The sequence below is a fragment of the Nycticebus coucang genome, chromosome 23 (assembly GCF_027406575.1).
Source record: "Nycticebus coucang isolate mNycCou1 chromosome 23, mNycCou1.pri, whole genome shotgun sequence".
In the NCBI taxonomy this organism is placed as follows: domain Eukaryota; kingdom Metazoa; phylum Chordata; class Mammalia; order Primates; family Lorisidae; genus Nycticebus; species Nycticebus coucang.
The window spans coordinates 18,978,694-19,050,782 of record NC_069802.1 but is presented as its reverse complement, the minus strand read 5'-3'; the positions used below and the strand labels follow the sequence as shown (position 1 = coordinate 19,050,782).

At 35.6% G+C, this 72,089-nt stretch overlaps 2 non-coding genes across 2 annotated transcripts; one reads left to right on the top strand and one right to left on the bottom strand.

The window, feature by feature from the left end:
• The first annotated feature begins 30,494 nt into the window (after window positions 1–30,494).
• Window positions 30,495–30,601, top strand: LOC128576191 (U6 spliceosomal RNA). The gene has a single exon (XR_008377296.1). It is a non-coding gene; the product is annotated as a U6 spliceosomal RNA (small nuclear RNA).
• Window positions 30,602–60,142: 29,541 nt separating this feature from the next.
• LOC128576141 (U7 small nuclear RNA) lies at window positions 60,143–60,204 on the bottom strand. Its single transcript, XR_008377255.1, has one exon. It is a non-coding gene; the product is annotated as a U7 small nuclear RNA (small nuclear RNA).
• Window positions 60,205–72,089: the final 11,885 nt, after the last annotated feature.

Sequence of the window (72,089 nt, the reverse complement as noted above, 5' to 3'; positions counted from 1 at the left end):
ATATGAATAAACGTAAACTGGTATAACATGTAAGAGGTCTTCACCAATTCACGGACAGTGGATATTATGAAAAACTATGAATGGATTTCAAAATTATTTTGCCCCACAATAAACTCATACTAACCTGTTATAACATGTCTAAGAAGGATGTGGTTTGAGGCCCTAAAAATAATAAAGTATTAGTTTGAAAACAGCCTCTATCAGAGCACATGCATTCTGCTAAGATTGAAGCAAAAATAAACACCAAATTTATGGAGAATTTTTCATATAATATTGGTGAAATCACTGATGTTTTACAAAAAGTTGATGGAGACAATGTCCCGAAGTAATCATCAGTTTACAAATGGATAATTCATTTTAGGGAGGGATGAGAGGATGTTGAAGCTGAAGCCCATGGTGGCAGACCACTTATAGTATTTGGGAGCAAAAGTTTATTGTGTTCATGCCTTAATCAAAGAAGATCGACAATCATCAGCAAAAAAAAAAAAAAAAAAAGCCAACATTATTGACCTCTCAGCTGGTTTAGCTTCCACAATTGTGACTGAAAAATTGAAGTTGCTTTCTACTTGATGAGTGCCAAATTTCTTGTGCCAGATCGATGACAGATGACAACAAAATGGGAATTTTAAAAATTTGAAATCAACATCAGGAAGCATTTCTCTGAAGAATGGTAATGAGAGATGAACCACAGCTTAGCAAATATTATTGCGAAGGCAAAGCAGAATCATAACAATGGACATCAAGCGGCGGAAGTGGTGAAGTCGGAGCCCAACCATGACAGGCAAGAGCAAAGGTGATGGCAGTAGTTGTTTTTTAATGTTTTTTGGGGGAGGGGCACTACTCAGAGGCATGTTACTTATTAATGTCCTGGAGGACCAAAAAATGACAATGTCTGCTTATTATGAATTTTGAGAATGTCAACCAAAGCTTTAGCAGGAAGTTTCACCAGGGATCCTTCACCACCACACAATGTTCTTGCTCATTCATCTCACCAAACAAGGGCAATTTTGCAAGAGTTTCAATGACAAATTAATAGGCGTCCACCTTACAGTTCTGATTTAGCTCCTTTTGATTTCTTTTTGTGTCCCAATGTTTCAAAAAAGTCTCTAAAGGGCCCCCAAATAAGTTTTTAGTTAATAATGTAAAAAAGACTGCATTGACATGGTTCAATTTCCAAGACCCTCAGCTCTTTAGGGATGGACTAAATAGCTAGTATCATTACTTTAAAAAGTGTCTTGAACTTGACAGAGGTAACTTTGAGAAATAAAGTGTTGTTGTTTTTTTAATTTAGATCTTAATTCCACTTTTTCCATTAATTTTTTTGAAGTGCCCTCGCATATACAATTCCAAGTCCCAAATTTAAAAAAGAGATAAACAAGGCATAAAAAATATATAATGGCCAGTGTTTTTCTAAAATTAATTACTATCAGTAGGCATCATAATCAAGAAGCTTTGTAAACCCTAGGAAGATAAACAAAAATAAGTCAGAACAAACAGATAACAAGAAACAAACAACCAAGAATTTGAAAATACTCTGGACATCATATTTATAGAGCTGAAAAAAGAAATTGTTGAAGACATCTCAAAGGAGGGGAATACTTTATGCTAAAAAACAAAGCCAAGAACTACAGTATATTTCTTGTCAGAAAAAGTACAAAACAGAAAACAATGGAACATTGTCTTTATAGTTCTGAAGGAAAAAAATGTACGTAAGTTAAGAATTCTATAGCCGGTAAAATAGTGGTTTCTTTCCAAAAATAATAATAAAATAAAGATTTTACTTAGAGAATCAAATCTAACAGAATCTATTGCCAGCAGGCACGGACCACAAGAAATATTAAAGGAATTTCTTCAGAAATAAAACTTTTACACCAGATCAAAATTTCTATATACATAAAGAGTATGATAAAAAAAAAGGAAAAAATAAGACTAAATATCAAAGTCATTTTTTTATTGTCTAAAGCTTAAAATGTAGCAATGTTTTGAGTTTCTCAGTTTCATGCACCTGTAATCCCAGCTACTCAGGAAGCTGAGGCAGGCATCTCTTGTGGCCGCTAGTTAGATGCTACTGAGAGCTAGACTGTGCCACTACACTCCAGCCTTGGCAACAGAGCCAAACATCATCTTCCAAAAAGGAAAAAAATATAAATAAAATAAAGAAGGTAGGGGACAAAAGATATAAATAGACACTTTATCAAAGAAGATATGGCAGATAAGCCTATGCAAGAACTCTTAATATCATAAAGCATAAAGAATTGTAAATTTAAAGAGGAAATATCTCTATGCCCCTCCTGGAATGGCCCAACTCTAGATGCATTTGACAACACCAATGTCGACAAGAACATGCAACTCTCCTTCCTTACTGTTGGGGATAAAAAACAATATAGCCACATGGGAGAACAGTTTGGTAGTTTTTTTTTAAAAAACAAAAGATACTTTCACCATACAGCTCAGCAATTGTGCTTCTTGGTATTAACTCTAATAATCTGAAAACTTACATACACACCAAATGCTGCATAGAGATGTTTATAGCAACTTTAGTCATAATTAATAAACTTGGAGGCAAGATGTCCTTCAGTAGGTGAATAAATTAAAAAACAAACAATCTGTGGCACTTTCAGACAATGGAATAATATTCAGCACTAAAGGGAAATAAGCTATCAAACTATGAAAAGACATAAAGGACCCTTACTTGTCCTTGTCGAAGGCAGGACATTGCCGTAAGAAGAAGATGTCCCAGCACCCAGCTGGTCCAAGAAGAATGAGAGCTGCCTGGAATAGACCCGATCTCAGTGCACAGCCTGGATTCATGCCTGGCCAAGCCCAGTTGCCCTGCAGCTCCATGAGTTGGAAACAGCTGTAACAGGCCCTGACATTTTTTGGTCATTTGTTTCAGATCGGAATTGAGGCAGAGGGTATATGAGAACTCTGTATTTTCTGTTCAATTTTGATGTGAATTAAAAAACTCCCTTCAAAAACAAATGCTGTTGAAGGAAAAAAGAAAGGAAGTAAGAGAAGGAAGGAGGGAGTGAGGTACAGAGGGAGGGAGAGAAAGAAAGAAAGTAAGAAAGAAAGAGAGAGAAAGGGAGAAAGGGGAAGGAAGGAAGGAAGGGAGAAAGGGAGGGAGGGAACAATAAAGCAAAAAAATCATCTAGATAAGGTAGTAGACTTAAATTATTTTATTCAATTATATCAGTAATTACATTAAAACTGAAAGGCAGAGATTATCAGATTAAAAAAAAAAAAAACAGTATCAGCTATTCTACCTAAAAAATGTAATAGAAGAGGAAACAAAATTCGAATAACTGAAATTAAGGATTAAAAAGAGAATTTTTAAATTATAAGGGAAAATATTATAAACAGTATAATACAATTTATTTTAAAATGTTGGATAAAATGGACAAATTCTTTATAGGATACTAGTTATCAGAAAATAAAAATTAGTAAATGAAAACTGTGAAATTACCTGCATCCTTAAGAAAAATGAAACAATAAATTAAAACCTTCCTTAATGAAAATTCTAGCACATATGCCTTCACTAGTGAAAATATCAACTAAGAAAGAAATCCAACCAGTTTTCACTAACCCTTTCAGACAAAAGAACTAAAAGAAAATGCATCTTAAGTCATTTTTATAAATCTAGAATTTTCATCACACTGAAACTATGCAGAATATTGCAGCATCAAAGAAAAGCAATAATCCAACAAAGATAGAATAGTTAATAAAATATTAACAAATCCAGTTCCTCAAAATTATAACATTATCATAGAAAGGCACATTAAGTCTATTATTTAAAAAGAATTCAATGTGTAATTAGCCATATTAATACAATTGTCACATGGATATTTTCTCTTGATGGAATGATAGTCTCCAAGTGTACTCACAGAAGACCTCTCAGAGCTCATGGGAACTAAAGCTTTTTGGAGAAAATTAAGATGCCCAAATCACATGATTTAATAAATCAATTAAAAACACAAGGCATCAGGAATAATGAGTGAGATGATTTAAGTTGTTTTATTTCCACAGCATGCAGACCAGTACCAGGACAACCGTACCTGAGTCCTGGGATAAGTGTCTGCTTCACTTACCTTCCCCGTGGATGGTTATGAAGATTAGAATTGAGATTTGAATGAAAGGAACCAAAGACGGAAAATGCCCTGAATTGGGACACATAGCTTCTCTATGAGAAGGTGAAAGTATTTGTACTTGATAACAACTTTACCTTACAGCTTGGCCTCTGATCAACTGTGGATTTTATGATGTTTTTGAACTGAGGACAAATGGGGCCAGAATGAGTCTCAGCAAAGAAGTCAAGAAATTTAATAAATAGTAATAGAACAATCAGTTAATAAAAAAAAAGAAAAGAAAAGAAAACAAACTTCAATTCTGACCTTACAACATAAACAAAACATCAATCTAAGGTGAGCCTAACCATAAAATTTGACTTATAAAGCATTTAAATAAGAAAAAAATTATGGTATTAAATTGTCAATATGTTTTATAACAAATACAGAAATCACTGAGCACAAGGAAAATAATAAATTGATAAATCAGATATTATAAAAAATTGTAAAAATGCTCTTCAAAAGATAGGTTTAAGGAAACAAATAGACAAGTGGAAGTGGGAGAAATAGTTATTTCTAGCTCACAAAAGTTTAAATATATATGTATATATATGGAAAGACTTTAAATAATAACAAGGTAAGTAATACCCTTGGAAGAAGAGCGAAAGACTTGAATATCTATTTCATAATAGAAAATAAAGTATTTGTAAAGTGTTGAAATCCTTTGGCCACAGAGAAATTAAAGTCACTATGAGATACCTTCACATACTCAGTAGAAAAGATCATATGAAGGACTTATAATTCCAAAATACTACTGAGCATGTAGATCAAACAGGATTCTCCTCTGTCGATGGGAGAATAAAGTGGTGAAATCACTTTGGAGAGTGCTCTGGCCATTTCTAATAAGGCACCATGAGCCCACATTTACTCACCCATTGTAAATGGATTCTTTGCACCAGATACAGTGTCCACAAAAATTATTGTACATGATTATTCATAGCAGAACTATTCAGAAAAACTGTAAATTGAAAGGAGCTCTAAGTATCCAGCAGCAAAAGAGATAGATAAAATGTGGTACAAAATGGGACCTATTACCATTATACACAGCAAAATGGATAAATCCCTTCCCAAGAAAATAATGCCAATAACAGGAGCCTGGCATGTGAGGACACACTGCTTGATTTTCATGAAGTTCTGCACTGGGCAAAATTTATCTCCAGTGCTAGAAATCAGAATAATGGTTGCTGCTAATAGAAAAAAATGGTGGCAGGGAAGGGGCACCAAGAAAAGTTTCTTGGGACACAATAATGTTCTATAACTAGATACAAATATGACTTAAATAGGTCTATGTATTGGTTAAAACTCTTCAAACTAAAGGACTTAGCCCTGTATATTTCAAAGGAATAAAATCATAGGAGAATGATTATGTCAGTTATTTATAGTAAATAAAAAGCAAGTCACATGCAAAATCATTTTTAATGATTTTCTACAGTCACACGCAAAGTGTCTATACGATGTGTATATGCAGGTATCATGTGTATGAATATCGAGGCAAAACAAGCCATAGTAGAGAATGACTTCTAATGAATTCTTAGCCCCAGAAGCCCATTAGTACTTTGACAATTTCAGATTCTCTGTTGAGTTCTGCCGTTGGTGAATATTACTGCTATGTTTAATGACAACACATTGAACGCAAACGGCAGATACAGTGACAGAATTTTCTGCTACCACGTTTTCCTCAATTTTTCAATTGCACATTTAATTTAAACAATATGCACGTTAAAGTTAATATAGTATTTTTAAAAGCTGGAAATGAATCTTGAATAACTTTTCATGATGTGCAAAAACTAGGTCAGTCTACCAATGTCTCTTTTTCAGTAATATCTTTGTAAGTCTGTGACAAATACATATTTTTTGGGTGGTCTATTAGACTACTAATATTTATAGGGTGGTCTATAGACTACTAATATATATAGGGGTAGTTATTAGACTACTAATATTTATGGGGGGGATCTCTGCAGCCTTCACTAGGGTTGATCGTTCTCAATGACTTACATTTCATGTTCAACTTTGTACCCATCACATGTGTATTACTTTCAGAGTAATTTTTATTTAATATTTCCATATATATATCACATATATATACATACCCTTTTTCATCAAAACAAAGGTAGATATAAAATTCAAGCTTCTGAAATGTTAAAAATATTTAAATCTCTTACTGATGTTTTCACTTAATATTAAGTAAGTGTAACAATATAAAATACATCACAGAGAACTTAACCTGTATCAGAAACTCTTTCGCACCCTTTACATATATTACTTCGCCATATACTTTCAACAAGCACTTGAGGGAGCTTGAGGGAGAAACTAATATTATTCTCATTTAGGACTGAGCAGCCAAAAGAGGTTAACCAATTTGCCCACATTGCACAGCTATCAAGAGATGAATTAAAAATCAGACTGATGCTCTTTGACTCGAGAACCCGTGGACCATTTATTTATTTGCAAGTATCATCTTTGTGACAGATTATCTTTTAAAATATTTGAATCAATATGAGCATAATAGTGTATTTTTCAAAGAAATAAAATTAAAACACAGGTAGAGCTTCAACTAGCCTTTAGCAATAAGAGCAAAAAAAAAAATCAAGCTTGTAATCTAAAATATTAAATAGCTCATAATTGGGAAGAGAAACTTAATTTTTGTTCTCAGATCATGTCCTGGCATAGATTGTGAAATGCTATCATGGATTGTGTTTGTTTAGGAGATCAAAAATACAATCGGCAAAATTTCATTTAAAAAAATTAAAGGTAAGCAAATGTCTCGGAAGGATGACATCTGTTACATGCAAAGGAGATAAGGACTCCATGGTACAGCATTTTACAAGGTCATGGAAAGGTAGAACTTGGGCCACAGAAAAAAGCTGCCAATTCAAATCAAAATAAGTCAATGCCGTTAATGTTTATTGTTTTTCATCATTCTGCCAAACTTTAATGTCATTTGCAAATTTTCATCTTCTTAAGCTTTCAAAGTTACCTTGTATAAATTGATGTGATCTCTCTGGCCCTTTGGATAAATGAAATATCTACTTTATTTCTGTTACTACTTTTTCAAAATGTTGGCTTATTTGTGGAAAATCTAAGGATAAGACAGTGGCAGGCTGAAGAAGATGGTGACTGACAGATGGTTACATCATTTCCCATGATGCAGTTCCACAAGTCCGAGGAAACATGTACATGAATATGCCTTGCACGCTTGTATGGGTTTTGTGTAAAATATTATCTTGTATTTTATAGCAAAAGAAATATGCTCACCACCTAAATATTAGCAAGATAACAATTTTACATTTTTTTCTGACACAAGTAAACAGATTCATGGCCCTGAATAAAGAAACAATGCAAACATGGAGAAATGTTTTATTAGAATATGGATCTCTGTTTCAGTCTTGAAACATCAGAAAGAGAGGACTTTCGTTTCCTTTTCTCCCATCTCCATCTGGCTGGGGCTTCCATTTCCACCGGATCAGAGATTTCCCTTATCTCCAAATCACACAAGATTTTTTTTTTTGAGACAGAGTCTCACTACGTTGCCCTCGGTAGAGTGCTGTGGTGTCACAGCTCACAGCAACCTCCACCTCTTGGGCTTAAGTGATTCTCTTGCCTCAGCCTCTCAAGTAGCTGGGACTACAGATGCTCCCCACAATGCCCGGCATTTTTTTTTTTTTTTTGGTTTTTTTTTGGTCGTAGTTAAGTTTTTTTTTATGTGCTGAACTTATTACGTATATGATCATGGACGATGGTTGTCTTTTCATGTCAGAAATGAGAACGATGAAGATTTTAGAGCTAAGTTTGGGTAGGAAATAGAAGTTTGCGGTTTCAAATAAGAGATTGAACTTGGTAGGTTTTTTTTTTTTAATCAGCAAAGTGTCAAATCAGGCAATCATTACAAAAAAGCACCTCTGCTTTCAGAGGTCTAAGCAGTCTTGTATGTATGTTCCTGGCAACTGGAGTAGGGTAAAAGAGGATAAAAGACTCAAGAGTCTAAAAATATAAATCTTCTGGATGTTCAGACAACCAGAGGAGTGATTTGAAATAAAGCAATACAAAGAAAGTTTTTTCATAAGAAATATCTTATGGCAAAGGGAACATAGACAGAAATTTAGTTCGTTTCAGAAAAATGGAACAATTTATGTTGATGAATATTTTATGCCATCGTAAGACATGGAATATGTAGCTTTGTGTTTTAAAATGGATCCTCACTCAATAAAAAAGAGATAAATAATTACACTGGATTAAAAATCTGAATAGTTTTTTTAGATATGTCCAACCACCACTTCCCCAACTTCATTGGAAGTAAGATGCAAGAAACATTTGCTGTTGACATGTTCATATTAGATCAATTTAAATGATTGTATAAATAAATTGGATGGAAATTTTTCCACTTATTTTTAAAATATGTCATACATAGATGAATGAACTATTTTCCCCTGGCCCCCCCAAAATTGAAAAAAATATATATAAAGATTAAAGTTGTTTCCCTCATAAGTTTTCTTCAAATAGTGCCATAGTATTTGACATTTTCTAATAAGACCTAAAGGAAGATGTCATTTTTTACAAGTTTTTACACATTTCTGAAATGTATCATTATTCAATGTGATAATAAAACTTTAGAATTTATATTGAATCTGAGTGGGATAATGCTTTACTAATATATGTTACTCTAACTTGAAATAAAAAGATAAAAAGGTAAAGAAGGAAGAAAAGGAGGGGAGGGGAGGGGAAAGGAAAGAAGGGAAGGGAGAAGGGAAGGGAGGGGAAGGTTAGATTGGTTCTAAGCTTATCATCTGGCTAAAAACCATTTAAAAATAATTTAGATACTATAATTTGGAATAACGGTATTTTCAGCTTGAATGCTCAATTTAGCCTTACTAAGTTCCCCAACTGCACAATCCCCATCCCCAAGCAGCCCTACCATTTTAAAATCAAGAAGGCAAAAGGTACTGTTAAATGTGTCGACTTTCCTCTTGACTTGCAGTTACACGAATAGGGGTTAAAGTTGATCCTTACAAGAAAGCACACAGGGAAAATGCTAAACTCAATATAAAAAAAAAAAAATTGTCTTTGATCACACCTCAGTCACTCTACAAGATACCAGGACACAGAACATGTGCCAATTCACATACATTATCTTTGAAATAAAATGAAAATAGCCACTAGCTTTATCTATACAGCATGACTAGCCCTTTTAGCATGCAAAATAACCAATCGAACAAACTGTATCTGATAGCAAAAATTCCTACTAGAATCTCAATCTCTACATTAATCTCTGGGTCCATTTGCGTCTTTGTATACAAAGTCATGTATGGGCAAAGCCTGAAAATAAATGAGATGCAAATTCTATGAATTCTATTAGCTCGCTAAATAGGAAACCAGTTACGCATATAGAGGCTTAGTGCACTGAATCGAGAAGTAATGCAGAGCCTTGTCTTTATGCTGCACAGGCATTTTCCACACTTTATATTTGAATAGGAAGGTAATGTTTAGGTTGGGCTTGGAGACGAAACGATTATCTGGTGCCCTCCACCCACTCTATTCTCCTTGCATGGGTTTCTCGTTCCTTCCTTGGTAAGTTGCTGCCATTTTGATGAGTATTAAATAGTGCTGACATGCAGGGCATGTTAAACCTAAAATATAATTTTGTTACCAGTAAGCTTCTCGGTGGATCATAACTACTCAAAAGAGTGAGCAATTGGAATTATAATTTTCAATGACTAATAATCTTGGGCATATCGTGAAGTACTATATTTCCCTTTCTGTCCTTTCCACCACCCACAGGAACAAAGAGTTCCACTTATTAGATATTAGGTAATTGAGCATCTGGATTTATAAAGAAAGCATAACTCCCATTACTAGATATCGACCCAGAAGGACAAAAATCATTTTGTCAGAAGGACATTTGCACTAGACTGTTTATTGCAGCTCAATTTACACTTGTCAAAATGTGGAAACAACCTAAATGCCCACCAGCCCAGGAATGAATTAACCAGCTCTGGTATATGTATACCATGGAATACTAGTCAGCCATTAAAAGAGATGAAGACTTTACATCTTTTGTATTAACCTGGATTGAGTTGGAACACATTCTTCTTAGTAAAGTATCACAAGAATGGAGAAGCAAGAATCCAATGGACTCTATTCTAATATGAAGCCACTAGATGATCTAATACATACTACCTACATAAGAGAAAATCTCAAATCAATTCAAAGTGGGAGGCAGGGGAATGATGGAGTGGGAAGAGGAGAGGAGGGAGGAGGATAGGGGCCACGGTGTGTGGCTCACCTACTGGGGACAGGAGGCAATCATAAGAGGGATTTTACCTACCAAATGCAATCAGTGCAACCTAATTCTTTGTACACTCAGTGAACCTGAACCAAAATATAAAAATGTAAATTTAAATTTAAAAAAAGAAAGCATAAGTCAATTCTTCAGAATTCAATTATTGGTCATCTTGATCTAAAATGACATTAAGCAGACTTGTGGATGATACTGGTGTGACTACGCAAAGGCATCTGTGTAACAAATCTCATAGGTACACCGGATATTAATGACAGTATAAAGAACTGTGTTCTGTGACGTGGTTGGTCCTGTTGCTCTTTAGAAAATGTTTGTAAACTAGCAGAGCCTTTATTTTTGTACCTGCAAATGGATACCTTAACACTGGTTATAATTTACAGATTTGATATGAAGGATATTTTGTTTTTTTTTATTAAATCATAACTGTATACATTGATATGATCATGGGGCATCATACACTCACTTCATAGACCATTTGACACATTTTTATCACAGTGGTTAACATAGCCTTTCCGGCGTTATCTCAGTTACTGTGCCAAAACCTTTACATTCTACATTTACCAAGTTCGCAAATACCCCTGTAAGATGCACCACAGGTGTGATCCCACGATCCCCCTCCCTCTACACAGCCCCCCCTTCCCACTTCCCCCTATTGTTAAGTTGTAACTGGGTTATAGATTTCATGTGAGAGCCCCAAATTAGTTTCATAGTAGGGCTGAGTACACTGGGTACTTTTTCTTCCATTCTTGAGATACTTTACTAAGAAGAATATGTTCCAGCTCCATCCATGTAAACATGAAAGAGGTAAAGTCTCCATCTTTCTTTAAGGCTGCATAGTATTCCATGGTATACATATACCACAATTTATTAATCCATTCGTGGATCGATGGGCACTTGGGCTTTTTCCATGACTTAGCTATTATGAATTGGGCTGCAATAAACATTCTGGTACAAATATCTTTGTTATGTTGTGATTTTTGGTCTTCTGGGTATATGCCCAGCAGAGGAATTACAGGATTGAATGGCACATCTATTTTTAGATCTCTGAGTGTTCTCCATATATCTTTCCAAAAGGAATGTATTAGTTTGCATTCCCACCAGCAGTGCAGAAGTGTTCCCTTTTCTCCGCATCCACGCCAACATCTCTGTTATTGAGATTTTGTGATATAGGCTAGTCTCATTGGAGTTAGATGATACCTCAAAGTAGTTTTGATTTGCATTTCTCTGATGATTAAAGATGATGAGCATTTTTTCACATGTCTGAAGGCCGTGCACCTGTCTTCTTCAAAGAAGTTTCTCTTAAAATCCCTTGCCCAGCCTGCGATGGGATCCCTTGTTTTTTTCTTGCTGATGCGTTTGAGTTCTCTGTGGATTCTGGTTATTAAACCTTTGTAAGAGATATACCCTGCAAATATCTTCTCCCATTCTGAGGGCTGTCTGCTTGCTTTGTTTACTGTGTTCTTAGCTGTGCAGAAGCTTTTTAGTTTGATCAAGTCCCAGTAGTGTATTTTTGAAGCTGCTTCAATTGCCCGGGGGGTTCTCCTCATGAAATACTCACCCAGACCAATTTCTTCAAGGGTTTTCCCTGCATTCTCCTCTAGTATTTTTATAGTTTCATGTTTTAAGTTTAAATCTTTAATCCAATGAGAGTCTATCTTAGTTCATGGTGAAAGGTGTGGGTCCAATTTCAGTCTTCTGCAGGTTGCCAGCCAGTTCACCCAGCACCATTTGTTAAATAGGGAATCTTTTCCCCACTGGATGTTTTTAATTGGCTTGTCAAAAATCAAATAGCGGTAAGTAGCTGGATTCATCTCTTGGTTCTCTATTCTGTTCCAGACATCTACTTCTCTGTTTTTGTGCCAATACCATGCTGTTTTGATCACTATCGATTTGTAGTAAAGTCTGAGGTCTGGTAGTGTGATTCCTCCTGTTTTGTTTTTATTTCTGAGTAATGTCTTGGCTATTCGAGGTTTTTTCTGATTCCATATAAAATGAAGTAATGTTTTTTCAAGATCTTTAAAATATGACAGTGGAGCTTTAATAGGGAGTGCGTTCAAATTATATATTGCATTGGGTAGTATGGACATTTTGATAATGTTGATTTTTCCTAGCCATGAGCATGGTATGTTTTTCCATTTGTTAACATTTTCAGCTATTTCTTTTCTTAGAGTTTCATAGTTCTCTTTATAGAGAACTTTCACATCTTTTGTTAGGTAAATTCCCAAATATTTCATCTTCTTTGGCACTACTGTGAATGGGATAGAGTCCTTAACTGCTTTTTCAACTTGACTGTTGTTGGTGTATATAAAGGCTACCGATTTATGAATGTTGATTTTGTAACCTGAGATGCTGCTGTATTCCTTGATCACTTCTAGGAGTTTTGTAGTAGAGTCCCTAGTGTTTTCGAGATACACAATCATATCATCTGCAAAGAGCGAAAGTTTGATCTCTTCTGACTCTATATGAATACCCTTGATCGCCTTTTCTTCCCTAATTGTGGTGGCTAAAACTTCCATTACAATGTTGAAAAGCAATGGAGACAATGGGCAGCCTCGTCTGGTTCCTGATCTGAGTGGAAATGATTCCAATTTAACTCCATTCAATATGATATTGGCTGTGGGTTTGCTGTAGATGGCCTCTATCAGTTTAAGGAAAGTCCCTTCTAGACCAATTTTCTTGAGTGTTCTGATCATGAAGGGATGCTGAATATTATCAAAAGCTTTTTCTGCATCAATTGAGAGAATCATATGGTCTTTGGTTTTTAATTTGTTTATGTGCTGAATTACATTTATAGATTTACATATATTGAACCAGCCTTGACACCCTGGGATAAAACCAACTTGGTCATGATGTATAATTTGTTTGATGTGTTGCTGGATTCTGTTTGTTAGGATCTTGTTGAATATTTTTGCATCTATATTCATTAGTGATATTGGTCTATAATTTTCTTTTCTTGTTGGGTCTTTTCCTGGTTTGGGGATCAGGGTGATGTTTGCTTCATAGAACGTGTTGGGTAGTCTTCCTTCTTTTTCTACATTTTGGAACAGGTTGAGTAATATAGGCACTAATTCCTCTTTAAAGGTTTGGTAGAATTCTGACGTGAAACCATCAGGTCCCGGGCTTTTCTTTTTAGGGAGGTTTTGTATAGTTGATGCTATTTCTGAACTTGATATGGGTCTGTTCAACATTTCCACTTGATTCTGGTTAAGTCTTGGAAGGTGGCGTGCTTCCAAGTATCGGTCTATTTCCTTCAGATTTTCATATTTCTGAGAATAAAGTTTCTTGTAATATTCATTAAGGATTTTTTGGATTTCTGATGAGTCTGTTGTTATTTCGTCTTTGTTGTTTCTGATTGATGAGATTAGAGATTTTACTCTTTTTTTCCTGATTATGTTGGCCAGAGGTTTATCTATTTTATTGACCTTTTCAAAAAACCAGCTTTTTGATTTATTGATCTGCTGTATTATTCTTTTGTTTTCAATTTCATTTAATTCTGCTCTAATTTTGGTTATTTCTTTTCTTCTACTGGGTTTGGGGTTGGAATGTTCTTCCTTTTCCAGTTGCTTGAGATGTCCCATTAAGTTGTTAACTTCCTCTCTTTCCGTTCTCTTGAGGAAGGCTTGCAGTGCTATAAATTTCCCTCTTAGAACTGCCTTTGCGGTGTCCCAGAGGTTCTCATAGTTTGTGTCTTCATTGTCATTTTGTTCCAAAAAATTGGCGATTTCTTTCTTAATCTCATCTCTGACCCAGCTATCATTCAGCATAAGGTTATTTAACTTCCATGTTTTTGTATGAGTATGCAGATTCCTGTTGTTACTCAGTTCAAGTTTTATTCCATGATGGTCCGAGAAGATGCATGGAATAATTTCTATTCCTTTAAATTTACTGAGGTTAGACTTGTGACCTAAAATGTGGTCAATTTTGGAGTAAGTTCCGTGGGCTGATGAGAAGTATGTGTATTCAGTTTTGTTGGGATGAAATGTTCTGTAGATGTCTGCTAAATCTAAATATTGGATGGTTAGGTTTAAATCTAAGATTTCTTTGCTCAGCTTCTTGCTGGAGGATCAATCCAACACTGCCAAGGGAGTGTTGAAATCTCCAACGATTATGGAGCTGGAGGAAATCAAGTTACTCATGTCTGTTAGAGTTTCTCTTATAAATTGATGTGCATTCTGGTTGGGTGCATAGATATTAATAATTGAGATCTCGTCATATTGAGTATTACCCTTAACAAATATGAAGTGACCATTCTTGTCCTTCCTTACTTTTGATGGTTTAAAGCCTACTGTATCTGCAAATAAAATTGCAACACCTGCTTTTTTCTGATTACCATTTGCCTAAAATATGGATGACCATCCTTTCACCCTGAGTCTGTATTTGTCTTTTAAGTTGAGATGTGACTCTTGTATGCAACAAATATCTGGCTTGAGTTTTTGTATCCAGTCAGCTAACCTATGCCTCTTTAGAGGACAGTTTAAGCCATTCACATTGATGGAGAGTATTGATAAGTCTGGTGGAATTTTGGGTATCGAGTTTTTCAAAGGTCCAGTGGACATTTTTAATCCTTTCACCAGTGTGGAAGTTGGAGTTTGATCCGAAGTTTCTGAGTGAGTTTACTTTTGTGGTATAGGATTGGGTTGGTCATTGTGGAGGATAGGTTTGAGAATATCCTGAAGAGCTGGTTTACTTATGGCAAATTTTTTCAACATATGAATGTCATTGAAGTATTTAATTTCTCCATCATAGATGAAACTCAGTTTAGCTGGATACAAGATCCTGGTTTGAAAGTTATTTTGCTTTAGGAGATTAAAAGTTGATGACCACCCTCTTCTGGCTTGAAAAGTTTCAGCAGAGCGATCTGCAGTTATTCTAATATTCTTACCTTTGTATGTAATAGTTTTCTTTCACCGGACTGCTTTGAGAATCTTCTCTTTCATGTTAACTTTAGTGAAGCTAATTATGATATGTCTGGGGGATGACTTATTGGGGTTGAATTGTGCTGGGGTTCTGAAGCTGTCTGCTTTCTGAATTTCAGATTCTCTAGGCATGTCTGGAAAATTTTCTTTCATAATTTCATGCAGAAGGGTCTCTGTGCCCTTAGAGGCCACTTCATCGTTCTCAGAAATCCCTGTAATTCTTATATTGCTTTTGTTCGAATTATCTGAGAGCTCTCTGAGTGAGTGATCCGTTTTTGCTCTCCATTTCTCTTCCTCTTTGAGAGATTGGGAGCGTTTGAAGACTTTATCTTCAATGTCAGAAATCCTTTCTTCTGCTTGTTCCATTCTGTTGCTGAGGGACTCTACTGTATTTTTCATATCTTTGTGGGCTGTAAATTCTTGCTTCAGTGTGTCTAAGTCTTTGGTGATTTTGTCTTTAAATTCGTTAAATTCTTGAGACAACTTTTGAATTTCTCCTTGAATTCCTAATTCCATTTTATTAATCTTGTCTGCAATCCAAATTCTGAATTCGATTTCTGACATCACAGCCAGTTGTTTATGAATGGGATCTTCAATCACATCTGCCGTATCTTTTCTTGGGGGGGTTGATCTATTCTGGTTATTCATGTTACCAGAGTTTTTCCGCTGATTCCGCCCCATGGTTATTTTACTCCCTTTGGTTTTTCCCCTGGGGCTTTATCGAGGGTCCGTACAGTGTTGTGGCCTGAGAAACTGTGGCCCTGTCTGGTGTGGTGGAGCAAAGTGGTTCTGTCTTGTTTTCAGCTGGTTTCTGTTCGATCCTATTGCAACTTTTACTCTGGTTTGAAGTCTCAGCTGTGTGGAAAAATCAGCAATTAAGTCACCTCCCCGCCCACCTCTGGCCCCAGTTGGAAAAGGAGAATCAAACCTTCCTACAACCACACACCCAGGGCACCGCCTGAAAAGTCCTCAGTCTATTAGCCCAGTTCAAAAGGTCCGAATCTACTTGAGAAATCACTCAAGGATCCGAACTCCTGGGGGACTGGCCTCCAGACCTCAGTGGGCGGGAGGGGGGTATTGGGGATTCAGGGTTGCTGGCAAAGGATTTTAAAAGTTTTATTTAGTTTTATGCCCGGCAGGAGAACGCCACGGCACCCCAGTAGGGGAGGTAGGTCCAGTTTTTAGAAGGTCTCTCCCGTGGAGTGTAGTGGGAAGGCCTTTAATTTCTGCCCGCTTGTTTAATTGTGGGGCTCTTGAGCCAGTCCCATGGGGGAGGGGGACTCCCGTCCGCTTGGTGGTGGATTTTGTACCTTTTGTTTGTGTCCTTGTGATCACAGCTTGCCTCAGCGGTGTTGATGTGCGTTCTTCAACCTTCTCTCTTGGTGAGGCTCAAGTCCACCAGGATACTTACTAAATTCCTGTCCCTTAACTCTCCTTCTGGATGGGAGCCTCTGTTGAAAGCTGGGTTCAGTCCGCCATCTTGTCTCCCCCCTCATGAAGGATATTTTGGATAACATATGCAAAGATTTCTGCAATATTAATGAGACTTTATAAATATAAGTGATCATTTTTATTAATTTTCTATTGCTATTCATACTTATGAAATTTCTGGATATTGGCTTTAAGCCATTCCTCCTCTATGATAGCCTTCTATACATTTTAATAATCTTAATTATTAATAATCAACTGATCGATGTGCTATATGCTATGTATTAAGATTTAGAGATGTTCAAGTCATTCTAGTACAGTTGTAGACTTTTTTTGTTTTGTTGTTGTTAAAATCATTAGCCAAACAGTAGCTATAATATGGACCACGGACTAAAACTTTGTGATTTTGATGGTGCCTATATGAATTCAAAACAAGAACTATACATAGTTATGACATTAATTGCACAAACTCAAATTCTGTTCTTAAGGTAATGACATTAATTTACTTAATTGAAGTTATTTGTTTGTTGATCCTCTACTAAGTATAATGCATTCTACAATACATTTGGAAACTTTTAAGCCCTGGGAAAACCACTAGACTATCTTCTCTGTCCAAAAGTATCTTCCATTTCAAATTTTCTCTTATCATCGTTTCTCTTCTACTAATACTATAAAGTAGTTTTATTTCAACATTCACATTTTTTGAACATGTGCCAATCTCATGTCAAGAAAGTTTGAAGGTTGGGCGGCACCTGTGGCTCAAAGGAGTAGGGCACCAGCCCCATATACCAGAGGTGGCCGGTTCAAACCCAGCCCAGGCCAGAAACTGAAAAAAAAAAAAAAAAAAAAAAGAAAGATTGAAGGTTGTGAGATTTTAAAAACTACTTCTAAACTGAATAGTTTAGCCTTGGATGCTGATAGAAGACACAGAACATATATGTAGGAGACCAAAATTTTACTACTCACAACACCACTGCAGGGGCGTCACATTCACCATGGTCCACTTTTGCTCCATGTCCGAGGAGCCCAAGACAGAGCCCAGCTGATACAGCACATGCAGTGGTTTTGCTGTACAACTGATTAACTCCAAGTGCGGGAAACGTGAATATTTTTCTTTTCTTTCTTTCTTTTCTTGTCTTTCTTTTTTCTTTTGTAGAGACAGAATCTCACTTTATGGCCCTCAGTAGAGTGCCATGGTGTCACACAGCTCACAGCAACCTCCAATTCCTGGGCTTAGGCGATTCTCTTGCCTCAGCCTCCCGAGTAGCTGGAACTACAGGTGCCTGCCACAATGCCCAGCTATCTTTTTGCTGCAGTTTGGCCAGAGCTGGGTTTGAACCCACCACCCCCTAGTGTATGGGGCTGGCACCCTACCCTTTGTCCACCTGAATCTTTTTCAATAGGCTACTTAGCAAATCTGCCTTTTTTCCCTAAGTGAGGTACTATTTCTATCTTTAAAAGTTATTCGCTATAGCCTTGAAAAGACAGAACAAAGGTACATCAGTGCCTCTGCTCACAACACATGCAGAAGTATGAATTGTATCCTAAAGTTTTATATCTTGAATTTTGAAAAAAGAAGCATAATACTAACTGAATTTAAGTTACTTGTTAATAAATGCTGCCGTGTAAAGCAGCCCTAGAATCCTCACATAAGCTATTGTGTCCAAAATGAGTTTCTACCTTGACACGTGCTTGGGTGTCACTTACACAGGAAAAGTGGACATAGTGAGCCACATATTGGCTCTCAAAACTGCTTCTCCACACTGATGAAAGTTACTTCCATGAACATTTAATTTGCCACAGGGAGTCACAGAATCACATTTACCTTTGAATGAGATAAGAAAATACGAGTGACAGAAAGCTTGTTGGTACTAATGAAAAGCCCACATGTCTATGTAGGAAGAGAACTCTCATGTTTATAATCAGATCTGGTGATGACCGTCAGTCACTTACAATGCAGGCGTTCCCAACAGCCAATGAGAAATAGAAGGTAATTCCTTTTTGGGAAAAGAGGATTTGTTCTGCAAGAATGAGAAAATTCCCTGTAATGTTAGCACTCTGGGAGGCATAAGTGGATAGATGCTTGAGCTCAGGAGTTCCAGATCAGCCTGAGCAAGAGCGAGACCCCATCTCTAAAACCTAACTAGGTGTACTCAAGAGGCTGAGGCAAGAGGATCATTTGAACCCAAAAGTTTGAGGCTGCTGTGAGCTATGAGACTCCAGGGTACTCTACCGAGGCTGACAAAGTGAGACTTTGTCTCAAAAAAAAAAAAGAGAGAATTACTTTTTCTATCCATTGTTCTACAAGGCTGAAACTACCTGCCATAGGAAATGTAAACACCACAAAATAGCTTCTGAAAATAAATATATAATAATAGATACTCTGCTATAATTGAGATATGATAACACTTTCATTACCTCTGGCTCCACCACTCTACTCACTCCATTCCCACACCTCTGACTTTGGATCAAAAGACAACTCCAAACGGCGGCACTATTCTTAGTTCCAGCTCTTGACTTAATTCGGTTTTCAAGAGCCTTAGATAAGCAGAACTCTAGCCTTAGATTCATATGACAATATAATTAAATTTATTGAACCACTTTCTCTTACAAATATAAACAGAGATAAAATAGCATAAACATGGAGAGTTGAAAAATACAGGGATCGTTACTAAACTGATGAAAAGCTATTCCTCAGGCACATTTTAGGCAGTTGAAAAGATTTTCAAACTGAGAAATAGCTCCAGCAAAGCAGAAATTAGAGGACTAGCTGTGGTATATTGAAATATCTTGGAGGTATTCAATATGCAAATGGAAAATTGAATTTTTGTGTGTTAAATTATAGGATTTTACATATTAAAACAGTAAAACTCCGTCATTATTGCTTTGTTTAAATTTTGGAAAACTCTTGGCTTTATTTACGCAAGAAAATCATTATGCAAAATAATGCAGCGTATTTTGTAAGATAGTTCTTTTTTTTTCTTTCTGTTTTTTTAAATTTCCTGACTGCTGGAAAAATAATGAGACATCATGTTAATATGCTTTTTCACCTTTCTGGAGGTGTAATTGACAAGAAAAATTAAATATATTTACAGTGTGCAAATTGATGCTTTGATATATGCATGCCCTTTAAAATAAGCATCGGAATTGAGTTGAAATATATGTTTACTCAAGGAAGCAATAGTGGAAAACAAAAACATGTTCAGTTCTCTCTGAATATTTCAAGAAATTAGGGAACATAATCCTCAAAGAAAACAGTGGTACGTGGAAGTACTTGGAAGTCATTAAACAATAACTCCCTTAAATGAAGCTAAAACAATGTCTGTTACTCCAAGATGAGCACTGGTGGCCTTCTGTTTATTCCAGGCCTCGCTTTAGCTGTCTTTTCTCTTCATTTATATTTCTAGCCTCTTAACGATTCTCACTTACATGTCTGCCCAGCCTCCCTGCCTCCCTGCCAGCCTTACTTCCTCCTTTTCTACTTTCCTTTTTCCTTCCCTTCCTACTTTCCCTCCCTCCGTCCCTTCCTCGCTTGCTCCTTCTCTTCCCTTTTCCCCTCTTTCTTCTTCCCTTTTCCTTGCTCCAGTCTCTTCCCCTGCTCTGTTATTGCTGCAGCATTTCTAGCGGATAAGCTTTCTGTGGCTGCTGTTAAGAAACTATCATAAATTCTGCAGCGTATAATAACAAAAATATATTATCTTACCATTCTGGCGGTCCAAAGTGATGTGAATGTCATGGGTCTAAAAGCAAGACATCAGCCAGATCCCATTCCTTGTAAAACATCTGGGCGAGAATCTGTTTCCTCTCCTTGCCTTTTCCAGCTTCGTTTCCCACATTCCTTAGCAATTACATCACTGCAGCCTCCACCACCAGTTGGTGAACCTGCTTCTCTCATTCTAATTCTCCTGCCTCTGTCTTTCAGTTATATGGACCTCTGTGCATCCACTGGGCCTACTTGGGGAATACAGAATGATTATGTCAACAAAGTCCCACTTTGCAGGTTCCAGGAATTAAGATGCAGGCATCTTTGGTAGACTGTTATTCTGCCTGGCTTAGTCAGGGTTCTCCAGAGAAACAGAACAAACAGTATGTCTATATCTGTAGCTATTGCTGCCTGTGTCCAGGTCCATATTTATCTACCACAAGATTTATTTTAAAGAATTGGCTTATGGGACTGCAAAAGCTTGTTAAGCCCTGAATCTGTAGGGTAGTTATATGGGTATAAGTACAATAAAAGCTTTTATAATCTAGAAGAAGGCTGAGGATCTAGGGAAGAGTTGCAGTTTAAGCCCAACACAGTGTGCTGGCAGAATCCTTTCTAACTCAGGTGAAGCCAATCTTTGTTCTATTTGAGCCTTCCACTGCTTGGATGAAGCCACTCACTTCATAAAGGGTAATCTACATTATTCAAACTCTACTGATACTAAAGTTAGTCTTATGCAAAATAAATGATAATAAAAAATAAAAATCAAAGAAACATCCAGAATGATGTTTGATCAGATATCTGGACACCATGATTCAACCAAGTTGCCACGTACCATTAACCATCAGGGGTCCTTTCCTGAGTGGTTACTTCTGTCCACCCTCAAGGTGTGGCTCATGTATAGTCAGAGTAAGTCACCTTGGCTGTTCGGAGGCTCATCCCACTGTCATACTCTTCTGCAGCACCCCCTGCTGGCTACCCAAGAGTCACTTGGATAAACCATTGCTTTTGGATAATACCCTCTCCCATTGGATCCTGCTACAGTTGATGAGCCAAAGTCAGTGACGTGTTCCCAAGTCACTTTTAGCAATGAATCCTCACTGTGTTATCTGCTCAAGAGGGACAGATGTTTATTCTTCCATTTATAGACATGCATCAAAGTAGCTGATGCCACAGCCTCTTACAGAGTGTTAATAGAAAAGCAGCCTATTTTAGTTTTCCACTGTGCCTCTCTTTCCCTAATAGGACTCAGACCAGAGTGCATGGGTGGTTAGCCTCAGAGACAAGGATGAGTGATGAACATCATGCTGGACTCAGAATTGCTTCTCCTGGCTGATAATGAAAGCTCTTTCACTAAGCCAAGCTTGACTGCCTGGCTCTTCCTTTATGATGAGCTCTCTCCCAGGATGCTCCTCAGGGGTTTATTACAATTGACTTCTGGAACAGCTGCCAGACATATAGAGACATGTCTGAATTCCACACACAGATGGGTAGACTAAAGCTACGACACTTTCCCCTCTCTCAGGCCCCTCATGAGCTTCCCAAAACTGGTTTTTCCTTCTAAGAAAATTTCTACAATGTGAAATGAACTCTATTATATTTGAATCATAGCTTTTTAGAAAACTAAAAGAGCGATTCTGGTACTACCATTTGATAATAATGCAGAAGAGTAAATATTAATTAAGAATTGTGATGTACTCATATATTCTAAAAGCTTAAAAAGAAAAGTAAGCGGGCATCGGGTTCTTGGTCATTTAAATAAGTGAGGTAGCAACAAAAATAAGAGTCTGTTCAATCAAAAATATTCTGACCATTTAGGAATTGCTTTTAATTTCACCATGTTTGTTATCTGTTATCTTCTTGTTCTCTGTTATATTTAACATTAAATTCATAAAAATTAGAAGGATTAGAGACAGTGATTTACTTGATGTGCATTTTGAGGAAAGACAACACTCAAAGAAGTACAATAAGTGATGCAAATCAGAAAAAGAAAAGATAGTCTGAATTCCATGATCTTAAGAAAGGAGAGTGTAGAAATGTCTCTGATAGAGAAGTGGTGACTTTAGCATCAAGGGATCCAAGTGGGTTTGTCTGACATTATTTCTGTGAAGTCACAAGAGTGAAAATTACTACATGTCACTAATAATTGATTCTTTCACAATTCTAAGTATTTTATTTTATTTATTTATTTTTTAAAATACTGTGATATTTTATTGAATTCAAAAACTTTTTTTTCCAATTTATTTTTTTTATTTATTTATTTTTTTTTTATTAAACCATAGCTGTGTACATTAGTATGATCATGGGGCACCATACACTTGGTTCATATATCGTTTGACACATTTTCATCACATTAGTTAACATAGCTTTTGTAGCATTTTCTTAGTTATTTTGCCAAGACCTTTACATTCCACATTTACTAGGATTCACATATACCCTTGTAAGATGCACTTCAGGTGTAATCCCATTAGTCCCCCTTCTTCCGCCTCCCTCCTCCCTCCCTCCCCTCCCTTTCCCCTTTCTCCCTATTCTTAGGTTATAACTGGGATATAGCTTTCATGTGAAGGTCCTACATTAGTTTCATAATAAGGGTGACATGGATGGAGCTGGAACATATTCTTCTTAGTAAAGTGTCTCAAGAATGGAAGAATTCTAAGTATTTTAAATAACTGTACCCAAGAATTTGGTAAGAAAATAATGGAATATTTCTTACATAGACATCTCTCAACCTACTCAGCTGGGTTTATTAAAAACATATAAGCCAAAAAATACCCTAAAGAACAGAAATTAAGGATAGAAAACAACCACCTAAAATTGTGTGCCCATTCCTCTCCTATATGGTTTCACATAATTGATGAATTACATCATTGATAAACTGTTCCATTTTATTAATCTTGAATTGGACAAATAAGATGTGTTTGCTGCAGGGATCTTCATTTGCCATCACTTCCTCAAGGGTACATATTCCCACATCTTCTGAAAACTTAATTAACTCATTTAATATGAGCTCGTGCAGAATATAAATGGAATAAAGTACTAGTCATTGAAACTCAAATATTTCCAATTGAATAAATATTTGGTAAAATGTTAAGAGCTTTAAAAGCTATTTTATATAAGCACTTAACAACTACGAATCTCGGACCCACTTTTTGAAAAGTGAATTACCGCCATTAACCAGCTGGCTCATTACAGGTTTCACTGAAGTGTCAAGTAACAAAAATTACACAGATGACTAAACAAAGTGTACTATCTCAGGCTACCAAAGAAGGTCAAATTTAATTATGATTTGCTTAATTTTTGTGTAATGACACAAACCTTTATTTGAAAGCATAAAATAACCTGCTTTATGTTATAATTTATAAACAAAATGGAAATATACCACTGCATATATCTACGTATGTCAGAGAGGCCGACTTGTAAAGCAAATAAAATCATGACCCTAAGAATAAAACAACCAGGTTCAAAATATGCCTTGCTAGCTCCTGAATAACTGTTAACAAAATTACTTCATCTGAGAAGTTCAGTTTCCCTCATTGAAAAATTTCAGTAATAGTTGCATTCTGTTGATAGTGTTTGCATTAACCAGCACAGTCTCCCATAATAGGATGCCACAAATTGGAGGGCTGAAACAACAGACATTTATTTTTTCACACCTCTGGATATTGGATGTTCAAGATCAAGCTGCCAGCAGTGCTAGTTTCTGGTGAGGCCTCCCTTCATGGCTTAAAGAAAGCTGTCTTCTCCCCTGTTTCTGTTTTCCTGGCTCTCTTCTTCTCCGTATAAGAACACTTATCCTGTTGGATTAGGGCCCCACCCTTATGACCTTAAGTAAACTTAATTACTTCCTGAAATGTCCTACCTCCAACTACAGCTACATTAGGTGTTAGAGCTTCAACATATAAATTTTGGGAAATCCATTCAGTCACAATAGTTTTATTGTATTTATTAAATGATATAATGCATGGTTACTCAATTTTTAACTGCACAGTAAAAGTTCAAAATTATGTACTGTTATATGTGAAGGTCATTACCTGTGAGTAAATGCTCATCTCTTTGATCTGGAAGCCTTCATTACCTGATATGTTATCGGATAGTTGAACCAGCCACTATATCGTTCACCTTCTCATCTTCTCTTTATCTCAATTACTAGGGTTTATTGCCAAGGAATTGAACCAAAACACACTCTCTTTTCACAGACTGTGTTACTGTCCCTTCTCCCTAGTAGCCATACTCAGGATTTTCAAATCAATTCACCATTATTATCCAAATCTCAAGCTTTCACACAAATGAAGATTAATATTTCAAAAACAAAGACAAAAACATGAAAGAAATTATAAATAAAGAAAAGAAAGGTTTGGGCACATTGAGTGTGAAATATACACACTGCACACACAAACTCGCTCACTTATAGCTAATTGTTACAGATTTGATGAACATTATGAGAGCCAACTTTGTGTTATGAAGGTTCTTAAGATTCTATGTCTATTTTTATACAGCCTTTATATCCATCCAGCCCTCCAAATACCGCCTTTTTTTTGGCTCCTGGACTGTTTTTATTGTTCATTAAGAATACCAATTAGATGACAATTCTTGATTTTAAATCACGTTATGCAAATATTGCCTACACATGTGAGTTTATTAATAAACAATGTGTTTCATTTTCACTTGCATTAATATTTTACACCTAAAATTGCAGTTATAGCAAGTTTACTGAAAAAGCTTTAGCTAGAATGTAAATGAAAGAACAAAGAAAACTATTTAGCATATTGACTTTGGAAGACTTCAAGAACTGATTATATTTTTAGACTAGATATAGAAAATGTGAAAAATAAGTTCTATATCTGGAACAGCATATATAATCTCATTCATAATCACTTGTATAAGTTACTTCACAACTGCCTTAATAATGAGTTCTGTTTCTCAAGAAAGCAAATTCTGCACCATTCTCACAGAAATAAAATAATTGTATTTATCTAAAAATTAAAATAATGCATTCAGTACTTTGGATAAGGTAAATATTTAACTCAGTTTTTTTTTTCGTTTGTTTGTTTTGTTTGTTATTTTTAGAGACAGAGTCTCATTTTGTTGCCCTCAGTAGAGTGCTGCGGAGCACAGCTCACAGCAACCTCCAGCTCTTGGGCTTGGGCGATTCTCTTGCCTTAGCCTCCCAAGTAGTTGGGACTTTAGGTGCCACAACTTCAGGCTATTTTTTTTGTTGCAGTTTGGCCAGAGCTGAGTTTGAACCTGCCACCCTCTGTATATGGGGCCGGCACCCTACTCACTGAGCCACAGGCGTCACCTTTATTTAACTCAGTTTTAAAAAGGATATATTAAGTTTAAAAATGTGATTTTGATCTAAATCCTCCAAATAACTACTGTTGGAAATTATTATCAATTTAGAAATGGAACATACTCCTAAGTTTGCCTTGCTCTTGAATAGTTCTTCAAAAGTCTGAAATGTTTATATTTGATCTTGAATTACTGTCAAAAATGGAAATTGAATGTCTACATATAAGACAAGGCAATAAAAAATACTTTGGCTCCTAGATTTTACAGTCGGATATTTTACCTCAAATGTGACATTATATGATCTGATTTGATCTAGCCTCTCTATCTAAGATCTATTGATAGGTCACTTTAAAGCATTCTTCTTTGTATCTGTATCTCAGAGAGCAAAGTGGTTATAAAAACAATTATATAAGTTTTTGAAACTTTCAAGTCGTTTATCATAATATTTCCTCAGTGGTGCAGGATATTTGATATTTAGCTTTGATGGAAAACATCAATGAGCAGCAATTTGTAGACAAGGGGCAAACTTTTCATTGTTATCTACAGAATGGTGGACTGCAAACTAATACAGCCTTTATGGAAAGAAGTATGGAGAGTCCACGGCAATGCCTGTGGCTCAAAGGAGGAAGGCACCGGCTCCATATGCCGGAGGTGGCAGGTTCAAACCCAGCCCCAGCCAAAAACTGCAAAAAAAAAAAAAAAAAAAAATATATATATATATATATATATGGAGAGTCCTCAAAGAACTAAAAGTAGACTTTCAGTTTGATCCTGCAATCCCATCACGAAGTATCTGCCCAAAAGGAAAAAAAACCATCAATTTACTAGAGGGACATACCTACTCAAATGTTTATAGCAGCTCGATTTATAATTGCATTAGTGTGTTGCAAACAACCCAAGGGCCCTGCAACACACTAATGCATTAATAAACTATGGTGTAGGGCAGCGCCTGTGGCTCAAGGAGTAGGGCGCTGGTCCCATATGCTGGAGGTGGCGGGTTCAAACCCAGCCCCGGCCAAAAACCACAAAAAAATTAAAAAATTAAAAAAAATAAATAAACTATGGTGTATTTATACCATGGAATACTATTCAGCCATTAAAAAGATGGGGATTTTATATCCACTGTTACAATTTACATAGATTTGGAGAAATCTCTCCTAAGTAAGGTATCCAAAGAATAGAAAAACAAGCATCCCAGGTGTTCAATACTAATTTGAAATTTGTAGATTAGCAATAACATGCACCGTTTAGAGAAAAACTCAACTAAATCTAAAAATAGGGTGGGGAGGAGAGCAGGGTCAGAGGGTTACTTCCTAGCAGGACCAATGCGCATGTGTATGGCACTCTGCCTGTGGGAAGGACACAGCTATAAGTTAGACTTTACCTTACAAATCTAAGCAGTGACGATGTACCCTCATATTAATCAGAAATAAAACATCTAAATAAATAAATGACTATTTCTGTATGTGAGGCAGAACTGTAGATGCTTTACATGTCTTCTCTTTGTCTTTCTTTTTTGTTTTTGTTTTTGGAGACAGAGTCTCTGTTGCCCAGACCAGGGTGCCATGGGCACTCTGCCATCTCCATTAAGTCACCATATGAGACAAAAGAGGGAGTCTTAAACCCTGTTGTTATTTTAACGGATACTGTGATAAGTGAGAGGCAGAGACTTCAAGAGGGAGACGATAATATAATCCAAGACAAAGAGATCCTCAAAAGATTGATAAAATAAACCCTGAATGCAATACCAACGGGCTGATATGAAATGTTATGGGAAAGTATAAAAGATGGTAAAGCCAGATAAGTCTGTCAAGTTTTAATGCCACCAGGCAGCAGTTTTATTTACTTTATCACTCTATATCCTTGGTATCCGTAACAGTGTCTGGCATGCGATAAGCCTTTGAAAAATACTTACTGGTTGATGAATCATATAAATGAAATTAAGGGTGTTTTTATTTCTTCAAATGCAATAGGGTAGCTATATTTTTATTTTTCAAAAGAGGAATTTCAGAATTCATATCAAGTTTAGTGGAGTTGTCTTTTTTTGTGGGGAGCGGAGAGGGTTCCACAATTTCCTCGAACAATTAAGGCTCTTCTTTGGCATATTCCTTGTGATTCTGGTATAGTAGACATCTTGTGTTTTTTTTTTTGTTTTTTTTTTTTTGATTTTTTTTTTTCCATAATCTATCCTTTTCATTGTCTAGAGCAGAAATAAAAATGAGAAATATCAAGACAATCTGAATCTTTGGGTGAATTTATTAAACCTAATGTGAGTGATGCTCTTATTTTTTGGAATCCTTGTTATACATTTCACGTGTTCCTAAGGCTGCTGTTAAGATCTTTGCTACCATCTAGGGAAAGCCTGCCTGTGAATTAAATCAACAAAGACAAGGCAGGAAAGGGAAGTGAAAAGGAAGAGAGACTCGTGATGATAATTTTGGGTGTTTTAGATTCATGATTTCCCGAAGCAAAATTCAGCACTTGGATTTTCCTTTTACATCGATTTATAGAATTTTTAAAAATTACTTTTCGTTCTTTGAGATAGAGCTTAACTGGTTTGTGTGGATTCCTCATAACAGAATTGGAAGAGTTGCAATTAATATATGGAGTGAGGTACATGGTACAAACGGTAGGGAGAAGAATGAAATAAGTAAAAAAATAGAGACAAACGTCAATGGCCATTTGTCGTATATAGAAGAAGAGACACATGAAAGAATTAAAGATGATTCTGAAGTTTTAGTTCTGGCAAGAATAGAGACAAGATCTAACAAAAAGGAACCAAAAGAATGAGAGCAGCTTTATGGAGTGTGATGTTGTCTCTCATGGATTTAAGAAACAAATTCAACAGTAATGAGGTGGTGATTAGAAGGAAGCTCAATTTGTGATTATAATTCAAATGAGAGGATTACCATAACAATATTTATTTATACGTCATCCGTAGAATTATAAGGGAAGACATGCAAGCTGATCACTTAAGAAGAGCTTATTTCGGAAGAAGAGTATGTCCCTGAAATATGTGTCCTGAGGGGTGAGTAAAGAAAGGAAATGCACTGGTGGAGAGACGGTGGGAACTTCAGAGAGATAATAAATAAATAAATAAATAAGAAGGAAGGAAACATCATTGACTGAAGACTGAATGCAATTTGTTCACATAGTTTTCATGCCTTCTCATGTGTCCTCAGAAAGACATGACTATTGTCATTTTATATAGAATGAACTAAAACTCATCAAGGTGAAGAACATTGGCCAAGACACCACAGGCAAGAAGGGCAAAGCTGGAATTCAAACCAGTCTGTCTGACCCCAAATCCATGTTCTTTTTGCCACCCTCACCAAAGGCATGCACTGTGTTGGAGCCAGTGCAGAGTGACCTGCCCCAGGGCAAGGCCAAATGCTGGGAAAGCTTTTTTTTTTTTTTAATTAAATCATAGCTATGTACACTAATGCAATCATGGGGTACAATATGATGGTTTTATATGCAATTTGAAATATGTTCATCACACTGGTTAACATAGCCTTCAGGCATTTTCTTAGTTATTAGGTTAAGACATTTATATTCTACACCTAGTAAATTTTGCATTTACCCTTGTAAGATGGGAAAGCTTTCATAAGATAGTACTACTCATTTGAGATCAACGGCTTCTCCTATTATCTTGTAGTTGAGGAAAGTAAAGAGAGTGCCCCATAATCTCACTGTAGGCTGGTATCAGAGCCTGAGGGAGGACTTATGTGTCCTGACAGTGAGTGCCACTGTCAATCAACACATCCTACCGCCCATGTATATTTTGAATTATGATGTATTTCTATAAAGATTAGACCCCTTTAAGTAGTATTTTTTAGACACTTGAGCTAATCTTCATCACTTCTACTTTTAATTTATCTTACCTTACACCTTAAAGATTTTTTATTGAATTAAAATTATTGCGTACAATAATGAAGAATACACAGCACAAAGAAAGCATAAATTTAAATGGTGTGTTCAGATAAAATGTCCTTGACTTTGCAGTTTCTTCTCATCTCACTGGTAATAAGACTTGTTAACTGATAATAAATAAACAGCCTATCCAGTACTGCACACCATTTATTTACCCATCTAAATTTTTGTCTAATTTCTATGAGCAGTCAATTTGACCATAAGTGGTATACTGTACATATAATCACTATATGATTGGTAATAGCAAAAGGGATTAAAATAGAAAAAAGAAATTTTTGAATATAAAGAGATATATAATGCTAGGAAGGAGACGAGACAGGGATTTTTTTTTTTTAATAGAAATATCAGGGCAGGCCACTCTGAGTTCAGGGTAAGTATGGACAATAGGATCCAGCCATGTGACAAACTGAGGCATCAGGGAACAACAGAAAAGACGGAAAAAAAAAAAAAAAAAACAAGATAGAATGCTATTATCATATTTGAGAAACCGGAACATTGGCTATAAAAAAAAAAAAAAAAAAAAGATACCTTTCTTTGGGAGAGCAAGTTTACTACCTTGTTTCTGAAGAGATAGAGCTTGTGGCAGTCTTAGAGAGCTGATTCAATATATTCACATCCTGTCATCTTTTTACCTTTATCAAGATGATGGAAATGACCACTCAGTGTGTTTCCCCTGGTGACATTTTTCCAAAGAGGTATTTTAGGTCCATTACGATGCTCTCGCTTTTCAGGCTATGGCCTGCATGACCAGTGTCTTACATTTAGGAAAAGATTTTATGATCTAGGGGTGTATGACATAGAATGTTGTGCTCGCTTCGGTGGCACATGTACTAAAATTGGAATGATACAGAGAAGATTAGCATGGCCCCTGCACAAGGATGACGCGCAAATTCGTGACATAGAACGTAATTGGTTTTATTGACAGATTAAGATAGTGAAAAAAATGTGTATATTCATTCTAGAAATATCCCCTTCCAATTGTTAGGATGGTAGGTTTAAATTAGTTGGTCTCAATATTTAGTGAGAGGTAGATTCTTAGACAAAACGTATCTCTTGTCCCTAGAAGAAGTAATTTATAGCTCAGAGAGGGATCTGAGTATACTTTTACAAGCTTTCCAGGTCATTCTGCTACGTATCAATAGCTGTTAATTCCGAATTTATGGTATAAAACATGTCACCGGCCCCCTTGCAGGATGCCCACTGTATTTGCTATCTCTTATAAAATAGCCATACATCGAGCTATCCCAAATCTTAGTTGTTTAAAACAATAAGCCCTCAGGTAGCTCATGAATCTGAAGGATGGCAATTTCATCTGTGCTTGGCAGTTCTTTGGATCTCAGCTGGGCTCACTCTCTGATCTGGCAGTCAGCTGTTTTCTAGGGTAATGTGGTTGAGTGAGCCACACGTCTCTCATTTGCTAGCAAGCCAGCATGGGCAAACAGCGAAGGCCAAGAAGCAAGACACAGAACATGAATTTGTTCAAGCCTTTGTTTGCATTACATTTGCTAACATCTCACTAGCTAAAACACATCACATGGGCAAGCCAGAATATGAGATCACTTTGAGATGCCAAGATACTGGAGGGATAGGAGATGAACTGGGATCTTAGGACAGTTAAACCACCACATTACATATATCCACAACTCTAGATCTTATACTGCCCTTAACCCTTTAGCTAAGCAGGCAAAATAGCTATGCAGTTTACTACCCCAATTCTCAGTGGAGCAGATTCAGCTTGGAGTGTTTTACTGTTGTTTAGAGAGAAACTAGTGGTAAGATCAATGCGAATGAGGGAAATTATTCTTAACTACCCTTTTCTTCTCATATTCTTGGTTTCCCCAAAACTGACACTCTTGACTCTTTATCTTTCCCTAGAATCTACCTGGTCATTTAATCTCTGAATTGGCAATCTCCTCTTCAGATATAATTCAATAGTCTAGTCCTATTGAAATAACTCAAATAATCAATAGCGTTCGTTCCAGATCTTAGTGTTTAAAGCAGACACATGCTCCTTGATTTGAAGGTTGTATTTAATTGCTGAGCTTGCACAATTTCCTCGGTTTCTGGGAGACCCTCACATCACATGAATGTTGGAATAATCATGGGAAGAGCTGAGCAGACCCGTTACTCCCACTCAGCCTCTGATTATTGAGAGAAGATTGCTGATGTACAAGAGGCATTTAGATTTTAACGGGGGTGGTGTTATCATTAAGTACAGCAGTTTTTTCTCAGAGATATTGGCTTTGCCTGCTATTGAAGGGAATATTAGGATCCAGCAGAGTTTTAAAAATACATGTTGTGTTTTACCTTTCTGTAGTTTCCTAGTCAAGATTTTTGGTTTCCTGCACCTTTCTGAAATTGGTCCTGGTGAATCCCAGCCAATTCTGTGGTCAGACTGAAGTTGAAACATAGATGAAAACACTCATCGAGAGTTTAGAGTTGGAGAATTTCTAAAGTTTTAAAAACCTTTGTCTTATAAGATAATTTTTTCGTTAAGCTTATTACACCTCCAAACATTCTCAAAATAAAAAATATAAAACTTCAAGACAATTATTTCCACTGCAATCAGAATATGCTGAGTAAAACGTAACGACCATATAGATTTTTTTTTCATAAAGTGGTAGCTTATATGTTAAAGTTAAGGGGCTTGTGTGCTGGGCCGTTATAAATTATTGGCTCCCATTGTGTCTTTATAGAACAGCATGGTGATGTACTTGGGGAAGGGAAGGAGAAGCACGGTGAATGCATTGTGAGTTTTTGTTTCCCAGGCTGTCTCTACAAGCATGGTCGGTACACAGAATTCACCTTAATTTTGTAATAGAAAAACTATTTCACATTCTTAGAATGCTATGCAAGTCATTATCCCTAATGATTTAACCAGCTGCTGTGCTTAACTATATTTCTCTGTATGAAAACGTGATGATTAATGTGACTAATGTAATGATACAAGCACCACTTACCACCTTTTAAGTTAAAGGACTAAATTCTCCATTCAGATGCATTGGGATTACAATATTTTCACATTAGCGTGCTCAGTTCAGTCTTTCTATCCAGAGGATTTCTTTAGAGATCTCTGATTAAATGCTTTCTCCTCACAAAGCTTAAGCAATCTTTTTATTAGCTGTATTTTTAACAGCACCCAGGAGTGTTAGAAATTATTTTTAAAGTTAAAAATGAGTGTGTTTACACACTTTTTCAGTAGAGACCTAATTAGCTAGGTAATTTAAATAGCAGAGGTTGAGAGTTTTATAAAATACAAGAAGAGCGGCAACTTTATAATCATTTCCATGACACAAACACTCTTGAAATGGTACTTGATTTTAAGGATAAACTGTTTCAGGACATGTGGGATTTTAAAAAGGAATTTTTAATCAATCTCACTAAAATTGGGAAAAGCTAACTTTAGAGAAGAATAAAATACAAAAGACTCTGACCTTCTAATCTAGGACATAATTTTGTCAGTAATTAAAACATTTGATTTATTCCATTTGACACCTGCGAAAAGATTTCTTTCATTCTATTAATTTCCTTCATAATATATTTGATCTTATTGAAGTTAATTTCTTCTAGAGTGTAATTTGGGGGTCAGAAAGTCTCAACCCAAGGCCTCTTCTACTCAATGACTTTCATGTTATCATCAAGACAGAAATGGTGGTTCATCATGGCTATTCATATCCTGAAGGTACAGAAACTGGGTGGAACTATATAATTTCCGGGTGGTCTTTTATGCTGTAGTGAAGAACATATAAAAACATAACCAGGTTTTTAATGCTTTTCATTTGACCCATACAATTGTGCTGAGACTAAATCCTCATATACATTGAAAACTAGCCCTTCTCCCCACATTAGGAAAAGGGGGATTAAGTTCCTAAATTGTGACATTCCATGATATTTTGAATTTAGAGACTCTAAAAGAAGATTCCTTGTCTACTCACACAAATAGAAACAATTGATAAAAGCATGAAGAAGTCAGGTGGATGGAGATGTAAATATCAACTTGACCAGGGTGGGAACCTGTAGCCTTAAGGTCAAATGCGACCCTACATCCAACCTTTTGACTGAACCCAAATTTTACAGAAAAAATCCTTTCATTTTCATTTTATTTTTAAAGTGAACATATTCAAGTGTTTTCCCTACCCTTTCTTTGAGGACATTTATTATTTCATGCCTGAATTTTGGCCTTTTATCCATCTTGAATTAATTTTTTTATTTTGTTTTGCAGTTTTTGACCAGGACTGGGTTTGAACCCACCACCTCCGGTATGTGAGGCTGGTGCTCTACTCCTTGAGCCACAGGCACTGCCCTTGAATTAATTTTTGTGAGTGGAGAAAGGTGTGGTTCTTCTCCTATGTACTCAATTCTGATATGAGAACAGTTAATGACTTAGCACACGGTGGGGGTTGTGGGATGGGGAGAGCAGAGAAAGGGAAGGAGGGAAGTGTGGGGGGATCATTGCAACCTTCCCATAATAGTGGGGGGGGGGTGTTATAATTTTGGAGGCTGGAACACTATTATAGGAGGGTCTTTATCTGACATAAGCAATCAATATAACCTGGTTCTTTTAAAATAATAAACTAAAAATAAAAGTGAACATAAAATAAAAATAAATAAATAAAATAAAGTGAACATGTTTAAATTACCAAACAATAAATTAAATTTCAACAAAATAATCCTCTGAGATCAATTGCCACAATTAGGATATTAGTGAACCAGGTGAACTAAATTGACATCTCCTGATTTTGTTCTAATTTTCCCTGCCTGACTGTTGCCATTACTGCACAAGCCTGCTTCTGAGAGTTTATGGGATTGAGCAGTCTAGTCTGTTACTAGCTTTTGAAAATGGCACACTGTGTTTCTGTTAGAAGTGGAATCTATGAATAGTTGCACAGCTCAACAGTACTATTGTTTTTGGCCAGGGACTGGGTTTGAACCCGCCACCTCCAGTGTATGGGGCCGGCACCCTACTCCTTTGAGCCACATGTGCTGCCTGCTCAACAGTACTTTTTAATTTTATCTGCTTAGCACCCCATCCAGTCAAAGACAAAGAACATCAAAGGAAGAAAATATAGTAGTTTCTGCTGAAGATAAGATGATTTACTTGCTTTGTAATATCAACATTAAACAAACTCAATACTAATCAGCATAAGCACCACAAATATTTTAGATTATAAGGAGACATACAAACAGTTGTATCATAGAAATTAAAAGATGAAAAGCAAAATGAAAGACAATTCTTAAAAGCAGCAATAAGACCCGAAAATAATGCCACTGAGGCAATTTTTAAATAACTTATATACTTGTGGGAATAGGGAAGCCTTTCAGCCATATAGAAATTATGAAAAAATGCCTTGTCAAAATTGTAGCATGCTGGGCAGAGCCTGTGGCTCAGTCGGTAAGGCGCCGACCCCATATACTAAGGGTGGCGGGTTCAAACCCGGCCCCGGCCAAACTGCAACCAAAAAAATAGTCGGGCGTTGTGGCGGGCGCCTGTAGTCTCAGCTACTTGGGAGGCTGAGGCAAGAGAATCGCTTAAGCCCAGGAGTTGGAGGTTGCTGTGAGCTGTGTGAGGCCACGGCACTCTACCGAGGGCCATAAAGTGAGACTCCGTCTCTACAAAAAAAAAAAAAAATTGTAGCATGCTTAGACCCAGATAATCGTTCAAAGTACAAACAACTGTCTCATTCAAGAACCATAATGCATTGGCAGCATGAATTAGCCTTCAACTTAACAGAATAATTTCAAAAGAAAAATATATATTATTTGATCACTTTGGATGAATCAACTGCTACTACTGACTCAATGCAGGATTTACGCTTCATTTGAGTCATAACAGAATATTTTCTTTGCTATGAACAGTTACTTGTTTTGGGAATTTTTGTCAACAAAACATGGGGAATAAGAGGTCTGATAATTAAGTTTGTGAAGTAGTCCTAGGAAAGGTGCAACAGACCTGAAAGCTGAATATCACTATGGTCACCTTTGAAATACTAAAACTATTCACTGATGCTAGCATCTAGTCTACTCTTCAAAGCAATTTTGGAACTCTTCTCTTGAAATGACCATTAAAGCTGTGGTTGTAATGATCTTGCCATTTTGAGGTCATCAAAATGTGTTCCTTCAATGTTTCCTTTATCTTTCGGTAAAGAAAAAAGTAACTGGGGGCCAGATTAGGTGAGTAGGGAGGGTATTACTATATAGTTATTTGTCTACTGGCTACTAACTCCCTCATAGTGCTGTGTGGACTGGTGCATTGTTGTGACACAAGAGCCATGAGTTTTTGGTCAAGATTTTCAGTTAAGATTTTCCTAACTCTTTTTTGTGTCCCTGTTAACTTGTTCTGATATGCTTTTTACGGTCAACCAAAGACTGATGAACAATTCAGTAAATTTTTGCCATTTTTTTTTATTATTATTTTGCTTATTCCTGACCACCTTGATGGCTCTTCATCAGTGATGTTTTCTCTCCCCTCAGAAATGTATTTAATCCATTTTTCCACTGTTATTTTCTTCATAGCATTATCCTAATAAACTTGAATTAACATATCCCTGATTTCACCTCCACTCTTGCCATTTTTAGTAAGAAATTTAACGTTTATATTTTTGCTCTGATTCAAGCTCGTACATTCTCATGATGGCACTCAAAAACACATGGAAACAATAATGAATGTTACTCAGCAAGACACTGCCAAATGTGAGACATCGATAGACCAAGGTAATGAAACCTTACCAAGTTGTCTGTATAGTGCTGCCAACATATGTGCATAGTAGCAAGTTTGCAAACTTAATTGTCAAACCTTGAAGGTATTTTTGACAACTTTCAAGATAAATACCAGGCAGTTGGACTGAATTTGGTAAATTTAATGACTGTATAAACAAACAGTGCATTTCCCATGTCAAGAAAACATGAAAGATTTAGGGCACAGATTAAAAAATATGTTAACAGATCAAAATATTCCATTCATTTTTTATTGTATCTTTAATCAGTAAAATATCTGTGCTAAAGCTACTGTGTTAAATGACACTTTGCAGCAAGCTATAAATCTGGTTAACTATATTTGTGCAAAGGTAACAGAGCATCCTTAGGTTCAAAATGTGCTAAAGTTGAATGATAAGATATTTAGTGTGGATTTGCTGTATAATTCTAAAGTTGACTATCAGGGGACAGGTGTTAGTCAAAAAATTTTATACCTGGGATAATAGATAGTTAAATTTTATGAAGGGCTGAGTTAGCAATGTGGATTAGTGAAAGATTTCTCTAAGAATGCAGCCTTTCTGTGTGATATCATGTCAAATCAAAATGACTTCAATATTTCTTTATAAGTTAAAACTAAATCTGTACATGATATGTGGCAAAAAATCCAAACATTGAAAAAAAATAAAAGGCTATCTTTTTAAAACACTTTTTCAAAAGGAAATTTCAGATTAACATTTTCCCAAGTTAGCAAAGGTCATGGATGAGCAGGATGACATACGCAAATCATTTGAGATGTAGGCTGCTGTTACGTATCTATTAATTGAAGAATACAATAAAAGTTTCACTGATTGTGAAAATCATGACTTCACGCTCAAATTAGCATTTTAGACTCACCTAGTTGATATCACCCAGGCACCTAAAAACCTAGAGATGGAATTGATGACATTTTAAAGTCACTGTTTGATACTAAGGAAGATCCATTTGAAATATGGAAAAATGCAACAGAATATCCACGCCTTGGACAACAGTCCCCTAAGATGCTTCCTTGCCTTTCAGGCACTTATTGCTCTGCATCCACATTCTCTTACCTTCCCAGATCGAAATGTCCTTGAGGTCCCCAATGACCGATACCCATCTAGAGCATCAGTGGAAACTGCCACTGATGTCACAAAATATTCAAATGTTTTCCAACAAGAAGCAGACACATAAAGTCATTGAAAGGTTACTTAACTTTACATTTAACAAATAGTTTTCATTTTTTGAAGTTATTAAGTACATAGTAGTTTTTCCCAAATAATGTACATTTTTTAATATCTCAAATTAAAGTTTCTTGAATGAGGCCTTTATTTAATTATAGTAGATTGATATAGCCTTCCAACATGAAAAACTTCCCTACCCTTGGTCTTGACTGTTGATAAAGATGTACGGAGGATATGATTTAAGTACAGTCACTTTTTTCTCTCTTTTTTGCTCTTCCACTGAATTTCTCTCTCAAATCTTCCTCAAAAAGGCAGAGCTTGTTATGCCAAAATCACGACAATTTGGAAAGACAGAACAAAATTATGTCCTCTTTCTCACTTCCATGGCATAAATCATGGGCGTAGAAGGTTCTGAGCCACATCATCAAATTTAACAAATTAGTCTTACCTCCCTGGGAAGATGCAAGGGAAATAAAAGCCTCCTTCTTTTTCTAATGGAAATTCCTCCACATGGAGATAGAAAGTAGGAAAAATAACCGATACTCCCAACAAATGCTAAGGATTTGGTACATAACAGCATGTCGAACTGTATTTTTCTTTCCTTCAGTATTGTTTTATATTAATAAAATGAACCTGAAAAAAGAAAATATTACCCTTTGATTTAAATAAAAATGAAAGCACATACATACTTATTTAAATACTTATTTAAATGACCACCAACTGTCTAGCATACATTTTGCTACCTTTGATAATACACCAAGTACAGAAGAGCAAATTTAAGGGCAGGAGAGTTCTGCCACCTTAGTGCCCTTTTCATCTTTGGCCTCTAAGGAGATAGGCTGGAAAGTTATTCTTGTAATTTAAATTATAAACATGACTTTTTATGGTGTCAGCGGAGGGCATCATTTCATTTTACATAAAACGCCAAACAGCTATCAAAAGTTAATGAACTTTTCTTTATTGGTATATCAGGACCATTTAAACCAGTGATCTAGAGAAAAAGAGCTCTACATATCCAATCATAAATTTGGAGTTTCCTCATCACCTTGATTAATAGTGTCTTCAAGAGTTGGAAGAATAATACTCAAGCGTAAGTGTACACTGGAATATTTTTGACATATTTTATTACTATTTTAGGAGCAAAGCCATATAATTTTACTCAATATTCTTGTTAACATATTTTCCTTTAGGTTCTGTAGACTACATAATGCTTTTTAAAATTATATAGTTCTGTGTATTACATATTGCTTTAAAATATGGTAGAATAAATGTAAATGTATGTATTTTAATTATATAAATTATTTTCCTAAGTATATATATTAAAATGTACCTCTTTTAGGAACAAAAACTGAACAATAAATACATAAATTTACTATAGGTATAAGAACACTACTGATTTTTTTAAGATGATTTTGTATCCTGAAACTTCACTAGTTTATTTATTAGTTCTCACATTTTTCTGGGTGGAGGCTTTAGGGCTTTACTTATATGATTATATCCTCTCCAAAAAGGGACAATTGGACTTCCTTCTTTCCAATTTGGATACTCTTTATTTCTTTCTCTTGCTGAAATACTCTGGTTAGAATTTGCAATATTATGTTACATTACATAAGCCACAATCATTTACCTTTTAATTGCATCCTTAACCACGACTATTTTACGTTTTGTCCATAATTATGGTGCTTTTCTTGAAAGCTCTTGGCAAGCAATTATAGTCCGAACATGTTGTGTTCAAGGAGGTTCATGGAAAGGATGAAAGGAAACCTAACAGTCGCTCTTGAATACAGGTTTCTGATGACTTTAGTATCATATGATTTGGACTAAGGTAAGAATTACCAGAACTCTGATGAAGAGGCTGACTGGTTTATAAAACTGCTAACCCAAGCAGGACAAGAATTAATCGAATATGAAAAAATACTTTGCTAGATTTTCATGCTAAATTAGCCAGTGCTAAAATTGTTAAGATATGCAATTTGAATAAACTCCATGGCCCAAGTCAAATTATCTATGATGACCCATTTAATAAACAGTCCCGTGCACTTGAATTGGTATTTAAGAGTATATAAATTCAGTGTCAAACACAGATTCCTGGAGAAGCTGAATAACTGCCTAGTTTTTCTGGAATCCTTAAAGCTTCCATTTTTTTAGACCTCTGAATTTCACAGCTCATCATAAAAGAGATTCAAAAATTATCAACGTATATAGATGTACATATATGTACGTATGTATGCAGTGACTGTTCTAAATTGCTAAAATGACGTATTACTAATTCTTGGTTTGTCAAACTCCAAGGAAGACGATCAAGACCTTGGATACATTTTTGTTACCTGATGCACGTCTTGAATATTTAGGAAGAATTTCATTCAATTGCCATTTTAAATGCGTGTTTTCTACTTATATACAAGTTTTTCCACATGAGAAGGCTGATGCTAAAACATTAGCTAAGAAGTTATTAGGAAATATGATTCCTTAATGGGGCATTCCTGGAGAAATATCTAGTGATCCAGGTACTTGATACAGTGAAAAGTTGTTAAATAGTTCAAGAAGGTATTGTAGATACAAAGTCATTAGGCAGAGCTAACTAAATTGACTGATGACCTTGGTGAAAGAAACTGCAGTTGATTACAATTTGATTCATTTCCAATGCAAAACATAAGTTGATCCTGTATTAAATAGTCTGAAATGCCACAAGGGTTTAAAGTGCATTATGAGAAAGTGTATTTTCAATAGGGAAGGGAAACTTTTCATGATCCATTGATGAAGACAAGATCTTCATGATCTAGAATCCAAAGATAGAGTCTTCTAAAAACAAGAAAAAGATTGCCCATAATAATGTCATCCTTGGTACCCTGTGTTCACTCAAAAAATTTAGATATTTCCAGGCAGCCATCTGTAACATGCCAAATGGTCTTTCTTCAACAGTAACAACCATTTAGCCTAAAGATTTCTTCATGCAAAGTGAACTGTAATACTAATGTGTAAACAGACTGTATACTATTCTTGTAACAAATAGCTGAGTCCCAACCCATCACAGCAGCCAAGAGTTAGCCAATCGTAGACAACCAACTGTTCAAGTCTTGAACCAACTTTTCAAGACAACCAACTGTTCAAATAAGGCAAACAAGGAACTGTACCCAACCCAGCTCTTCCTCTACCTCACTTCCATTTTCTGCATGACACTTTATTTCTTCTGTCCATAAATATTATCCCATCAGCTCATAGCCCCAGAGCACACAGCATCTAGTTTGGGGGACTCCCTTATTCTTAGAACTTTCTTTGCTCAATTAAACTCTTACATTTCATTTGTCTTACATTTTTCTTTTAACACTATATTCTTAACTACAATGGTAATCGTATGGATAATGACGCCTGTCAGATTTATCTAAATTAACTAAGTTATTTTTTCCAATTTTCAATTGCTCTCAATGTGGGCTTTTAATTACTATGTTATAATATTTTAATAAAACAGTCAATTTTTTTTTGTCTCAATACTAACTCGGTGACTATGTATGGAAAGGCATAAACCATAAAACACTCCTAATAATATCCTAAACTTCCAGTCGCAAATTTTTTACTATTTTTTATGTATCCATAATTATAGAAATAATTTTTATTCTGCTCAACCATTTTGAAGGATCAACACAGGAATTGGTAAAAGGATTAAATAGACATGGTAATAAAATTTCATTATTGTTGAATGCTCAAAGATTGACCTAAAAGATCACTGCATTATTCTATTTTTTGAATAGTTAAACATATTCTATTCTATTATACATGAATGTGGGGTTAGTGGAATAATGTGGTGTGAACTATGGCACTAAATATACCTTTTATTTTATAAAACTTTCTTCTTGATAGAGTAATGGAAAAACCCAAACTTTTTCCTCCATGCAAATAAGCTTCCATTAAGTAATAGCTTAGAGTAAATAATTGTTCTTTTAAAATTTGTACATTAGGCACAAATCAATTATCTGCTCAACAACATGATGTAAGATGTACTTATAAAGGCTTCTACAAACCACATTTACTAGGTGTGTTCTCTTGCTGAGGGTTTGGACATAAATTGTGAGATATGTTAGTTAAGCACCTATTGTGTACAGAGTATTAAGCAAAATAATTGTTCTTATAAAAATATATAGATTGAAAATTATTGTGCCATTAACTGAAAGAATGGGGTCTTGTAATACATGTAAGTCCTAATCTCCAGCTCCAGATTAATAAAGAATCTGAGTAATTCTTTATTAACTCAAAATTATGATTTTAGTTCATTTCTGAAAACTGACTCAGGAGCAGAAATGGTGTTAGACAAATTTTATAAAGTTTTTAAAAACTGTTACTTCTCGGTTATTTATCTATCTTTTACTACCATATTTATGTTTTAGAAGCCTTTAAGTTCTAATTGTAGATAGAGTAGAAAGACTTAACACAGTGAGATTATAGATAGGCATTAATATAATAACAATACACTATCATCCTTAATCCCCCTAAAGTGAAAAAAGAGGTAGCTTGGTGTTTTGGCTAAGATCAAGTACAAGGTTGTCTATATCAATCAATTTAAACGTCTCTTGCCTACCTGACTTTTAGAAGAAAAACTCTTGCACTCAGAGAAGAAAATGTGAGGGTTGTTTCAGAGTGAGCCTGTATTACTGACAAGAGGCAATGCTGTCCCCACAGGAAAGGGGTGATTAGTCCCTTTATTTTTATTAACTATTTAGTCCTATATATTTATTAACTCAAGATTAAGAAATTAGGAAGAATAGGGCAGTGCCTGTGACTCAGTCGGTAGGGCGCCGGCCCCATATGCCAAGGGTAACAGGTTCAAACTCGGCCCCGGCCAAACTGCAACCAAAAAATAGCTGGGCGTTGTGGCGGGCACCTGTAGTCCCAGCTACTCGGGAGGCTGAGGCAAGAGAATCGCTTAAGCCCAGGAGTTGGAGGTTGCTGTGAGCTGTGTGAGGCCACGGCACTCTACCGAGGGCCATAAAGTAAGACTCTGTCTGTACAAAAAAAAAAAAAGAAAGAAAGAAAGAAATTAGGAAGAATAAAGCCACATAGAATGAGGGGTCAGAAAGTACTGACCTAAAAGAAACCTAGGGAAGGAAAAATAATCTGAAGTGTGGATTTTCTATTTGTACAGTGATCCTCAGGGACACTAGAAGACATCTGGAGGTAGAAAAGTTTTAGACTGGCAGTCTTCTAGCTGGAAAAGACCATCAAAATCCTGCAGCTTTTCCATTCATTTTGTATTTAAGGCTCAAAGTAACAGAGGCTGGGTTTGGACAAAAACTCAGACATTCATTCTTCTTGTCACTTCTGAAGTTTCTTTGACAAGGGCACCTCATATGTAAGTTTTAAAAAGTACTATATGTGTGCTAGGTGTTACTGATAACTAGTTTGGGGTACTTGTTATTTCTCATAGTCATAACCTTTTATTGCTAGCGTAGGGCTTGACCCATAGATAGCCTTCAGTAAATCTTTAGTGAATTCATAATTAAGGTTGAGACAATTTGCCGTACCTATTAAAAGAGAAGAGACAAATACTTAAAAATAGTGCACAGGGTAATGAATAATTATGATTCATTATGGACGCTCTAAAATTCAAACAGAAATATTATTAGTATAAGAGTAATTCAATCTCCAGGACTTGTAGAGAACTTCAAAATACGACAGTTGAATTAGAGTTTTGTTTTTTTTTTTTCAATTACTGTTAAATAGATAGTTATGTGTATAATGCATTCGAGGTAGAGAAAAGCTTTAGAGGGGTACATGTATTTAAGGAAAAAATAGCTCTTTTAGGTAATCAAGAGGCAGCTTTAATTGTGTCAGAGTTGGTGTAGAAGGAACTAATAGCTGAAGATACAAAGGCCCCTCAAAATAGCTATTAGAAAGACTGGGAGGGTTTTTTGTTTGTTTGTTTGTTTAATGGGGAAACTTTGAAGAATTTTAATTAAGCTGTTAATAGGGGTTTCCTAAATATCATATTATAAAGTTCCTTTTTCAGTTATTTTAATGCATGGGTCGATGGGCAGGGGCTTCTTCCATGACTTGGCTATTATGAATTGAGCTACAGTGAACAATCTGGTATAAATATCTTTTTTATAAAGTGATTTTTGGTCTTTTAGATATACACTTAGTAGAGGAATTGCAGGATCAAATGGCAGGTCTACTTTTAGATCCCTGAATATTCTCCGTACTTCTTTCCAAAGGGATGTATCAGCTTGCACTCCCACCAGCAGTGCAGAAGTTTTCCCTTTTCTCCACATGAACACTAACATCTGTAGTTGTGGGATATTGTTATGTTTACCAGTGTTTCGGGAGTTAGATGATATCTCAAAGTGGTTTTGATTTGCATTTTTCTGATGATTAAAAATGATGAGCAATTTTTCATGTGTCTGAAGGCCATGCACCTATCTTCTTCAGACAAGCTTCTGTTCAATGGTGCATAATTCAAGGGTATATCTCAGATCTATTAGTATAGAGTATAAATGTCTTAACACAATTACTAAGTAAACAAGATGAGGTATGTATTAACCAGTGTGACGTAAGCCTTCCTAATTCTGTATGAAATCAGCACATGGTACCCCATACATACATTAAAGTATACATGATCTAAGTGTTTATGATTTAATAAAAAAATAAATAAATAAAAATAAGTTATTTAAATCCAATTCCTTCACTTTGATACTTTTCAATAAGCTCTATTTCCTAATTGTCTCTTCTCTCCCTGGAAGTGGCCGTGGCTGGAGCGGCCATGGCCTCTTCTCCTTCTCCTTTCCCTCCATTCTCTTCTTCTTCTTCTTCTCTCCTCCTTGACATCTTCTTCCTTCTTATTAACAATTTCATAACACACTTTAGAAATTACTGGTGCTGTCTCTCATTCCAAAATATCTGTGAAGCTAATTAAAATCAAAACTCTCACACTGAATTAATAAATTTCATAGGCTGTGAAAATGTTGGTTCTTATTCTGCCCACTCTGAGTAAAATGCAAAATGTGTGGCAGGTATACTTCAGAACGACTTTGAAAGATACGTAAAAAAAAAAATGCAATGTTTTCCAAAACTTTGACCGCTTCAATTTAATTACTATTAAATGGGAAGGGAACAACAGTAATAGTATTTATTTATTTATTATATGCATGATATGAGCTAAACAATAATTTTAATTTTCCATTGCCACATAACAAATTATTATACACTTAGTGGCTTGAATGATTATCTGTATAGTAACTGACAGTTCTGAAGGTCAAAAGTCCAGGCACATGTGATGGAGTTCTACTTCTTCATCTTTTAACACCAAAATGAAATCTAGATGTCAGCCAATTATGTGTTTTCTGTAGCTTGGGGTCATCTCATGTCATCACTAGTGGAATTGAGTTCACTGCAGTTGTAGAAATAAGGCTATTTGCTGTCCCATTCTCAGTTCCTCAAGGCAACTAAAACATCCATACCACGTCATATACGCCTGAGACTTCTTGCACTTTGCACATCTCAGGTACTTGAAAGACCTCTCTGATTTTAATTTCTCACCTGATTTGTTCAGGGCCATGAAGATACATTCCTTGATTAACACAATTGATAAAAATGAGTTGAATACTAGATATCTGAATGAAAGTATTATGTATCTTTATTACATCTGGAAAATCTCTTGGCTGTATAATTCAATACGATCAAAACAGACATATGTTATATCCTATCAACAAGTCTCCCATACTCAAGGGCAGGTGATCACACAAGGGCAGGTGAGAGTCACAGAAACCATCCTTGAATTCATTCTACATACCATAAAAGCCTGGTGTTAAACAATTTTATACATTATTTTTTTTGTATCATAATATAAATTGATTGTCCTTGATTTATAGATGAGTAAAGCCAATTTTTGAGAGGATATGTGAAGAGAAAACTTGGCCTAGGTTATACTCTAAATGCAGCTGAGTTGGATCTGAAGTTCAAAAGCAAAATATTTGGTACTATGAGACAATTACCTGATAACAGAGATAACTTCTCATTTAGCAAAAGTAGTTAAATTATACCTTTTCAATAAAAATTATAGATAACTGCTGGGGAGGCTGAGGCAAGAGAATCGAATAAGCCCAAGAGTTAGAGGTTGCTGTGAGCCGTGTGACGCCACGGCACTCTACCCCAGGGCGGTACAGTGAGACTCTGTCTCTACAAAAAAAAAAAAAAAAAAAAAAAAAAAATTATAGATAAATATTTAATCTATTGTATTTTATTTTACATTATTCTGCTGACATACATACAGAATTTACATTGACATAAGAATAGGCATTAGTGATTTTTAAAATGCTGTTAGTATCTCCCAAAAGTGCATGTGTGTGCAGATGCTATGTGTATGTGAAGAGAGAAGTCTTATTTTAGTAATGCTGGTGATACAAGATTACTTTCTTCATCAAGTTCACAGGTAATTTTTGTTTCTTTGAGTTTCTTTTCTATGTGAGGTAATACAAATGGATTAAAATTAAATTCCTTTTTGTAGAAATCATGGATCCATTATGTGTTGAAGGTAGAATTCTAAGATGTCCTCCAAGATTTCTTTGTCTCTCTTATACGTGCCTTGTATAATCCCTGACATAATGCATAAAATGGATGTTACTCCCACAATTATGTTTGAGGTTTTATGGTATGGTTGACTTCAAGATAGGGAGCTTAACTGGTGGACCTTTTCCTAATCACACAGCCTTTTTTTTTTTTTTTTGCAGTTTTTGGCTGGGGCCGGGTTTGAACCCACCACCTCTGGTATATGGGGCCAGCACCCTACTCCTTTGAGCCACAGGTGCTGCCCTCACACAAGCCCTTTTTACAAGCAAAAAGGACTGAGATATTTCTGATGAGAGGGAAGCTCTCTAGTGCTGAGACAGAGGAGACCAAGTAGGAAAGTTCTGAGAGCAGCCTACAGGAGCTAAGAAGGATCCCAGGCAAGCAGCTAGAAAAATAACAGGGATTCTTATGCCTACAAGAAAAAGGGTATTCTACCAGCTCCTTGAAGGAACTTGACAAAGGGTCTTTCTCAGATGAGGTGTCAGGTGACACCTCAATTTTAGCCTGATGAGACTTTCAGCAGAAAATCTGGTTTAAATCTTAACCACACAATTATGAGATAATGAATGTATATCACTTAAAACTGTTAAATGTATGGTAATTTGTTACTCAGCAATAGAAAATTGCTATAACACATGAAAGAAAGTTCTTACTAGCAGAGATTCTGCAAACATTGGGGTGAATTTCGAAAGCTTCCCTGGCTTTTCAAAGCAAAGCATAAAGGCATGCTCAGACATGGACACTGGTTTCTTAACACACTAGATTACCTGGTCAGCTTCCAGGAGCTGTACACTTAAAACCCATCTGATCAATAGCTGCAAGGTGAGATTTCCAACTGACACCTTTGATTGCACTCGTGTAGACTAACCAAGGATTCAAAGGGAGAGTTGCTACACTTGGCTGGTTACTTAGAATTAAAGACCAGATTTGTTCCTTTTTTTTTTTTTTTTTTTTTGAGCTTCTGAATTTGTAACAAAGATTGCTTCTTTTTGAGCTCTTAAATTAAAGTCATAACATTGATATAATTATCATAATAATAAAAGAAAAGAGGAAGAAAAGTTAAGAGTGGCAGTTGAAAATGACATCATGAGGGATCCATGTTGGTGCTTGGCGGGATCAACTAAAATCACAGTGAGCACCACAACCTGGAATTACTCTGGAACCAATATTTTTTCCTTAGATATATGAATTTTCTTTCACTTATAGAGTTTTTGGACACCCCCTGTTATATTTTCTGTATATCCAGTCTTAAAAAGTGTCATAACATATGGCTTTGGCAAAGGAGAATTGCTTTCTAAAAACCTGACGTTGTTTTTGCTGAGAGAAGCCTAGTCAAAAGAGACATTTTTTTCCCCTCCTAAATAAAAGACATTTTCAACCATGGCCCTATCCCCGATATGTGCGTACTGAACTTTTCCCTCCCTATAAAATAATTGTTATGAACTATTGACATTCCCCTTATATGCTCATGCTGATGAGCACAGGTGTGTAGAAGCCATACGGTCACACTCTCTAATTCATCTTTTTCATTAAAGATACATTCAATTTTATTACAGTGCTTCAATGATGTTACTTTTTTCATGCTTGCATTATTCTGTTTCATCAATATTTCAAAAACAATGCCAAGACTATTTTCTCTTTCCTGGTAAACAGGCAATGAAATTTAAATCAATAAGCACTTAAGTCCTAACACATGCCGCTTGGGATTAGGGAGAAGTATGGAATGAATTATCATCCTCCCTTTAGATGAAAAGACTTATTTGTTAAGGAAGAAATTCATATGCTAAGACACGGTAATGTATTGCAAACACTGTAACAAGTCTAGTCACTTAGTTTTCATAGTATTGCAATGCTTAGGAAGCAGGAACAGAGAGCCAGAGAGTTGGTGTTAACAAAAGCACTTTTTAAGGAAGTAGTGAAAAATACTGATTAAACCATCGTCTACTTCTTGCTAATTATGGGCATGTAGAAAGAAACTAAGAGAAATTCAAAGGGCCAAAGAAACACTAAGATTGAAAGGTCGAATTCTTCAACGTACACAGCATTCTTAGCTAATAGGGTGCTAATATGGTATTTATTGTTTTTTTTTTTTTTTCTTATTGGTTATTCGCAGCTACACCTTAATTAAAATTTGTAAAAATAACTTTTTGATGTCCCCTATGCATCCCACAAGTGAGTGGATATGCAAAACTAGATATGAGTTAGAACAGTTGCCACATTTCTAGCCTCCCATGGTATTGAAATCTGGCCAGCAGACGATTGGATGGAATTTTCTTACATTAACAGGTACTCCTTGGTCACCATTCACTCTTTTTTTGGAGAAAATAAAAGTGCAAGAGCTTGAGGGGAAGTGACTGAATATAAACAGAAGCTAGACATAGAAATTGAGAGATATTAATCCACACAAATGTCAAATAAACTCTGAACTCCTAAAAAGACGAAAATAAAATGATCATGTGAAAGTGGGAACAATGCTTAGAAATTAGATTTTGCATGTTACTGCTTGAAATTTGGGGTCATTTAGTTTTTAGAATAGCAATAGTAAATATTCATCTGGGTCCTGTATATAGATTATTGATACCTTTTAAAGAATACTCAGGAAATTTTCAGTTTTAGGTTGTCAGCATGCACTAGAATTGCTTTACTTATGCCTCCCCCACCAGGGCTAAACAACACTTAGAAAAAAAATTAGATCCACTACCACCTACTGCATTTTCAATCTCACAGATGTTATACTTGTGATACAAAATAAATACAATTATATTTCACCTCTTCAATCTCTGCTTTGAAATTTCCTTTGAAATCACTCTAAGTGCTTTACCTAGGTAAATTCTAATTTCAAGTCAAAATACAAATTTGGTTACAGAATTTTGATAATATCTCTCCCCAGATACACTTAACATCTCTTTAATTTAATTGCTCAGGAACTCAAGGTAGGTAATGAAGCCTGAGTCTCAGCAAATTCCAAATACCCAGTCTACTTATGTGTGTGAAAGATCATGGTAAAGCTTAGAATATAGCTTTCTTATTTTAGTTTGGCGGTGAGGCTGGCCTTTATACGGTGTTTTCTCACATCCTAGTTTCTAGTTTCAGCTCTGTATTTCAGTGATGGTGAAGCTGTGGCTTTGCGTTGTGAGTAGAGATTTTGATACACACATGATGGAACACAATCCTGCTATATCAGCAAATCACTCCTCCCTGAGTTAATTTTCTTTGAGTCTTGCTATTGCTCAGAATCTGGTGGATGGCGGAACTATTGTTCCCTTACTGCTGACCCAGAAGCTTAAAGAGTGTGGTTAGCTTCAGTGTGAATTTCATTCCATGTCCTTAATGGGGAAGCAAATTATTTGGAATTATTTTGTATGGGAAATTTGTCTATTTTTACCAAGTTACTTATATATTCAATAACGTTTATCAAAATGGATCCACCAATATTTATTGTATGCCTCTGGTTAATATAACATTTCTTTATTTTGTTGTTCAAATTATTCCAACTTTGGTCATTATGAGCTCTTCCAGTTGCCCCCTGCCTTGGGCGTGCCTCCATTAATAAAGGTTGCCAACATTTTGAGGCACTTCCTTCCTTTTGACATTACCCCGTGCTCTAGATTCATCTTATATATTCCTTCTACTAGTCTTAGAATCAGCCATTTCTCTAAGGATCCAAGGCTCCCTTATTTAAAAATAGTTTCAGAAACCAAGATTTGGATGTTGGGTGTATTTGTTGTGCTAGTAAAGTGCCATTGATTCCAAGTCCTGTCAGCAGACAAAGCTTGGAAAATACGAGTGTGTACTATACTAACCTCATTTAAAGTTGTTAAGGCAAGGTCACTTTATATGGCTCAGAGTCCATCAGAATCTGTATCTCTTACAGGTGGGCAGTTCATTGATTCCAAAGTCAAGTCCAGCCGCTCTGATAAAATAATACTAAAATTGTGTGTGTGTGTTTGTGAATAATCAATTTGTATGAAAATAACAGAAATGGCCTGTCTAGTACTAAAATAGTATGGGCTAAAAAAAAACTGAATCTATCAAAAAGTCATCCACAAATAAATATATACATATGGTGTATATATGTATATATATCTTCCTAAGTCTTTGATTCAATTTCTTTATGATTAATGTTGTCCTTTATGCTAACTCATACATGAAACCACCACAGTTAGTAAGGTAATTAAAAATAAATATGAGTAAACTCCAGAGATCTGACGTATAACACTGCACTTACAGTCAACAATACTGACATGTTCATTAAAAAATATGTTAAAAAGCTGGTTCTTATGTTCAGTGTCTTATCACAATAAAATAAAATACAAATAAATAAATAATGGCATGTGTTTAGAAAATTTTTAATAATGCTCTTTTTGGGGTGGGGAATAAGATCTCAACCATGAATAAATATTTGCCTTTTTCCCCTTTTGTATATAAATCTTTATAAAACCCTCTTTACCAATTTTGTAAACTGGTGTTGTCTTTCTCAAGAACTTGAGATCCATCTCTTTGAGATGTAGCTTTCAAGGAAAATAGTACCACTATCTCTCAGTCTTTGTGGAAGTGTGGAAGGGTAGGTAGATAACTTCCATTAGCAAACAGGAGTGGGCTTATCACAGAGAAAAACATTGGGAAACTCAGGAGTGACTCCATGGGCTTCACAAATCTCACTGGTCCACCTCACTCCTTGCTCTCCCCAGCCCTTAATATATCTCTGCCTTTTGTTTTAGTGGGTGAGTTCAGAATGAGTTCTGAGCTCTCTCCTGTTGTAATCATCTTGAATAACGTCTTCATCATCTATTTAATTTTGTCCTGTGCAAATTTATCTTTGACAGTGTGATAACTGAGTAGTTACAAGATGTGACTTTGTATCATGAGAATCAGGGTTTATCTTTCAACCGTATAATGGGCATCTGGAACTTCACAGTACAAATTTTGAGAATATTGGAAACGGGGTGGATGGACTAGGGGAAAGGAAGTGTAAGTAGTAAGAAGCTTAGAATATAGTTGGGGATGGAAAATGATAACATAAAAGCTTACATATTGTGATGTGACTCAAAATAACAACAACATGAGCCTTAGCAGAATTACTTTGCCCCAAACTTTCTAATAGAGCTATTCTCAGCAGGTCATCATAAATGTGAAAACCAACTCTTTCCCAGAAGAAATCTGCTGAATCTTTCTTATTTATGTTGTTTTAGAAAATGACTTCATCAGCTTTTTCAATTGGCCACAAAGGAACTACCTTTCTTACTTGTCTAAGGACTGAGTTTATTCCATGTTCATAAAGATTTAAGGCTTTCATTGATGTTTTTGTTTGTTGTTGCCTTCCTGGTTTCCGTTCTAACTTGGTCCATTATCTCCTTCTCTATGTTGAGTTTCTTCATCTATAATTTGGAGCAAATATGATGCAGGCTTGTCAGAATTGAATGAATTAATATATGTAAAGTGCTTAGTACAAAGTCTCACATAATTAATGTTCCGTAATTATATATTATTATTGACAGTGTTAATCAGGACAGATCAGCAGGTATGATAGAATAAAAATTCTTTGCAGTTGTTTTCATCACAGCAATTCAGAAAACAACAGACACGGACATTTAACTTATTCACATTTCATTCCCTACTTTTCACCACTCTTCTATATAATTTTACAATTATAAACAATTAGAAAACAACAGACACGGAAATTTAACTTATCCCTTTTTCATTCCATACTTTTCATCACTCTTCTGTATAATTTTACTCACTTATTTAGTGATCAGCCAAGAAGCAGCCCATTTCATTTATAAAGTCAATAAAATTATTTACTCCTTATATATGACACAGAACAAAAAATTATGCACTCTTTCTATTGTCAGTGAAAGCCTAGATGAATTGCGTTTATAATACTGAAAGCAAAACACCCAGGAAGACTGTTTATATTCAAATAACAGAAAAGATGGTAAATAAATTTTGATGAATAATGATACTGAAAGATAGACTATATTTACAAAAGTGAGGCTTCATTTTATGCTTTTTTTCTTTTATTATAGCAAGTTATATGTTTGTTGTAAGCTAATGTAGTCTTTTTACTTCGTGTCTGATTCATATAGCATCTCACATTAAGTCAGAAAAACAGACAGACTTTTCTTTGATGTATTGTTATTCTATCTAAAAAAAAACTAGCAAAAATAATCTACTAAAATATAGCTTTAATTTTGATTCACTATAAACATATATTATTTCTAGAAATTTCTATGATCAAGAAAAAGGATGCTATTTTAGTTATTCAAGTGAAGTTCCTCTGGGTCTGTGATGCATTTTTGTATATCAAAAAGTAATCAATTGTTTAAACATGAACAACCTGATGTCTCCCACAGTGTCAGTAAATATATTTATTATTGAGATCATAAGAAAACTGTTTTTATAAATCCAGCATCACTGTATAAGCTATATAAACTTACGAGCCTCTGAGGAAAGGTTGCAAAACAAGACCAAAAAATGAATAAAGTTGCCTTTCAAAAATCTTAGGGGCTTTTGCCTTGCTGCACCGTTAAAGTGACAGTCACTACACGCTCTCAACACATTCTAAGATCATGACAATTCTTTCAGCTACAATTAAATTCTCAGTTCAATTTCTGACATCTTTCTTTCATGCCTTTAACATTTCTTAACTTTTCAAAAATAATGTTAAAGGGAGGATCCTTGAGAACTGTAAATTACTTTATTCCTGATTCTGAAAGAAGCAGCAGGAAATTATCATTTCAATCCAACAAAAATGATATGTGACCTGTGTGTGTGTGTGTGTGTGTGTATGTGTGTCAGCTTGCCATTATATCTCTCTTTAGGGCATGGAGCATGGAGCGTTTTGTTAGAAATATTCTGTAAAGGTATTTTAAGCAATGATCATAAGAAATCTTTAGAGATCTGCCTAAATAGACATATTACTCCATTACAATTGAAGCTTTATATTAGCAAACTGAAAATTAATACATTTATTCTCAAATTTAAACAGAAATTTCTGCTTCAATATGCATGTAAAGAAATACATCCTGCTCTTAAGTACTTTTATTTTCTTTTCTTGTTTATGTTACTGTTTGTTTGGGGGTTTTGTTTTCAGACATTTCTTTTTTTCTAATTAAGTCTTTTGTACATAGATCATAAATACATTTATGCCATTTTCAATATGTTGATTCTTTGTAAAACTGGAGTGCTTACATCATACTAATCAACATAGCTTTTACCTCATTTACCCAATTATAGCATTAGTGTTCTACACATAATAGATCCAGCTTGTACTTGCAACACATTTCTTAACAGCAGCAGTTGGGAAGAGATTGGGAATAAAAATGGGCTACAGGGAAGTGGGAGAAAAGTCTGGCCTTCTAAACAAGGAAGTTTCCTCAGTCTGGTCTCTACCTCCTGAGCTCAAGCAATCCACATGTCCTGGCCTTCCAGAGTGCTAGGATTATAGCATGCCCACCCTCTTAATTCTCTTAATGAGAAAAAAAAAAAAAAAACATATATAAAGAAAGGGGGATAAACAAACAAAATCTGGGATCTGTTTAAATCTATTTTATTTTTCATTTTTTTATTTTTTGAGATGGAGTCTCACTTTGTCACCCTTGGTAGAGTGCCATGGTGTCATAGCTCACAGCAACCTCAAAGTCTTGATTGGGCTTAAGAGATCCTCTTGCCTCAGTTCCCAAGTAGCTGGGACTATAGGCCCCGGCTACAATGCCCGGCTATTTTTTTTTTTTTTTGAGACGGGGTCTTGCACTTGCTCAGGCTGGTCTTGAACCTGTGAGGGCGATCTACCTGCCTCAACCTCTCAGAGTGCTAGGATTACAGGCATGAGCCACCGCGTCTAGCCTGTTTAAATCATTATAGTTTGGTATGTCATTTCCAATATATTACCACGTTCACCAAATAAGCTTTTTCCCCAGAATTGGATCATCAAATAATCCTCGATTGCGAGTCTCCCAGATGAGGATGTCAGTAGGCCTTCCGCACATCATCAGTCTGTTGGGAAGAGCTCAGCCTGCTCCCCTGTTGGGAGAATCTGCATTCCTAGAAATGTTTCATCTGAGCCCCTCTCCTCTGCCCTCTTTGTGACTTCTCCCTTCTTGACAACAAATAGACTTTTACTCATTTCACTGAGTTGTGCCTAATCTGTTTCCTCATCTTCTCACTAGTTGCTTTTTTCTCAGCACAGTCCTGGGCATCCCCTCTGCAGGCACGGTTCAAAGCCTGACTATAAGCATGGGCAGCTCCATGGCCTTGACTCCAGCTCATTCTCCAAACTCTTGGGACCCAAGTTTCTGATACTTTTAAACTTAATTTTCATGTCTCCCCTTCCAGCAGAAATTTCTTTCTGCTGACTGTTGTTATTTAATAACCATACTTGAATACATACTTTTTAATCTTCAACATTTTCCCACCTTTTGCCCAAAGGACTATTGTAAATACTACTCCAGCACCCTACCTGCTTCAAATCCCAGATCAGCAAGTACAGAAACTATGGAGAGAGATAGGGACCTAAAATGATCAAAACATATGTGTGCGCACACACAAATACTCGTATAAATAAAAGTACAGTTTGTTTTTTTCAAGATTTTGAAAGCTAAGAGGCAACCTTCCAGCCTATTCCATTTATCTCACAGACAAGGGACCATCATCCAGGAGAAAAAAAAATTAATTCAACATTCTGGGTGTCCATGTCAATTCTAATACCTGGGAATTAAGAATGGCTCTGGGAACGCAGAAATATGCAGTTCTTCGTATTCTCACACATCTTGTACCAAGATTGTACAATTCCATTAGGCCAGAGATGATTAAATATATCTGTTTCAAGACAAAATGCTGAAAGGAAATTACCATTTACCAGTGGAAATATTGTATGGTTACTTAAGAAAACTGCTTAATGTCTCAATACTAATTTAACCAAAATGATTTATGCCACCATTACAAAAATCAATGTCTAAGACTAACTCTCTTTTACATAAGATTAAATATTTATGACACACATCTTAAAATAGGATCCCCACAGTAAGACACTAACTTGGAATCATTCTCTTCTTTCACTTTCTCAAGGAAAGTCAATAATAAAATAAAATATTTTAGTCTTTTTCTCTTCTTTTCCATATCTTCATCTTTGGCATTTATAATTTATTTTTCTCTTGTGGAGTCTTTATTACTGACAACTTTCAGAGATTTGTCCTTATTTTTCTTGTGGGCAGAGTCCCTCATAGAAGAGACCATTTCCTCAGGAGCACTTTTTTAACCTCTTCAGTCAGCAACAGCTGACCATAAATTTGGCAGTCAGGATTCCAACAACCTATCAGACATTTGACATTTTGGTTTATATCTTACCTTTTTAGTGAAGGTGATATTTGCTTTTCTGTTTTTATAATCTGTCTCAGTGTTCACATTGGCCAAATCCTATGAGAGGACCCCCCTTCTTCTGGATTTCTGCTGTTTACCTTTGTCTTCTGGCCTTTGTTGGAGCCCAGCTCTTTGGCTCCTCCTCTCTTGAACGGTTCATTTCTGGGATTATATTTTTTTTTACCTCCAGAGTAACTTTTTTTTTTGTCCTCATTGGGATTATCTATCTACAAAAACCATTTGGGACATCAAAATTTTACCCACTCCATTTTTTAAGTGCCTCTATTAATAAACAAACATGTATGTCCATACATTTTAGAAATTATTGAGCTTTTCTAGAAATTCGAATGTAGGTGTTCATGCTAGACATTCTTTTTCAGTCTAGCTGAATCTTCTACTTACAAGAGAATCCCAAAATATACACACTTGGTGCTCTATGTTGGGCAAATCCATCGCAGCCTGTCTGCAGCCCCTTCTGCAGAGCACACAGTCGTTCAAGGTGGGAATGATAGGGGAAAAAACAATACAAACAGCAAAACCTAAAGGACTCAGAATCTCCATACACCAGGAGAGGAGAATCTACTTTCCCCCCTATTTTCTGGGCTCTCTTTCCACGTTTCCATGCCTATTAAACCAGCCAGGGGAACTCAGATATATACAGCTACATGATTTATTACTCAGCATTGACCCAGAATGAAGAAGTGAGCTATATCTGTGAAGTTTGCACAATGGGGGTTCTCTCACTTTCTTTAATAATCAGTCTCAAGTTTATTCTTTAATGGTCATGTTCATCCTACATGACCTTTAGCACAAAATTCTACTAAATCTCTCTAAGACCTCCCCCCAAGAAAAGACGAAGAGTATGGCTCTTACTTTCTATTTACTTCATTTACCTATTTTTTTTTCTTTTTAATATTTTCATCAAACTGGTTAACACAGCCTTCATGACATCCTCTTTACCTATGTTTTTATCATCATGTACATTTCCCCGAAAATAAGACATCCTCTGAAAATAAGACCTACTTACAGGAAAGATAAGACGTCCCCTGAAAATAAGACCTAGAGCATCTTTGGGAGCACACCTTAAAATAAGACACTGTCTTATTTTCAGGGAAACAGGGTACTTGCTTATGGTAGATGTTCCGTTACCAAAGAAACTAAAATGTTTAACTTGAGTTGTGATAATTTCTACTGCGATCTAGGCCATCTTCACTTGTATTTTCTTCATTAAAGAATAAAATCCATGCTTCATTTCTATATACATTTTTTTGGCTGATTATATATTTGCAAGGGTATCTTTCTCACTCTCGTCCAAGTGTGAATACATCAATGTCTCTCTTGCACATTCTAATTTACTTATGTTACATTCGTTTACCTTGATGCCTCTTGTCTTCTTCTGTATCATAGTATTTCCTCCAACCATTGCGTGCCACTTTTAAGGAACCACAGCATATCTATATTTAACTGATGTATTTAAAAAGAGCAATAAATGTGGTTGTGAAGGGTTGAACAGAAAGGAAGTAGATCCCAATAGACAGAGGGCAGGATCCAGAAAGAGGAAGGATCAATCTTGTCAAATAATGGAGATAATCAAGTAATGGACTTGCAGAGAAGAGAAATTACAGTAGAACAGTTTGACTGTTTAAATCCAGTGTTCCCTGATTTTCAAATATTTGCTTCACTTCAAATCAAACCAAATCAAACCCTCACTGTCTCTTGGGAATCCTGCTAGCTGCTTTACTTTTTCTCATGACATTTGATTATTAAGATATCAATAATTAAAAAAAAAAGATGGACAGAAAATAGAAAAGAAAAATGATAAAAAAGAAATATCACTTGGGAACCTAGGCAGGGCTGCAAACATTGTGAGGAGGCTGTCAAGTTTTGTAGACTTGTTCAGTTTTGACTGTTATTGAGAGTAGTCCTTCTTAAGTGATCAAACAATAAAAATTTCAAAGAGCTGATGAGTGTTCGACTGTGAAAGCTATTCTCCAAAAATGCCACCTTTCCAACCTGCATTTTCCTCCAGTCTTCCACTCTAGGTTTCTCACCCTTAAATAATTATTTTTCACTTTGAAACCGGCCTGTGCTGTCTAAGCAAGAGAATGTAGTGAAGTGATGATGCTTCATCTCTGAAGCTGGTGGCTAGAAGGCTGGTAGTTTCTGCCTCTGTTGCTCGAACTTTCAGTCCTAATTCACAACCTAGGACATAACCATCACGTTCGTAAAAGCCCAGACTGCGTGGCGAAATTATATACATGTTCTGTAGGTGGGAATCCCGGTTGAGCAGTCATTTGAAAAGCCACATCGGCCAAATGAGTGAGCCTCCCTGGGCTTCCAGCAGACCTGTCTCCTGAGTGATTATCACCACTTGACAGACCCTTCAAGAACCACTTAGCTATACCCAGTGGCCCACAGAATTCTAAGAGGTAATAGCACATTGCTGTTTCAAGCCACTAAGTTTGAGTACTCTGCCATGCAGCAATAGATAACCAAAATGCAGTTCTTAAGCTGAAGATGCTTTATCACACACAGAAACTTCTGTCTGGCTTCCCATTCTACACCCCATTCTGAACAAACAAACAAACAAACATCAAACCTGAAAGACAGAACTGCCCCGTGTGAGAGACACTGCAGGATTCAACTGCCGATTACTTCAAGGCAGATATAAGCTGTTGTTTTATCTCAATTAAATTTAGTCAAACTGTATTGGTTTATGTGAAAATGCCTCCAAATATTCAAGAAATCAACTAAACTATGTTGCATTTGTAGACAGTTACTTTTAAGTGTTATATTATTGTGAAAGTTCCCATGGCTTGTTCTAGAACAATATGATTTACACCTTTTAATCCTGACATTTGCTATACCATATGTCTGAATTTACTTCTGGAATTTTATGGAAGCCTTCTTTTGCGTGGTTTTGTTTTGTTAGTATATATTTTAAAAATCTACAGTGTTGAATTTTACTTTCTTTGTTCCTTTAGTTTGCATCATAAGTGACATAAATGCTCCTTCATAAAAGGCAGCATTAAAATTGAATAACAAAACTGTCCAGATTTTTTACTTCTTTGCAAAAAATACTTAAATTTGAGTGCATATGCATTAAATATTACATATTTAAATATTATGTATTTTTACAAAAATTGGTTCTGTTGACATTTTGTTGTAGATTTGCTTACATGTGCTTTTTATGCATGTTAAAAGGATGAACATGTTTTAGTGAGAATATGCTAGCTTCTATATCATAATTTTGGTGGTTTCCTGATATTCTATTTTATTAATGTATAGGAATATACTTAGAAATTCCTACATAGAATATTTTTATAATCATGAAACAGGTTATCAGTGAACATATTGCACATTTCAAAATAAATTCCTAACACAAATTTAAATAATTAGCTAGAATACTTATACTTTATGAATAATTATCGTGTGATTAATCAGCCCCCATCCTTGTCTTTAAAAAACCCAGGAAACATACCGGTTAATTTAGAAATAAATTACACTTATTCTTTTCTCTATTCTAAGAACATTCATTCTTATTGATGAATACAAGAATTACAAAGGCATGTTCTGTCTCACTTATTCAATCAAAACAGTGAAGAAATGTATTGTATTTATTCAATTGAAATAAATGGCAGAGAAGAGGAAGATAAGTGAATTGGTCTATTGCAAAGTCTTTCAGCATAAGAAATTAACATTGAATTGCATATGCATTCTACTTTTAGTGTGCAGGAGAAATACTGAATTGAAATTTATATCTCAAAGGTCTGTAGGAATAGGAATTGAGTCATTTACTAAATTATTAAATTGTACTCTAAAAGTCATTAGCTTAAAAGTTTATTATTGGATTAATCTATGCTATTACAGGATTCTTTTCATATTTAATATTCTTTTCAGATTCTTCCACACAATCTCTGAAGGTTATAAAGAGCTTAAGAATGATCTCATAAGAGAATACTTTTTTGTTTTCTTACAAGTTACTTTAGCCACTGGATAGAACTACGGCCAAGCAGGAAAAATCCCTCAATGTTACTTTATCGTGGTTCCTACTTTATAATTACTCAAAGAAATAAGGCAGTCGTAATTTTAGCTCTAAATGTACCTATGCTCTCAAGGTAAGAGGTGTTTGGTTTTTGCTCAATTTATTTTAGTTATTCATTTAAACTATCATCCACGGTCCTTTTGTTTGCAGAGTTTATCTTGACGTTACAGCAAAAAAGTCAGATTTTTAATCACTGTATTTATAGCTCTGTGTATAAAGGTCATCGACTACTAGTCATACAGAATTTTCTTTTTTTTTTTTTTTTTTTTTCATACAGAATTTTCTTTTTGAATCAGGAAGCACTGCACAGATGTTCTTGGCTATTCCATAGATACCCAATGTCAAAATAACTAAAGCTAAACTCAATATGTTTTCTAATCTTTGTCTTTCCCCTCATTTCTCATCTTGGTGAAAAACATTTCTCACTCAAGTAAAGACCTGTGGTCACCTTGGAGATGTTCACCAGCTCTTAAATTGGTTTTTCTGTTTCCAGGCTGATCATATTCTAAGGAATTCTACAGATTGTTGCATGATATTTATAAAATTAAAATCTATTCATAATATTCTCTCTCTATATATATCTTTTTTTACATTTTTTAAAAATTGGGGTCTTCCAGTGAGGACCAGAAAGCCTGCTAGACAAATTCTAAAAGAGCTGCAATACTCATATTATTCTCTTCTTGAAAAGTACTTACTAATGCCCTGATATTTAGAAGTTCAAAATCTTTCATTTAAAAGGATCTTCATCATATAATTTTGCTTAACAGTTATTTCTACTACTCTTTTTATGCAGTTCTATTAGTCAAAATTATGTTCATCTACTAGGAAAAAATATTAAAAAATAATTTTTAGTAAAGATGCGGTTTATTTTGCACACACACACACAGAGACACACAAAACTAACTACTCATGTCCCAAGATTGAGCATGGGGGAAAGAGAGTTACGCGCCTTATTACAGAGTCTTCTAGATGGCCTGAAGATTGACCTCTCCTTGCATATCCTTGACCATACCTTACTTTTGTGGGCATCACCTAAATTTAAAGAAGCATACGGTCTAGTGATTAAGAAAGAAAGAGAGAATTCATAGAAACATAAAAAGGAAATTTATATTTTACAGGCAGCAAGAGCTTCTGTCATAGCCCTTCTAATAAAGATACAGGGGTAATTTGCTTTCTGAACATAGTATGGCATCTCCTGGACATTCACCATGCTCTGTCTAGAACACTTTGGTCTGTCTTTGTACAGCTAAGCTCTACTCATTCCTTACCATCAACTGCCATCTCCAGAGACTTCCTGTGGCACCCTCGGTCTTATTCACTAGTTTAATAGTTTAATACCCTATTTATATTCATGTTATCATTACTTGCCACTCAAAATACTTTGATAAACTATTATAATTATACAAGTATGATAAAGTTTTCAAATCTTTTTGGCTTGTTTTACTAGATTTTATATTCTTCCATATTCATGCTCAAAATTAAAGCCTTATGGGAATGATTTAAATGTAAGGATATATGAAATATCAGAGAAACCTATCTTGTGGAGATTTTTCAGCTTATGTGAATCCGAGAGAAGGAAATAATTAGGATTTATCAGGCCGTAAGCAGATGGACTTGAGCAAATTCTTAAAAAATATTCTTCTACATATAAGACATTTTAAGTCTTGCCAGTTTTTATAGGACAGTGTACAAGGAAAAAAAATGAATTTTAGCCATATCTTTTGTTTTTATTTTCCCTATAAAATAAATAATAAACTCTGTTGTGTTTCATTTTGCTTTCTTTGTTGAATAATTAAGATACAAAGTTAAAACCTTCCAATGCTGTTTTCTAAACTAAAATGTGTAGAAAACATAAATACCTCTTGTCAAAGGGTGTTTATCGCCATTGAACATTTTATATGATTGCTTTATTAAGTTTCTCAAGCCCATCTGAAGAGAAATACTTGCTTATATGTGATTGCCTAGTCTGTCTTCCTGGAGAAAAAGCTATATTCCACCAACAGATACAAATGCAGTATCTGTTCTGACCCTAAAAATGAGACTCATTGATCTAGGTATATATAGCAAATAGACATATAATAAAAGGCAGGGGCTTCTAAAAGTGAGATGGGAGATGTATAGAAATAACTTTAATAGAGAGAAATAGGAATGTCATCCTGCCTCAAATTTGTTAACTCTAAACATCAGAAAGATGAAGGATGAACCAGACCCTCATGTAAGAAGGCGAAAAAGGAGAGAAATAAAGTTTCTCTCCTTTGAAATAGTCGTTTATTTCAAAGATCGCGAGAGCAAAGGAGAGAGTAGAGTTTATTTCAAAGATAAAAAGGGCATTATCACAAAAATGCTTCTTATATTTCAATATATCTAATTATATCTTAATACAAGATATAATTTTAAGAAGAGTTTTAATAATTATAAATAATTATATTTATAACATTAATTCTTGTGCTTTTCAAATAGTTAAACATGAAGAATGGATCCTGCCCAAACTATGGGTTAAACCAGCTGTACCTACACATTAGCTAGCAAGTATAATTCTCTTGCTGGAGTTGACAGTACCTTCGATATTTGAACTTTTCCCTTTTAGTTAATCATCACTTTTCTTTTTTATTCTTACTGACCTTAATAGTATCTACAATGCCTAGTTTGGAATAACATCTTTTCTGGACATTTTTATTTTTTTGCATTTTAACTAAGAGAATTGAAACTTAGTAATTACCAATGTTAATTTATATGATATGGAAGGGAAAAAATAGAGTGTGGGCAGTTCTACTGGTGACAAAGTCAAAATAAATAACATAAAAATATTTGATGCAACATAAGAAAAATAATGATGTAGGGCCGGGCACAATGGCTCACGCCTATAATCTAGCACTCTGGAGGCCAAGGTGGGTAGATTGCACAAGCTCACAGGTTCAAGGCCAGCCTGAGCAAGAGTAAGATCTCATCTCTAAAACTAGCCGAGCCTTGTGGTGGGCACTTGTAGTCCCAGATACTCGGGAGGCTAAGACAAGAGGATCCCTTGAGTCCAAGACTTTGAAGTTGCTGTGAGCTATGATGCCACAGCATTCCACCAAGGGAGACAAAGTGAGACTCAAGAGGGACTTTACCTAACAAATGCAATCAGTGTAACCTGGCTTATTGTACCCTCAATGAATCCCCAACAATAAAAAAAAAAAAAGAAAAGGAAAGAAAAATAATTACAGATTTGATGAATATGTATCAATACTATATAATCAAAACCTTCTTAGATTTCAGAAATTAAGGTTTAGTAAAAAGTAAATGGCAATAAGCCAGTTTGCAGATTAATTTAAGACTGAATTTAAGCAGAGAAATATGTTGTATAATCATAGATCAAAATTAAGTATTTCAGAGAGAATGGACCCATAGCTTTAGAGAATAAACCCTTTTTCCACAACTTCATAAACCTTTTCTATATAAATAAGACCATGAATACATGTTAATAATAGTCATTCTATTTAATAATTATTGCATTAGACTCAGGTGAATTGCAATAGACTGTCTGCACTCAAGCTCAGAATCTTCCACAAAATATGTATATGACCTAAGCAAACTTTCAACTCGATTGTTTTAACTAGAATATTTTAACTAAAGTAGCTCCAACTTATTAAAGTTATCACAGATAACTAAATACATAAATACATTTTCCAAATTTTTCCATAATTTAGTTTTTCCTTAGTCTACTTAGGAAAAGATAGTGGTTTATCTATCCTCCTCCCCTCCTCCTCACAAAAAGGCATTGATCACCAGGGCAGGTTTGAGCAAATCCACCATGTGCAAAGCTTATTCCAATTTATTCAGACTTAAATTATTTAAGGAGTAAATTCCATCAAGTTTAATAACAATGTTTCTAATTTAACTACTGTTTCCACCAGGAATAGTCTATGATTGCTGTACGGAAAATGTTCATAACATAGCTCTAAGATTTCACGAGCATCAGCAAAAACAGGGTGACTTCTAAAACTGAAATAAGTATAAATCAATGCATCTTTTAAATAAGATAAGATCTTTATCAAAGAGCACACTGTGTTTTCCCTACACATGGCCCACCCCTTTGGGAATACTTCCTTTATTGAAGCATCTTCACAATTGTCTCAGTTTGGTCACATTATTTGTTATCTGCTATGCTCCTAACTGATATAGACATAAGTACCACAAGTTGATTTATATAGCAAACCATTGAGATAGGAGTCTTGTTTGGTGTTCTCATATATTAAAGCCACCCAGGAAAAATCTCATGGATGGAGGAAATTCATTATGTCATATATTATTCTCAGCATATAATTACATCATGATTATTCTAATCACCCTTGGTATAATATAGAATAAAATGCATGAGAGGGCAAGGTGATAAAACCTTCAAACTGCTGTGACAATTAGATGTGATGGTTACAGGGTAAATACAAAGACTTGGCTTCTTCTGACATTTTTCCATATATGCTTTCCCAGAAAGCATATATGGAAAAAAGACTACTTAAAATTTATGAAGATACAAATTGCAAGCTGTGTAGAGAACCAGAACACTTCCAAGGCTGCTTTAAAGAAGTTTATATTCACCTAGAGTCACCAGGAACGTATATCTGAGACCAAAACCCTATCTTAACAGTACGCATGGAAGAGGTGTGGTTCTAGTCAAGAGCTAAATCCTGCCACATCTCTGATGGTAAGATGAGGTTGGCAAACTCTGGCTCTCGGGCTACCATCTGCTTTTTATAAATAAAGTGTTATTGAAATACTGTCACAACATTGCATGATATTTAGGGCTGCTCTTATGCTGCAACGACATTGTCAACAGAATTAAGTTGTTTCAACAAAGACCATCTAAGTCATGACATGTAAAATATTTCTTAACTTGATCTTTAAAGAAAATGCTCATCAACCATGTGCTATGGAAATGGCCTTTGTAGGGAGAAAATGGAAACTTGAGACAGAGAATGGAGTCTTTGAACAAATGTAGATGAGTCTGAGAAAAGCTAATCTCCTAAATCTGTGACCCCCTGCTTTCATATTGCAAGGGCAACAACACACCCACTTTTCAAACAAACCATCATTTCTACATAAGAAAGCATAGGTAGGAAACAATCACCTTATTCAGCACTTCCATCACCTGTCATGTTAACAACAAAGGTCTTTGCTAAAGACAAATACAAGAATACAGTGACTTGCACACTAAATGTTTTAATCATCTTTAGCAAGATTTTGAAGCACATGAGGAGTCAGAAGTAGAAATTAAGCAAAAGGAAAATATAATATATGGTCCTGTCTGAACACATTCATGGATATGGGGGCACTTATCTGGGTTTTTACTGGGACTGATGTTAATAGTCCACATTAGCTAAATGAAGCTTAGATTCAATGGTGAAGTAAGTCAAACTGTTGAACCTTTCTTGCATACTGTAGAGAAAGGGTTTTAAGACCAAAGGGCTAGCAATGTTGGAATTAATCTATTTTAAGTCACCTAATCAGCCAATTGCTAATCATAACCCCTAAGAAGACTCAGCATATACTCCATTCTCCAAGGCATTCAAAATACAGCGTGTTGAGTAGGGCATGTGCAGACAAAATCTTTTTTGAAGAACTATTGTGCTAACTATGTTCTAAAATGGCCTGGGAATTGCAGAGATTCCTGCCATTATAAAGACAAAGGGTGATTCCTACCACAGGCTTGCTCATATTCCCATTAACCTTGCTGGCTTAAGTAGTAAAATGGAGATACAGAAAAGTCAAGCCACTTGCTTAAATTTGTGCAGCTGGTTTAGAAGCAGAGGCAGGGATTTAATTCAGGCAGTTTGCAACCAGAATCCCTGTTGATAGTAAATACAATCTTGTTCTTTGAACAGCTATGAAGATTGTCAGTGAAAGTGGAAAGTGAGTGAGGACAGCATTTTAGCATCTAAAAGAGTCAAATATGCCAGCAGGGGAGGAATGATCAGCTTAAATGATAAAACATGAATAAAATGTAAAAGAGATAATTAGGAATTTAGGGCAGTTAACATAGTGTTTGGCAAGGAAAAAGAAAAGATATGGTACAATTCTAAACATTTTCCTCTTGAAAGATAGAGTGGAACATTTTTCTGGTTTTGCTAGCATATCAAGAACCCACTTTGATTACATGGATATTTTCAGTAAAATTTTGTTATGGAAAGTGCTGTTCCTTTGAATCATGGGAGTCCCCATTACAGTTACATGGTGCCTATGTAAGATTGACACTGCTGGTGACTACCAAAAATATATGAAATGAAATTATTTTAGCACAAGGAATGATTGGGACTTTAGGTATAAAGTAAGTAAGCCATCATGTTTAGGGAACTCTGTTCATAGAATTGCATATATAATGCAAAGAAGTTTGTTTATCAGTATATAACCTGGTTGTGAGGTTTGCTACTTAAGGTAGGAATAAATGCTCTAAAGTAATAAAAATTTCTGGAACTTTCTTTGATGATCCCCACAAGTAAAAGTCAGAAAGCTGTTGAAGTGAAGAACATGGTCTCCATTTTCTCTGGAGGGAGGTCAGATGAATTAAAGAAGAAACAGAGGTGCAATGACTTTCATCTCAGTCTTACAGAGAAAAGTGACATTAGGAATTTTAGACTTTTATGGGTGGGGAAGAGGATGGGCCTGAGCCAGTTTCTTGAATTAAAAAAAAAAAAAAAGTAACATTGTATTTATTTTATGTTATATAAAATATAAAGTAATTATAAGTAAGTAGGGTAGATGGACAACTTAACATCTGAAAAGTTGAACTGTATGTTAATATTTGAAAGTGATCAGAAAAGTTCTGGGTCTGCCCAAACACTCATCAAAGCAGGGCAGCATGATCTTCACCAATTTGGAACAAAAGCACAATGAAGAATTTAAAAAAGGAAGTGATTTATAACACTTCAAGTCCAGTTTCTCAGTAAAGAATAAGGGACTTGACTGGACGTAAAGCTTCAGGTCTGTGGGTGCATGCAATTTCTGTAGGAAGTTCACATTTTATGCTCAGAACAAATATCCCTCTCAAGAAATTGAGGTTCATCAAAGTTAATTTATTCTCTTTTTAATATTTTAATAATTATAATATTTCTAAAGCTTTCCACTAAAGGGCATCACAGTTCTTCAATTTATTGCAGGCATATCTTTTAAAACAAAAGGTCAGCAAGATACCATGAAACACATAGAAGAACAATTTATTTAAATAAAAAAAGAATCATATTTTAATCCAACAGACTTTTTTTCTCTTCATATCCGTACCCAATGGCGACATTTTATAGGTAATTCATGAACAAATTTTTAAAACCTGATGAAGCTACGTTTTACTCCGGAATACCGTTTTTCACCTAACATACTGGTTGTTTAACAGCAGGTACAAGTTTGCCCGGGCTCAGATGGCACAATGCTACATTGTAAGTTCACTACTGTACGGCTAGGTGGTTTCTCCTGGCCCAGCAGACTTTTGCAGCACACACTGTCCAGAGACAACCTTCTTGCCACCACTTCCTTTTTCATTATTAAATCCACAGCAGTAGAACATTCGTGTCCTTAAGATGCAAGGCCTCGCAAAAAGCCTCCCACAGATCCCCTGGACATCTCCATGTCTGCTTGATAAATTCTGTGGCTTTTTCACTTACACCGCTGATTTCAGGAGCTGCGTTATAGGCTTGGTTCTTAATCTTTCTGCTCTGTTTACATCTTTTTCAACTCTTTTGCAGTCCGTCTGCACATACCCCCAGCAGGAGAAGAAAGCCACCACCTCCTGAGGTCGCTGCAAGCTTTCCGACTTCCTGTAACAAAAATCCTGTCCCCCAGCCAGTCGCGCTCCCCGTTACAATCAGGGTAGCTCCTGAGTCGTTTGCTACCATTGGCTGGGAACCGTGGCCACGTGATTCCACCAGTAGTGTTTCCTGGCACGTCCAGTTAAATCCAACACTTTGTACAAGTCGTCATCACTTTCATAGTCTTGGGGATGGGGTTCCGGGTCCCCAGGATACAGCCCACGGCCTGTTCTGCGTGGTGCCCACCCGCCCACCTCTCCCCTGTGCCCAGGGGCGCACTAGGCCGAGGTCCAGTCTGCGGTTTCTTTTTGCTCCTGCTCCTGGGCTTGCAGGCCCTTCCCTGCCCCGCCTCTGGGGGGCGCGTCTTCCCACAGTTAATTCATTCTTCATGGATGACAGAGCTCGTCAGATAGAAAGCAAAAATTCCACGGCAGCTTTTCCTAACTCCCGAAGTCATTTCTCTTTATCTTACTTCTGCCTGCCTGACATAATGATGGTCGATATCAATGCTCGGATCCAGCTGACCCCTTGGTCACTTTAACTGTCCATGAAGGCAATGAAGGGCACCATAGCACTTCAGGGTGATTTAGACTCAACCCAAACAGTAAAAACAGTGGCAAATGGCGCAAAACTTTGCTCCTGGATTGTTTTAATCCTTGGAAACAGAGGCTATGCAGTTTGCAGCTGACCACATTACCTAGAACATGTTTGATTCTCCACATTGTAAATCATCGGCTATTTGTAAGTACATTTTTATGCAGAACTAATTGTATCAAATATGTGATCCTCAGGGAGAAAACATGTTGGGATTCTAAGAAAAAAGAAGAACGTTATTTAGAGTAGAAATTGAATCACTACGTCTATATGAACACCATGAGGATGGCTTGTAAATAGCAACTGTTGTCATATGTCAAACGTGAATCACAAAAAAAGAAAAATTCTTCTCAAAACGTGTGACTAAAGATACTCAGTTTATAGTCTGGAGCGATTCATGCCCATTAATTCATATATGTAGCATGATACAGTAAACAACCGTCTTGTTAGCTACCTTACTGCAATTTCATGTTTTGGTCAGCTTACTATATACAAAATATGCACACATTTTCTTTTTTTTTTGTAGAGACAGAGTCTCACTTTATGGCCCTTGATAGAGTGCTGTGGCCTCACACAGCTCACAGCAACCTCCAGCTCCTGGGCTTAAACGATTCTCCTGCCTCAGCCTCCCTAGTAGCTGGGACTACAGGCGCCCGCCACAACGCCCGGCTATTTTTTGGTTGCAGTTTGGTCGGGGCCAGGTTTGAACCCGCCACCCTCAGTATATGGGGCCGGCCCCCTACGACTGAGCCACAGGCGCCACCCCAATATGCACACATTTTCTTACCACTGTAACTGTGTATATCATGCTAAATCATTATTCAGAATAATGTATTGTTCATAGTATTCAATTACCTATGTGAAGAGCTTATACATCTCCTTGGGTGTGAGTTGGCAGCAAAGGTTGTTTAAAGGGAAGCCTTTTTTCTTGCTTTAAGAATTGAACCAACAGCAACGCAGTACAATGTTGTTTGGCTTTTTACATAACAATGAGAAACCATGACTGTAAACTGGTTCTCTACAAAATCTGAAGTGGAGAGAAAATGAACAAAATATCAGGGTTATTACTAAGGTATTTGCACCTCGTAGTGCAAAGTTAATATCAGGAATTTTCATGTATGGAAAATGTGGCAAGGACTGAGAGGAAATCTAAGACCAGTAACAAATTAATGAAGACTTTAAGTGCCTGAAATACTTCAGAAGGAATGTTTAATGTAAAAAGGGAAGGAGAAAGGAGAACTTAATTGTGGTAGGAGGAGTTTTACAGAGAATGTTAACAGTGAACATTGCTCGTGTACAATTTACCTCACTATGGAATTTTCAATCGAGACGTGTATATTTAGCAATTACAGATTTTAAACTGATAAAAAAATTGTTTATACCTAGTCATCTTATTTTCATGAAAATAAATTTTCCATGCAATCACTGAGGCAAATATTTGCAGAATACAGTTAGATTTTCTCCACTTATAATAATTTAGGATGGACTAGAGATAATAAGTTCATCATATTAGCCTGAATTCAAACTGGGATAAAATCTTTCCCTTAAAAAATATATATATATATTTATTAAATAAATTATATATATTAAATATATATATATATATCCTGCAGAGAGAAAAAGTGAAGAGCATAGGAGCAGATTTAACTCAGTGGGTCTCCAGAATCTCATGGCCAATTCAGTCCTGTCCATACCTTTGTATGAAACAGAAAAATGCAGCTCTTTTGGAAAATTGTACTTCAACATGAGGCCAGTGAGAAGAGCAGACAGAACACTGGATCTGAGTGATCGCTAATTTTTGGCAGACCGTAACCTGCAAAACTCTGGCACATTGTACTAGCTCCAGAACCTCACATTTTCCTCTTGATCCATGATTTTTATTCGTTATCATTTACATATGAGTATATGTTCAATGTTAATTAAGATTGAAATGCCATGAAGAAAGAAACAAGGTATGTCTGATTGCCGTCAATGATGAAAGGTCATTTTAATTACACACTAATTTGTTATTGTCAACATTAAAAATCTTCCAACAATAAAAATAAACAAATTTGCTGTAAACTATTTCAGGAAATCACAAAAAAAGGTACATCGCAGGCATCAAATTACACCATCCATAGGCAATATACATCATCGTTTCTATGTATTTGGTAACTAATCTCAAAGTCCAGTGAGGTGGTGCTGTCCCCACAAGGTTCAATTAATACTCTTGCTGAAAGAAAAATTCATGTAATAATGAAAAAAAATATAAATGTTCTTAACTGGTTTTTGAAAGTTGTTTCACTAGCAAGTAAGTTGATAACTCATTTTTGTTTATTTTTTGTATTCCAATACAATATTCAAAACAAACAGCTTTTAAATCAGTTTCACTGATTTAAATTGGCAGTGATATGTGGTTTATTTTGAAAAATGTAAAATGTTGTATTTAAAAGCTGTAATTAAATAGTTAATGTCAATGAGTACAATTTTCCAGACTGATTAAATTCATTTTGAGTCCCTTCCCCACATCAGACATTAGATTTGGCTTTTGAGGTTAGGGATTTAAAAAGTGAACAATAGTTAATCTCTGACCATAAAGAACTCACAATTGGCTCTTGACAACATAATTCTTACCAAAATGACTTCTTGGAGGAGTAAGAATGATCTTTGGCCTAATCCTTCCCTATAGCTAATTGATTCCTCAGACTGTGTCCCTAATTCCAGCAGGTACCAGGAACTAAATTACAGGTCTGTTTAAACAGTTTTCCTAGTTCATTACTAGTATAATAACACATACTCTATTTTTCCCCATCATCTATAATGGTAGTTTACATACAACAGTAGTTCATATAGTTTAAAAGGTAACAATACAAACAAACAAAAACAAATAAGCAACAAGAACAAAATTTAAAAAACTTTCTACTATTACTACTACAGAATAGAAATGTAAAATACCTAGTTGAAACAATTCCTATCATTAGGAAAAAATACATGGTAACTTGAAGCTATATATCTTTTCTCGAGCATCATACTATCAAATCAGATTAAGTGGCGATAATAGGATTTTGCAGTCCTAAAATCATGGTGTAATACACTATATATTTTTTGAAATCAGCTTAAAGTGATGACAATTCCATTAAAATGAATTTATAAAAATTGTCTCTTCAAGAAAATGATGGAGTATATAGGTCAAGAAAATATGAATGATGATTAAAGGATGATGAAGGATTCAGAAACGAGCTGTTTACCTTTTGATTCTACTCTGCAGTGCTCCTGTGAACCGTAGTATTCACAGACCTTGAGAGTATTTCAGTGGAAAAACTTCAGGGAAATCTAAACCTCATGCTGTCTTTACCCAAAACCCCAAATTCACAGCAATGACCAGGCAATGTTTCAGAAATCTAAAATTTCAATGTAATTCACAGGCTTCTGCCCTCAGAGATTGGGTAATTTTTATGTATTCGAGCCTTGAGTCTATAATCTAGTTTGGGACTACCTAAAGTTTATATAGATCCACAGTGATGTTTGATCCTGATGCCGACTTTTCCTCGAAAGAAAGATCATTAATTATTATAATTTGTAGTATATTAATTTGTTATATAATTTTACTTCTCTCTCTCTCTCTCTCTTTTTTTTTTTTTAAGAGACAGTCTCACTTTATCACTCATGGTAGAATTACTTGGTGTCACAGCTCACAGCAACCTCCAGCTCTTGGACTTAGACAATTCTCTTGCCTCAGCCTCCCGAGTAGCTGGGATCTACTTCTCTTTTCATATTCTCCTAGAGAAGAAACTCATATTCATATTTTTATCTATTTTTTCTTTATTTTATAATGTGTCAGTAAATAAAACTTTTAGTTCTTAAACTTTCTAGAAGTATAAATATTATTAGTTTTTTTATTAAATCATAAACACATAGATTGTGTATACATTAATGCATTTATGGGGTACAGTGTGCAGATTTCATATAGCATTAGGAACGCTTGAACATCAAACAATAATGGCTTACATGAAATATCTGATTTTGCCCAGTGTCTTTTATCATTCCGCCTAGAATATACCTCCTATTTGTGCAGCGCCTGTGGCTCAAGGAGTAGGGTGCTGGTCCCATATGCCGGAGGTGGCGGGTTCAAACCCAGCCCCGGCCAAAAACCACACACACAAAAAAAGAATATACCTCCTATTTCTATGAACTAAATTCATG